Here is a 57,037-nt window from a genome sequence, read left to right on the forward strand (position 1 = left end):
AGCCTGGCCAACCTGTGGCTCTCCCGCCATTGTAAAACAACAAATCCATGCTTTACCAGCTGATCTGTGGGAGGGAATGCTGGGACTTGTAGTTTCACAACAGCTGAAGAACCACATGTTGGCCAGGCCTGCTTTAGAACATCTGATGTTAAAAGGGGCAGTTTATAGAGCTGTTCTGAGCTGCAGAGTCACTGGTAGCCACAGATCTGTACAAGCATCCATAATGCCCACTGTTCATGCACAACGGTCAGCTAAATTAGTTTTTATGCCTTTTTAAAAGAAACCAAGATGGCACAGAGCACAAGTCTGCTTTGTAACACTCTGAATTGTCAAAGAGATATAATGGTAACATCTCTTGGTGGGGTTGAGTCTCCCACATTAGCGGGCTGTCATTTATCTCTAGTACAAACCATTCATGGCCTTATCCAGTGGAATCGATACAAAACCAACAATGTCTGAATCATGTTGGCAATAGACTCTTAGGTGTAAATTTACTAAAGTGAGAGTTTTTAAAAGTGAGTTTTAAGAGATGTTGCCCATAGCAACCAATCAGATTCTACTTAACATTTAACTAGCACCTTCCAGAAGATAATAGCTAGAATCTGGTTGCTGTGGGCAACATCTCTTCTAAAACTCGCTTCTAAAAACTCTCACTTTAGTAATTTTACCCCTTTACGCTGGGTACACACTTAGCGATATGCAATGCCCAATGGTGCCAATGAATGATATATCAGGCGGCTGGGACACACTGCATGATTTGGTGAATAACCGATATATCATTCATCAGCACCATTGACCTTGCCGGCGTTGGCAGCTAGGTTGCTCCATCTGCCATGCATGCAGGCCGATGGACCGACTTTTATGATCGACCCACAGGAGCGCGCACAGTGGGTACACACTAGACGTTGTGCCCGATATGCGAGATCGGACAACATATCACCAATGTGTACCCAGCTTTACCTGCTTCAAGTGCAACAAGACACCTAGGAGCTCAGAGCCGCTCGCTAGATGCGATCGCTCACACCCAGCATATGCAAATTCAGCTGACAGAAAGGCAGGCGCTCGCACGGAAAGGCATAAGCAAACTCACTTTGACTTGGCGAGCGATCACTTTGTGTCTATAGATACGCGGTTTATTAAAACATTGGTACATCGAGGACCATCGGAAGGGATCGCAGCGCTTGTGGTTGCCTTACCTTACCGCAAGCACTGCGAGGACTTCTGTGTAAAAAACAGGCATGTGATGTGTACTATGATGCTGGCTGTTTAATTATGCACGCCTATGAAACGGCGTTGCTACACTCAGGCACACCTGCTCAGCCACTCCCCCGTTATTAGTGTCCTGCCCCTGTTACCACCCACAAACGGCCGCCTGCTGTCACTCATTACACTGGGCTTTCTTTCCTGAGGAGAGCGGATTGCGATCGCTCCGAGTAGTTCGCGCACGCACTGAACTAAGTGTGTGCATGCACGGTCTCTTAACATCGGCCACGTACGAGTGAGCGGCCGCATGCGAATGGGTCTGAATGAGCTCCCTTGTGCTGGTCCAATTAACTGAAAATGACAGCCTGCAGCTCCTAGTTTAAAGGAAACTCACCCTTAAGAAACATAAAAAAAAACAAAAAACCAATCTAGTAGCGCTGGAAGTCAGTAATTTCTTTAATATACAATTTAATACAATGTAGCATCAGCCAAAATAGTCACTATAGCAGCATATAAAATAGGTTAATATTAAAACTAAGATAAATAATATTTAGTCCATGCACAGGAAGGTTTATGGGATTAGTGAGTGAGTCACTTGGATTCAAAATCCCCATATAATGATCCTGAGGTTAGTGGATTAGTTGGAAAAGGTTGTTTACTTACAAATCCATCTTTGTATCCACTCAGACAAGCAATATTTAGCTGGAAAGCAGTAGATGTGGCATATCCACCATAAAAGTTCTCTGTGTGATGCAAAGCAGAAATACATAGCCCAGAGGTCCCAAACACGGTCCTCAAGGCTCCCCTACGGTTAAAGTTTTAGAGATATCCATGGTCAGTACCTCAGTCAGTTTGATTTAACCACCTGTGCTCAACCATGGATCTCTCTAAAACCTGAACTGTAGGGGAGCCTCTGGATAGCCCAATAAACTCATCAGCAAAGTTTGGTGAATGCCTTATAATACTGAAGAACCTTGTGGGCAGCTGCACTTTGTCCACAGTAACTATGTTTGGATCAATTAAATGATGTCTGTCCATCTGACTTTAATATCTCTTTTGGCTTCTGACAAGAAGTTTTTTTTTTTTTTTTTTTTTTTTAAGAGTTTTATGTAAAGTTTTAATCTCTGGACTATCAGTTTCCATTAGTTTCTGTAATAGACTGTGGATGGAACCATAGTGAGAGAAGAAAGGACTGAAATCTAATGAAGTATGGTCTCCACTATTGTACGTGAATTCAGCAATTAACTAAAGAACAACCCAATTATTCTAGTGACTCTAATGTATTGTTCCATTGGTTGAAGTTTTCAGTTTGGCCATTTGTTTGAAGATGAAAGCCAGAGAGTAAATGTAACTGAACTTGTAAAGGCGGGTATCCACTACTAGATATACAAATGAGAGCACGATTACGACATTGTAATCGTGCTCTCGTTTGTATAGTGATGTGCCTAGACTGAATGTTCACTCGTTCAGTCCAGGCACATTCCTCATCCCCGCACATGCTGAACCTGACGGGATCATACGGTTGACAAGCATGTACGGGCGATGATAGATGTTGGAAGCGACCAGCGGGCACGCGCATCGCTGGTTGCTTCCGACCAAAACATGCCAGATGCATGCGCAATTTGCAAGCGATTGCAGGATAACGTCATTATCAAGCAATCGCTTGCTAGAATCGCCTAGTGGATACCCCCCTTAAGGCTTTGCAGACCTTCCAAATCTTTGAGGTAAGCTGATGTCCTCTATCATGACTCAATAGAAATATTCCCACACCAGATGAATGTATTTGGTAAGTGATGGTATCATCATTTTAATACGATTAATTTGGAGTATTAATCCTACTATAAATTTCTGGATGTGCTGCTACCTATTCTTCTGCAGAAAATGTAATCTACACACCAAAAGCAAAAACTATTTACTGGGAGTCCACATAGCAAATTATTTTAAACAAACTTTTATTAAAATGTAATTAAACATTATATTGCTCAGAGACCTAATCAATTTCAATAAGCAAATAATTCCGCAGACAGATGGAATATTTCATCTATCCACCATCTACCTGTAGCAATATTTAGATACTGCAGCTCAGTGTTTTTATACTGACTAAGCAATGTCAGCAAACATTCAATATATTCTAATTATAACAGAATACACTAATAAACAAATTATAAAAGTTGGGACTGTTCAAAGATAGAATAGTATGTTCAATATATTTAACTTTCAGTTAGAATTATTAGACTACCACTAACCTGAGGACAAACAACATTTGCTGAAATGTAATATATACCTCTTACATGTAATTGAATAAAAGTCATAAGTTATGAGGCATTAGTGGAATAAGTCTTGTTCTTAATACACACTTTATTTACTATTTATTCACTACTTTTGTTTTTTAAAATATTTTGCTTCTTGAAATTGTTTCTAACCAATATTTTGTTTATGAAATATTACGTTTGCATTAAATTTCCTATTTGGAGTGCTCCTAGTAAATACTTTTGGTGTATGTATATTAAATGGAGGTCCTCTGTCAGAGACCACAGTTTGCAGTATAAGAGGCACTGGGTAACTTTTTTTTGTTTAAAGGCACAAAAATACTGTGGTGAAACCTTGAGGAGGAAGCTCAGAAAGAAATTCATGGACAAGTCCAAGGAATTGGTAGAGGCTGTAAAAGACTTGAAGGCAAAATAAGTTTTATGTCATGCAAAGACTGGTCAAGTTGAGACATACAGTAAATGTTAACTTCTTTGGACAGTTGTGTCCACCACAAATAATGAGACACCAGTACCATGGGTTTTTTTTTGGACTCCATGATGCCCAGCTGTAATGGCATCATCAAGAGCTGATTTGGGTACAGAGAAGAGGGACATTAGAGAGAAACAGCCCTCTGATAATCTTTGCATACTAGAATAACTAGCAAAGACAGCTGCCAAGCCCTTGTATTCTTTAGTGGCCTTTGAAAGCCGGATTCAAAAACTCTGGAAACTGCTAGTGACTATTATTTTGTTTACAGGAAGTATAGGATTTGTTTTTTTTTTTTTTTAAATTCACCCTTGGAGACCTCAAACTGATGATAAAGGGCATCTGCTTTTTTTTTATTATGCGACACTGGTTGGTAGGTTACCAGAAAGTTGAAATGTGAAAAGAAAGCGTTCAACATGCTTGTCCTAGTGTTAAGTCTCTTGGCGGCTTTTACAATACTCCAGATATTTGAGAGTTGTGAAGATTGTAAGGGTGATATTTGTGTGGTGCGCATCCAGATAAGTTTCCTTGGTGGGTAGTCCTCTTTCAGCAACAGCTCTTCACTAATATCACACCCCAGCAGAGGGGCAAGATTTCCCCAAAACACAGCTATGCGACACAGTTCAGATGCAATCTAACAACAATATTTATTCCACAATTTGGTGTAATAATTGGAACATTCTCACTTAGTGCTGAGTATCACTAGTAAATCCGCTCTGTCTGTACTTGGGTAAAGTCAGGTATGATGATAACTGCTGGCTCCCTGCGGTATGTGTAAGTGACTCTGGATGCAGGGTTGCTCGCAGTCCAATCTGTTTTTGCGTTATACGATTTCATCCAACTCTTTTCTCAGTTCACTGATCTCTCCTTGTTTCTTAATATCAGCGGCTGTAAGTAATTCCACTGCCAAGTCCTGGAGCTGTCTTTCTCCCTCTCACATTAAAGTGCAGATCATCCAGAACCTCCCTCTCCAACTCTGCCTCACCTGTAACTGACACTAATGCTGCGTACACACTGGCCAATATTGTCCAGTGTTTATGCAAGATATCGTTAACATACCATATGGATAGCAAGTAAATCTCTATCCCGTTAAATAATTTTGTTCCTATAGGGATATTTTTTTTTTCAGAAAAGAAGGCACATGGATGAAAAGCAATTTTAGTCCCCTTATGCTAAGATAAAATGGCTCCAAGGGCGTTTACAGAAGCATCCGTTTCAATAATGAAAGGCTGTGTTGAAACTGGTTGGGCTAGCACTGGAGTTTATTGAAAAAACTTCCCTAAAGAAAGAAGTGCACATGAGATCACCATTTGTCTTGATATGCAGAACACAGCAGAATTTCATTTTGTGCTATAATACTCTTTACAACAAGATGATTTGATTCATGTGCACCTCAATTCCATTCCTTTAATGAATAGTGGTTCTGGAATGTAGTGAATTCTTGCAATTTGTTTTGCATAATCAACACTGAGCCAAAATATGAGTTGGATCTCCACAATATTGTCAAAGGCATGGGTTCAGGTTCGTCCAGCTCAGGTTTATTGCTAGACTCCTTCTTTGCCCAAATGCAAGCACCACGAAAGGGACTACACATTGGCCGTACCGTCTTTCCATCTGTCGCTCCGTTAAACCAGTATCAATAGTGATGCTGCGATCAATTAATTCCTCCAGACACTGTGGAAGATCAATCCTGGGTAACTCATCTTTGTCATAATTTCACCCATGTGTAATTGAAGAAGCTTGGAGGCTGCAAGCAAAGTTAAAAAATACTCTGATGTTCAATATATGGTGTGGGCCAGTTATAAAGCTTTTCAAGCACACGTTTAGGGAGTCAGTTGAATAAATACTGGGCCGCATTGGAAAGACTAAACATCATCCAATTAATTGTTTATAAAGGGAGCAGCCCCAAACTAATCTCTCACGTTCCCGGGTAGCCGACCCTCCAATTGACCAGATTCCCCGACTGATCGTCGATCATTGATGGCCGCCGATCAGCCTTTCTGGTCGCATCGTTGAAAACGGCAGGTGGATGTATGGGCCCCTTTACTTAGTAATGTAGATAATAACATTACCGCTAAGGGGTTGTCCTCCAGATTGTATGGACACCAACTACTAAAAGGACAGCCCACATCTAATAATATCTTGAGATTGATGTTGCATTTACAAATCTACATGAATCTTCAGATCATAGAATAATGGACTCCCTGAATGCAGTCAAGGACATTACAGTCACTGGAGTGGCTGTTTCTTTGGCAATCCATATTTGGCTACAGGACTCCCTTAATTTGTTGTAAAATGTTATGTATCTTGCCAATAACAAGGATTCAAGTTGGCATTGTTTTATCTGATGCCGCCTAGATATGGCATGTGACCAACTTTCTCTTGTTTCATTTTCAATTGCCAGAGACTGGTCACATATACTGTGTCTGTGATCATCTATAAAATACAGGATTTATGATCATAGTTTTCATGAAAATTAACATTGTATGCAGGCGACAGTTCATTACAGACTGCGCTATTAGATACAAACTAAAGCGGCTCAGATTCTGAGTTTAACATGAATTGGAGAATGCATGTATATTTTTATTAAACCTTAAATCCCCTACTTCCCTGTAAGGTGTCACAAGGACGGCCCTCTTCCCTAATGTGCTTTTCCTTCCCTCACCTATACCACCATCGGCACCAAACCTTTGTGTACTACCACCCTGCTGAATACAGCTGATGCAGCAATGTCTATAAAGCGTATCCATGTCCTGCACTGCAAGATAATTTTTGCTTGCTTTGCTCATACCGTTTGTTTATGTACTTTGTAAGGCGCTGCAGAACCCTTGAGGCACAATATAAATAAAGGACTGTTGTATATCTGTATGTGACTGAATCTGTATACGGAGTACAAGTGTTGCATATCAAATTTATCAGTGCAGGTCTGTTGCATCTGTCAGCGAATAAAATGCATTGTTAGTTGAAAAAGATGCTTAACCCAAGCAGAGTCAGAAGGGACTTGAAGCGCTGAGAAGGGCTGTTTGTCACACTTCAGCAATAGTGTATGGGGATACATCTGTACGTCAGCTTTTGAGGGTTGGGGAACAAGATACTGTATTATATTTACAATCATGTTATAGTGGTTTTAACATATTTTGGAATATGTACATTTGTTTGCTTTTCCTTTTATATACCCAGTAAAGTGATAATGTGTTTGTATAGCTGAGTAGTTGCGAGTAAACTTTTACACACACCTTTATTTATTTTGTACATGTGATCCCTCTTCTGCTATCTATATATCTTCAAGACTTTTTCCCACCACCCAGATGTGCCTGAATGTCATGCTGCTGGCAGCACATTTATAGGTCTCTTCTTACTTTACCAATAATATTACAGTTCTGGAAAAGATCATATTGCTATATCCCGCTACTGGCTTGCCTATTAGTCTTACTGATGAATATACTCATGAGTTACAAGATAAAATCATTCTTTAAGAAAATATGTCCTATGCTAGGAAAGTTGACAACTGCAAATAGGTGGCCCAGATCCTCCCACTGCTTAAATGCAAATGGTACATACCAGTGGCGTTACAAGGGGGTGTGTGGGCCGCACCCAGGTGTCACCCGCCAAGGGGTGACACCAAGATGCAAAACTACCCCTCAGTGACAGGAGCCGGGTGCTGCACTGTAGTATTAAGTGCAGCACTTGGCTCCTGACACTGTGAGTGAGCCAGCCGCCACTGCATGCACCTCCGGCACCCCACCCCCTGCCTCCCAGTGGTAACGGGACCACGGGGGTTCGGCCGAGAGACCACGCCCCTTCCCGCAAGGCCACGCCCCTTTTTGCCGCTGTGTCCCTCCCCGCACCGGGTTACACCGTGGGGAGGGACGCAACTGGTACATACAGCTCTCCATCTATCAAAAACAATATTCAAATAAACTTGTGGCATTACCAATAAGTCTGAAAACAAAACATTGTGGTGATAGGTTAAGTTAAATTTATTAATTTTACATAATTAAAAAAGTGGCGTAAAAGAAATGTTTTACAGGGTATGTCGAAAATTAGCATCAATATCATCATTGGGTCATATTAACCTTCAGTTTTCTGTTCTATGCGGTCACTCTGGAATCTCTCCCAACCTCATCAGCCAAACTGCGATGTGGGTTTACAAAAAAACCTTTTTGTACTCTGCTAATTATATTTTATGACATATGTACTTGTGGTGTCTCTCAGACACGGTCAGCATTGAGGGGAAAAAAAAGTTTAAAAAAACCCCCCAAAATAATACGAAATGCAAATTATGTTTAGTTTTTAAATGTCACCTGGAAGACAAAATGTAGGCACTGTAGTATAGTGTCTAGAATACAAACACCTCTTAAAGTCTAACTGCAGGTTGTTAAAGTGGGCCTGGGTTTCTTTAAAATAAGTTTAGTAGACTTGGATTAAAAACTGAACAAAACTTTTGTAATACTATTTTTACATAGCTACAATGATGGAAATCATTTCTCTCTTACACAACTGCAGACATTAGCTTCTCCCTTGCCCCTGGAAGGAATACCACTGGTAATGGATGACACTGCCAACAGGGCAGGAATGAACTGAAAAAAAACATAGAACAAATAAACATTTTGCACATCGCTATAGATGGAGAGAGTCAAAAAGAGGCGACAGGTCCACCTTAATAAATGGTATTTCAGATCAGCTATAAAAAGCGTCTTCATGACTGAAATAAACTCATCTAAAATACTTTTGCTAAGTGAAGGGAATCTGTGGAGATAACAGATAGTGGGTTGTTGAAGGTAATTAGTTCTTGGTGGTAATGAAGTTTATTATGCCGTTCACAACATCCAGAGTCTCATCCCTGACCAGGACTATGTCGTAGGACTGGAGGAACTGCTCAGTCAGCTCCTCGACCTGCAGAGACAGACGCAGCATAATAAATAGTAAACTGCAACCAGTGATGTTAATACAATTATTTAAATTACGGACACAAGTAAAACTATTTAAGTTCAGTGGCAAATTAAAACACAGTAAGATACAGGATTGGTACCAATAGACAAAGAACCTTTTTAGTTTACTTGTCAGTAATCCCACGGGTGAGTTGGCACTGCTACAGACAACACCAGCAGTGACGGGGCCTATACACCTTTTGCAAAAAACTGCGCTTCACACCCGTTGCCTCTATTTTATTCTATTTTGGATATTACATCAATGCTTATTCCGCTATGGTTACAGATGGTCATTTTATTATTACCTATGCTTCATATTTTATTTCTCATACTTTATCATATTAATTAATAATTACCCACCAATACGATACCCTGATTATCATGTGTATACCTGTTTTGCCTGGAAAATTACTGTCATTGAAGAAACTTGCAGCTTTGTTTTATTTTTAAACATATAAAGGCTTATATCGATCATATAAATATCACACCATCCACCTCATACACTACTGTACAGCATGCCACAACAGCAGACATTTAAATATATATTGTCAATTTGTTCCCCTTCTCTTTTTGCTCTCAGGTAAAAGTGGGGTTCTATTGTATAAATACATATTCAGGTATAAAGTGTGTTAAGAAGTAATACTTTACATAGCGAAGGTTTTAGAATCTATCCCCACCTTGTCATTCAGGAAACCAATCCTAAGAATATTTTCCATGTTGGTGACTCCTTCAGCCATTGTGAGGTCCCCCAGAGTATCTCCAAGAAGAAGAATATGACTGCGGTGACCAATATGCTGAAAATATTCAGTGTCTTTTAGGACAGAGTTATTCTTGTTGTATGTGTGAATTAATTCACCCTTAAATCCAGTCAGAAATCCCTAGGAAAAAATAATTGACAATATTATAAAAACTATATGCCAATACATTGACAGGACATGTCTGTGCATTAACAGCTGGTGATGAGAGTTACATAAGGATATACCCAATTTCCTTCTAATATACAGACACCTACACATATAACTCTCACCTCCTCCTAATATACAGATAACAGAATATGAACCACTCGTCGCCTCCTAATACACAGGAGGAGGTGAGAGGTGCATGTCCTGGTGTCTCATACACAGACATTAGGGAATGGATCTCTCACCTCCTCCTAATACACAGACATCAGAAAATGTATTTATCACCAACTCCTAATACACAGATACCAGGACATGTACCTCTCACCTCCTCTTAACACATAGATATCAGAACATGAACTGCTCTCCTTCTCCCAGACAATTGGGCTTGCACTTCTCACACTAAGCAAGCCTGATTCAGCATTTATTTCAATTGCCATTTTACATTTTTCGGTCAAAGTTGACGATGATCCGCAGTTTTGTGAAACGGTTATACCCCCATGACGTGCACCTCTCACCTCTTCTAAGCACACAGACATCAGGACATTCACAGCTCACGTCTTTCTAATACACACAGGCCAAGAAATGAATTTCTCATCTCCTCATAATACACAGACACCTGTAACTCTCCCCTTCTCTTAGTACATAGATATCATGACATTTACCTATTCCATCTGTACTTTCTACCTCCTCCAAATACTGACAATACACAAACCAGGACATTAATTTCTCACCACCTCCAAATACAGATACCAGGACACGTGCATCTCACCTCCTCGTAATACACACATAGCCACCAGGACATCCATCTCTCACCTTCTCCTAATACAGACACTATTTACCGCTCTCTTTCTCCTAATACATAAGCACCAAGCACCTTTCCCTCTCAGGCAATAAAGCATGGACTTCTCATCTCCACCTAACACAAACATCAGTACAAGTATCTCTCTCACTTCCCACATAAAACAAAGTGTATAGATACAGGTAAACGTTGCACTGTTACTTACATCATCATCAAAGTCCATGTAGTTGGAGACCACCTTAATATTGGAGTGATAGACACCAGCCTGACTGATAATTTCCTCCAGAACATCCCCAATACCAGCAGAGAAAATAAAGAGGGGGATCTTGGTTCGATGTAGAGTGTCAAAGAATATCTCAAAACCTTCTCTGAGAAGACACAAAAATGGAATTTAATTGGGAGAAAACATGGAGTGACCAGGAGGTCAGGGAAAGAGGAATGTAAGATGAAGAAACGGGGCGATACCCAAAGACTGGAAGGGGGCCAGCAATGAGGATAGAAAGCATGAAAGACAAGTATGGGCTGGAGGAAAGTGATCATGCCAGAAGGGCAATGGGAGGGGGCCTCCAGATGCAGCAGTAAGGGTATAAAAGGCACTTATTTTACAACACATTCTCACTTTGTGTAAGCATGCTAATATTAAACGTATAAGAATATGCAATATATTTTCTTGAGTACTGAAGTTGTTAACCTAGTAATAAATCAATTCTGTGCAATCTCCTGCAGACTTCCTTTTTTTTTTCCATACCAATAAGGTAACATGCCCACTGGCAGCATTTTTACACCAGTACAATACATATTAATGGTCCTCACATTAGGGTTCATTAACCCAAAAGTCATGATACCCGCACATGTTTTTCTTGTAATTGGGTGTGTTGAGGTTTCCTGAAGACTTATGGTGGGTACACACTACACGATATGCTCCCTGAGCGATATCGTGTTGTGTTGTCCCCGGCAGGCTGTGCTCAATGTCGTTCATGACATTGAGCACAGCCGCTGAACGATATCATTAACGATATCATTCAGCGCCGGGCTCTCTCCCCCATTCCCTGACATGCAGCAACCTGACGAGATCGTCATGTTGGCCTGCATGTCAACCCGATGAACGATGATGACGAACGACCCGCGGGAACGCGCGTCGTCATCGTTTTGATGTTAAAAATGGACGATAAAGTGGACGACTGAACGATAACGTTATCGTTCAGTCGTCCACTTTATCGCCCAGTGTGTACGCACCATAACACAACACAGTACAAGATAAAAGCAACAAGGCTGATGGGGTGACCTCCAATGACCACATAAATGGAAGTAAAACCTTCAGTTTGAAATCGGATTTCACTGACATTTATACTTTTATAAATCATAGACCGATGGTTATAATTTCTTAGTGAGCATTGTTCTCCCCAGAATTTTTTTCCAGCCGGGTGGCATCAAGAAGTAGCCGGGTGGGGGCCTTCGCAATAATAAGTTTTAAACCCTGACCTTATAATAATTTAAACTTGAAATAACATTTTATATATTAATTCTCCTCTTATTAGAGGCCCAGTCGTCTGATTATGAAAAAGCTGCAAAGTCTGTAGGATCTGGTCCTTTTTATACAGCTTCCAGATACTGTCCCCACTTGCAGGCTCCCAAAGTGCCGGGTTGTAGGCTGTTTCTTGCTGGGTGGTGCACCCGCAAAAAACAGCCTGGGGAGAACACTGGTGAGTATAGGGAAAAGGTCTTGCTCTAAGACTAAGACTGCTATATGTGTATGGTTTAATAATGTGCAATTAACAGCAAGTTGCATCAGAGAGAAGAATTTTAAAATGAATTGCTAAATATGGTCATTTAGAGAAAACATGGTTGCTTAGTATGCTGCTATATAACCATATAGAATTGCAAAGTTTTCTTATAACCCGCAGAGGAATAACATAAAACTGAACATAGTTAAGTTTTGGGTGGACAATTTTAAAAAGTAGCCACCATCAATCTAGCTCACACTTACCTAAACTGCAGCTTCATTTCTGCAAGGACACCTACAGTAAGGGGGAGCAAGGGAGATGACAAGGATACTTTTAAAGATGTACCACCCACAAAATTGAATTATCCTTGAAGGAAAGAAAGGGAAATGTTGGAGGTCCAAGTAGCTTAAAAAGGGCCCCCATCATACATGTTAGCTAAGATCTATTCTATTTTTAAACAATTTAACAACCAAACAATTAGGATCAATTCATTATTCTAATATAGTTTTATTATTGGAATAAATGCCTCTTCATGGTACAGTTGCATATGTTACATCTGTAACTCTCCCCCACCATTCAGAGTCAATTCACATTAGTCAACTAGAAGTAGTTATTGCCAGCAGCTTGGAAAACTGAGGACAGACTGCTGTACAAGGCTCTTGTAGAGACACAGGGACCCTGCTCGGACAGGGATGCCAAATCCAAAAGAACAGAAAAGAAAACAAACCCCAAGTCCTATTCACTTGAGATTTCAATTAATTAACAATGAGCCGTGGCGGATATTACGTAGGTGCTGCAATTTCCCCCCCGTAAGATCTGCCACTCTCTGAGACTGCCTGGCAGTGGCTTTCCATTGGATGCACTTTCTGCTAATCACATACCAGACAGGCAATCCCCGGGGAAGTGGTTTTTATTCCCTGGGACTGCTGATCAAAACTAATATAGTGGGAAGCCAGTGTCCTGCTATTAAGGAAGCCATACCAGGCTACTAGGGGCTGCAGCCAATGTAGTCCCTAGAAGCTGGCTTGTTGATATGTGCCGGACTGTAATCTTACATATATACACATTTACAGACCCCCAGCCACACAAGATGCAGAGCCACCGCTGACAATGACTATTCTGCCATAAATTGAAAAGCGAATGAACCAAACATTTTATTCATGATAATGCCCTTTAACCACTTAACTGGCTAATATTTTTTCCTAAAATGCTCTGAAAATTGTTAATTCTTTTTCATAAAATTATGTAAATAGCAGATATTTAAACTTGATTCAGTTTACATATTTAAAAAAAAAAAAAATGCAAATTCAAGTTTGATAAGCTATTTACAGTAAAGTTTTTTTTTTTTCTTAACTGTATGATACAGCAGTGGGTAGGCGTTCCTGAGGATCGACCATCACTGCTGCGGGGGTGCCGCTAAGTGGGAATAACACTTGACTGCCTGATCACAGTGGCCAACAGTGATCGGGACACACTGGGGGCAGAGCAGATGCTGCGCTTCTAAGTGCAGACTCAGCTGCATTAAATCCAGCAGGAAAGGGTGCCTGATGGGCTGCCCGATCAATGTGGCCACAGTGATTGGGGTGCACACTGGGAGAGAAGCCGTGGCTGATCTGTTTACTTTGCAGTCGCCAGGTGGGGTGCCACCAGGCTGCCCAATGACTGTGGCCAGCAGTGATTGGGACACACTGGTGGCGGAGCCGTGGGTGCCGCGGGGGACCGGGAGGTCCCTCTGAGATTGGTGGCCCAGATGGGTGTTTCTAGTTGCATAAGATGTGACAAGCCAGAGGAAGCCCAGCGTGATGCGTCCATGTCAGGCGAGTGGTTAAGTATAAAGAGATATGGATTAAACTGTGAGGAAGTAACAATCCCAGTATTTTGTCAGTGTGTAGGAGCAGGGAATGACATCCCCTATGCATTGATACTGTTCTCTGCTTCAGACCTTAGTTTAGCCTGGGACTCTTTTACGATCTGCGCCAGCTTTTGCTTCTCAATCTTTTGTTCACAGAGGAGTGTGTGCGCTTTACTCCACCTGGGAGAGAGAAGACAAACAGACCAGACAACACAGCTCACTATCCAACTGCAACATTTCAGCAGTAAGTTCATGTAGGTCAGCATCAGGACTATGAATAGGTTCTGCTAACTGGATTTAGAACACATCTGATGTTATTGTTGGTTTACTGCACCTATAGTATACCTAAAAAGTTATTTATATTCAGCACACAGACATGAATGGTGACAGATCACAAATTAAGTCATCTGTGAGACACCAAGCTGCAAGGAATTAGCCAATATACAAGGCTACATATAATATAAATCAAGTTGCTATAAAACACTATATGAGGGCAGGTGCCGATCAAGTAGTTTCAGCAGCAAGTTATACCAAAACAAGGAACTCCGTAAAAAACATTTTACACAATTGGAGCAATTAAAAATCAATGACTACTGTCCAGGCATGGGGCTTTATTAGCCAAGCAGCAGCTTTTGTAAGCCGCTTCTCCTCGGCTGGTTGCAGGTGAAAATTTAAAACGGCACCTGCAGTCAGTGCAAAACACGCCAAGCTTTACATTGACTGCAGGTGCTGTTTTACATTTTCATGTGCAACCTGCCGGGAAGCAGCAGTTTGCAAAAGACACTGCTTCATAAATAAAGCCTATGGTATTTAAAAACATTAGACTGATCAACGGTTCATATACGCCAGTCCTATAGCTACATTGTTGTCACAGTCCCCGCTTTATCAAACAGTAGTCAGATCTTCTTTTGAAAAGTGACTATATTTAGCATATGGTATTTCAGACCACAGAGAATTCTGAAAATGTATAAATACTTGTTATTAATTGAAAGTGATCGCTGCAATGTAAAAATTTTATCGAAGGTATTCAGAAAAACATACCCTAGACCACAGGTTCTCAAACTCGGTCCTCAGCACCCCAAACAGTGCATGTTTTCCAGGTCTCCTCACATATTTACAAGTGAAATAATTACCTCCACCTGCTGATCTTTCAAAATGTGCCAGTAATGAATACACCTGTGCACCTGCAGGGTGACCTGGAAAATGTGACCTGTGTGGGGTCCTGAGGACAGAGTTTGAGAACCACTGTCCTAGACAAAGGGGACTATCAGCAAAAACTATGATTAAAACAAATATATTTAGAAGATAGGATGTAATCCAAAGACAATATAGGTTCAATTACTAGGTATAACTGCTATGTATTTTAAGGATGAAAAAAGGATTTCATTTCCATACTGCTGCATAGTTAAGTCTCACCATTCCACCATGAGTGGGTACTTCTCTTGACTGGTCCGATTTGGGTCAATCTCAAGGGGGTAGTAGATGTTGAAAAGCTCTTTCAACTACAAAAATAATAGCAAAGTATAATTAAGGAAAGCAGAGGTAAGCATTAGGATAGATCACAATAAAAAGCAGTTACTGTTAAAAAGGGATGCAGTCTGTAGTCCCTAAGCTGGAAACCTGCTGTTTACCTCCTAATCTTTGCAGAACATTATGGGCAGTGCAAGACTGTAACCACTGGGTAAGAATCAAGGAATAGTCAACAGATGTATACACTGAAAATGTTGCATGATTGTTTTAACTGTCCAATTCGGTATCTCTTTCAGTATCTACTCCCCTTTGACAACCAATTGAAAGTCACCTGTTATCTCCAGTCCCTGCTGGGCTTAGAATATGTGAGGTAAGGGAGAGGAGAATCTTGTGGCTAAATCCCCAGCCACATACTAGTTGGTGATTGGTTACATAGGGGGACATGAAGATTGAGACTAGCATTTTCCTCCAAGTCACTAGCTGCATATGTAAACACCACTGGACCTCAATAACATACACCTTGCTAGACATTCAGTATTTCTATGCTGTAAACAAAGAACCCTTACATCAAACATGATCACTTAATGGTGAATAACAGCCAATTTGTGACTAATGGCCGCAAAGAATATCCCTACTGTCACTTGATAGATCCTTTAATGATTCTATAAAACACCACGTTCACACAGCAAATGTAGAGGGGCCATCCATCGTCAGACCTGCAGGACCTGCCAATTATATGAATGAAACATTAGCCCTTGACCCACCTTCTTTCTGCAATCCTCACTAATGATCTTGCTGTTGTCGATAATATCTGTGTAAGAGAGATGGGATGAGATGCCCAGCTGGCTTTTTACCGCCAGTATATTCTATGAAACCAGCAGGGGGTGGCAGCTGTATACTCACTGTAGCAAGTAGGACACCTCTCTCCATTATATCGGAACCGGCTCAATGTCATGTCAAAATCAGAAATGACCTGTAGAAAGTTATATTAAAAAATTTACATAGAAAATATGTTTCTATCCAGGATGGTTTGACTGCAACAGATTTATGCATAGAGAGCAGACACAGACAAAAACAATCACACATGGAACCCTACATAACAATAAAATAAGGAACAAAATACATTTGCTAGTGCGACAATGATGGTACAGACAAAAAGGCCAATATTAATATCTAAGAAGCCTTAGCTAATAGAGGGCCTGATTCATTACGGATTGCTATTGCGATCGCAGCTGTGATTACGCACGCAGTTCTGCTTCCAAAATATACTAATGACTGCAACTGCTCACCACACAGAGACGCCCACTATCGCTTTTGCACATCCGTAAGACCTCGGAATCCTGCGTATACATCAATAACATCGGACCTTCATGCTGAATTACAGCAGGTCTGACCTTATTCAGAAATTGCAACCGTCATCGCACGTGTATGTCTTTGCAGTGGCTAATTTATGCACGCCCAAGAAACAGCGTTCAAACGGACAGGCACGCCTGCGTTTCTCCGACCACTCCCCCGTCACCACCCCCAAATGCTGACGTCCCTCGATGGCTTTGTATCTGTATACGTGATCGCAATGCTAACTCACGCACGCGCACTGTAGCGCATGCACAGTACGCACCATCGGCCGATCTGCTGTTGCGATCCGTAATGAATCAGGCCCAGAGTGCACAAGATAATGTGAGTATACAATGGGGCTATTAGGATACTGCTAAGTGGATTAATATTTCCATCACCTACAAACTGAGGCAGCCAAAACTTTGTTATGAACAATTATAATTAACTGTCCCTCCTGGGTTGAAATGCTCTCTTGTTTTGGAATCAGTATGATTTACTGCCGGCTGCAAATCCCGGCAGCCCGACGGGTGAAAATCCAGATCGTCAAAAAGTACTAACTAACCTAATTCTACCCCCTAACCCTTCCTAAGGGGTGCCTAACCCTAATCTCCCCCCCAAGTGCCTAACCCTAATCCCCCCTTCCCCGCAGCCTAAGTCCCCCGGGGGGGGGGGGGGGTTGCCTAACCCTAACCTCCCCCCGGGGTGACTAACCCTAACCCCCCTTCCCCTAGCCTAAACCTACCCTCCCTGGGGGGGACCTATCCCTAAGTCTCCCCCCCCCCCCCCCCCCGGGAGCACATAACCTACCTCCCGCGCGGCTGTCCGCGCCCGGCTTACATTCGATCGGTAAGCCGGGTGTAAGCCGGTAAGCAGGCCTTCCTTCGGAAACACCTCCGTTTGGCCAGCCACCCCCCCTGCCCGTCTACAAAACGGGGCGAGCTGTCGATCAACATAGACAGCCGCCCCGGAGCGAGAGAATTTCTCTCTCGCTCAGGGGCTTGCGCACTGCGAGCCGGTCTGAATCAGGCCCTAAGACCAACAATATCAACTTGGAGTTTATTTTAATAAGTCAGTGATTGTTCTACTATCTGTAAAATGTAAAAGTTTAAGATAAACAGTTGAGAATAAAGTGTAAAGATGAGTAAAAAAAATAAAATGTTACTCTTAGCTAGTGTAAACGAAGTGAAAAACCCTCTTATACAGTCAATTTTAACGTATTTCTTCATAAACATGACCCATTCAACCGATCTCTCTCTTTACTATTATCATATGTCTTATATTATATGGAACCTGTGTGACCAACCTGTAATTTTTCATCGCCTCCATTTTGTAAAGCTAAGATTAGATCTCGAACCCTCTCTGGGTCCCTCATACGTACTGTATCTTTATTAAGTTCTGGGATCTGAGAATGTAATTATAAAAACAAAAATAGGTGACGACAATGTTAAAAACCTTTACATTCTTCCCCCATTGAACCCCCCTTTCTTTTTTCTGTACCCCACAAAATTATTCTTGATAAAAAAAAGCTTTACAGTCAAGTCCCCAATTGTTATATAGAGATATATATCTATTAAATAAAACATAGTAAATACCAAAATAAGAACACGTTAATACAAAAGCCAACATTGAACTTGTACAAGTGTATATGGTGATCAATTGTCATGCTGCATGAATCATACAAATCCCTTTGGATTTGGTGCAGTCCTGGTCCACATACGCCCCTGTGAAGAGGGTGCAGAGCAGTGCTTTTTGTTTTTTTATACGCACAGCAGTTTCTATAACTGATGGATAGACCATGGGCAGAGCAAGCTGCCAGCACCATCAAATCATCACGAAAATATCACAGTTCTAGGGCAGACGTATGGGCCATTATTTAATGAGGAGCTGGAATGTGAGCCTTATACTGAGGGTGAATGCTATAGTTCTGATAATTGGGGGAATATACTTCACTGGAAGACTACAGGTAATATGAGTATGTACTGTATATACATGTAGTCTTTCTTCTGTCCCTAAGTCCTATGCCACAGTGGGGTCATCAGGAAGGTAAGTACAGCAGGGCAGAAAGAAAGGGGAGGAGGCTGTTGGTGTAATTGTTTCATCAAGATGAGAAGCAAAAACACCTACTCTTGTAGCTTACAGTACACACATGCAGAATTTATGAAGCTAAAGTTAATGATTACTAAAAAGCATTATAACATGAACAAAGTGTCTGTAAGGCAGATATATCAGGCACACTTCACGATATACTTGCATGACTAAAAATACTTTTAAACCAGTAACTATGTGTTTGTCAAAAGCAAAAATGGATGTAACATCAACATGCATTACTCACAAGCATCTTTGTTCACTCCACGAAAGGTATAAGCTTTTCTTGATAATGCTACAATACCGACTCTATGCCTAGCGAGCATGTGATGGGTAGACTGTAACTCAGCACAGGCCCCTCTAGTAGGCTATGTCTAGTGCTGCAGTAAATATATAAAAGTAATCTGCAGCTCACTGCCTGCTGTAACATAGACACGTGTGTATACGTGTATGTCATACAAACACTTCTCCTAGCAGAAGCTGCCGCTTCCGGTCTGCACAAACTACAGTACTTCCTGGTGACCCGTTTAGCGAAAATGACCACTAGAGCGCGCCCTGTCACAGAGATTTAGAGGACATTTTGTCGCCAGTGACAAGCATCAGCCATTTTGTTGGTTAGAAAAGTGTAGAAACCTACATTTTTACTATGCGGAATACCAATTAAAAAATGTTTCTTAGGGGTATATTTACTAAAGTGCGGATTTTAGAAGTGGAGATGTTGCCCATAGTAACCAATCACATTCTACTAAGCATTTATCTAGCACCTGCTAAAATATTAGCTATAATCTGGTTGCTGTGGGCAACATCTCCACTTCTGAAAACCCGCACTTTAATACATATAATTTTATACCCCTTACAGACCGATTTTGATCACAAAAATGAAGAAGCATTGGGGCCAGCTTGAGCACCCCCTACCTCTCTATGCATGGCATTTTTTAGTGAAATGGGGGAGGGGGATTTGGGTAACCTGAGAACTGACATTCATTTTCAAAGATTTGTTCCTATGAGTTGAAGTAGGGATGGCCAACGGAAGAGAGCAATCAAATAGTGTCTGGATTGATGCAATAGCAACATGGATTGTGATGACAAGTATCCCACGCAATTTGGTACGCAATTCAGCTGAGAAAATATGCTAATGGTTCCAAAGATCACCCGAGCATAAGAACGCCCACTGCTGCCTTCACACATGCGTACAACATCGCTTACCTGTGTAAATATTGGTAACATCAACGCACATCGAGCGACCATCTTCCCTTGTGGCAGGTCTGACCTGCCGCAGACTTGGCAGCTCTCCTGACAAGCAGAGGTCTCTAATGCTGCATAGGAGATAACAAGGCTAATTTATGCACACCCATGTAACGGCGCTTAAACAGTCAGACGCACCTGCATTTTTCTGACCACCCTCCTGTTACCACCCACAAACGCTGTCCACTTGTCACTCACTTTGCGATGGATTCCTATGTGCATCTGCAATCGCTGCGCATATGCAGTGTGGTTTATATGCATGAGCGATAGCAAACAATCACTCGATCTGAGTTAAAATCGCCTTAGTGTCCATCTCTGAATCAGATTCTGAGTCTCTACTTCCTATGTTATCCATCAGAGCATGCGATGGTGGCAACCATTGCAATCCTGGCATCAAATGGAGAAAGCATAAACATCAGATTGGAAACATCGATGGTTGCCAACCATCAGCTTCCGATGATCATCCCTGTATAGAAGTAGACATACACAGCTAAAAGTTTTCTAGGAGATTATGACAAAAATTAAAAAATTAAGTTATAGTGAAAGTTAAATTATAGCTCTTCTCCAATAATTTTATTTGTCAAAAGTTTTTATAAGGGTTCCTCATTGTTTCACACATTTAACCAAAGTTGCTACCTAATTTCAGGGACAGTGCCGGATTTTAAAGATTTGTCCCTAGGTATGTCCCTGTATTTGAAATACAAAGGCCATTGACGTGAATGGGTCATTGACATACATGGTGCTTCACAGAAATCATGCTTCCTCACTGTCCCAATCTAGAAAGGGCAGTCCCGAATTGGGGGACTGTCACACAGGGCCTGATTCAGAGATGGATGCAATGCCAATGTTTACACAGCAATTATCGGGATCTGCACATCAAGTTTTATTACTTTAGAGTATTATTCACAAAGTGATTGACAGACAGGAACCATTTGTGGGCAGCAACGGGGTGTGTGTGTGTGTAGCAGCTCAAATGTGGTGCTCCTTTGCTGCCCACTTGCACATTTGCAGCTAGCCGAAATATAAAGTAAAGTGATCGTGGATGCAATCACTAACTTTTACTGATCGCGGGGATGGGCTACTATCGGAGCCCCAGGGCCTGAGCCACCATTAGGCAGCTGCCTAGGGAGCGCCTGCCCCTGGGGGGGAGCCACTGAAGCCATCAAACAACAAAGCTGAAAGGTTTCACCGTACGATACATCCTCCTTTTACGTTGCACTGGCGGCAAAGAGGAGACCCAGATGCACACACACAAAAGGACAAAAAGAGGTGGGGGGTTATGGAGACATACACATTAGGGCATACTTGCCAGGTCTCCCTCATTGTCAGGGAGACTCCCTGAAATAGTAGCAATCTCCCTGTCTCCCTGAAGAGTCTAGCAATCTCCCTCATTTCATCCTTACCCCCATTATGAACCTGTTATATTAAAAAATAGAGATATATACATTCAAATGAGATCATTAGTGTCATTTCCTTGCATTGGTTATTATAAGGCACAATGATCCCTATGAATTTCTGGAAAGTATCAGTGTGTTTTCATCAACAAACAGATCTTACTAACTGCTTTTGGGCTGGTTTACATTTGGATGTAAGTCAGGTTTAGGACACGCCTCTCAGATTTATCAGTACACGCCGACTGTAACACGCGCTGCTTTCACAGTCTCCCTGAAATGCTTTTTCAAAAGTAGGCAAGTATGCATTAGGGGAGAAGAGTGGTGTTGGAGTAGTGATATAAAAAGCTAGTTCTGGACACAAACAGCAAAAGTCCTCCTGCTGCTGCAATATGAAGAAGCTGCATTCCTTACATATAGAGAAACCATACTTGCCAACCCTCCCTCATTGTAAGGGAGACTCCCTGAAATAGCCGCAATCTCCCTGTCTCCCTGAAGAGTCCAGTAATCTCCCTCATTTCACCTTACCCCCATTATGATACTGTTCTATAAAAGAAAAAACAGAGATATATACATTCAAATGGGATCATTAGTATAATTTCCCTGCATTGGGTATAAGGCACAATGATCCCTACTGCTACAGGCATTTTCTGAGACGTATCAGTGTATTTTCATCAAGTAGATCTTAGTAACAGCTTTGGGGCTCATTTACATGTGGATGTAAATCAATTTTATGACACGCCCCCCAGATGTAGCAGTACACGCCCAGTTTAACGCGCGCTTGTAGGTGTTGCTTTCACAATCTCCCTGAAATACTTTTTCAAAAGTAGGCAAGTATGAGAGAAACATGTACATAGGAAGGTCTGTGCCCCGTGTGTAAATAGTAGGCAGGCACTTAATCCTTGATGTTGCCCTCGCCCACAAAGTAATAAAGGCCCTATTCTGGCACCCATACCAGCTGTTGGCATCAGAGGCACCTACTCCACCCACGCTACACCCCTAAATGCAGGGGCAGCAGATGGGGGAAGAAGGGTTTGTAACTCCAGGGCAGCACTGACTGACCCAGAACTATTCGAGTGCTATGGAGGGTGGGAGAAGAAAGGAGAGGAGAGAGAGAAGGGCAGGCTGAGTGGCAAAAAGAGCACCATGGCTGAAGTGAGGACAGCTGAAGTGTACTCAGAGAAGTGCACTCAGGGCCTGATTCAGACCCTGTCGCAAGCGCCGAGCGCTTGCAACCGGGTCGATGGTGGCCCAAAGCACATGCGCACGACGGTGACGGAGGCGTTCCCATGAGAACGCCTACCATCTGGGGGTGGCCCCACTGACATCACAAGTGATGTCAGTGGGAGAGCTTTCGGCTCTATTAGAGCCGAAAGCTCCCTGGGGCTTGCGGCCACGAGACCCTACCACAAGGGTCTCGTCACAAGTCCGATGGTCGCAATGGTCTTGACCATCGCGACCATCATCCTGGCCGCTCGCATTAGCTCGCACAGCAATGGCCGCTCGCACAGCAATGCGAGCGGCCGGGAGGCCACTCCATAAAAATGAAAAAAAAGACGCCCTGATTCAGAGCGTGCCTCAGGGCCTGATTCAGAGCCGCTCGTAAGTGGCCGCTCGTTCGCTCTGAGCGATGTTCGCACAACTGCGCATGCGTATGGGTCGTAATGCGCATGCGCAAACCAGTCATTGCGGTCGGAAATCGTGAGCTCGCAAAACAGCAAGGGGCTGCTAATTTGATTGACAGAATGTACCGTTTGTGGGTGGTAACAGGGGAAGGTGCTTGAAAACGGGGGAGTGGAGATCCGAACGCAGGCATGCCTAACGGTCAAAAGGGCGTTTAATGGGAGTGCATAATTAGTAAAGGAGCGTCATCGACCACGTCACTTGGTTGTCTTTTAGCCTGAACTGCTTGCAGTGATTGCGGTAGGAAAATCCTACCACAACCACTGCGAGCAGTTCTGATGCCTTTCGATGTTCCCGATTAATGTAATAAATACCGGAGATGACGTGTGATGCGAACAGCAAAGGGACATCTTTACAAAATAGCGAGCGCATTTTTCGTTCGCTCGCTCAGACATAGAGGCGTCAACAAACCGCAAAGAGCGAGTGCTCAATTTAAATAGCCGGCCCCTTTTTTGGAACGACCGTCCGTAAATAGCGTTCCGGCTCTGAATCAGGCCCTCAGTGCCATAGTTGTGTATCTGGGGCCTAGGTCCAGACTGAGGGCCTGATTCAGAGTTGGGAATAGAGGGCCTGATTCAGACCCACTCGCGAGCACTGAGCGCTCGCAAGCGGGTTGATGTTGGCCAAGTGTGCATGCGCACGACGGAGGCGGCTCCGTCGTGTGCATGGGCGAGACCCGAATAATGACGGGCAAGCCGTCGTTATGGGTTTTGCACCAAAGGGGGCGTGCTGTCGATGGTCATTGACAGCACACCCCCTTTGGTGAGCGTGCCGGGGGCGTGGCTGCCCAGATGGAGGCGTTCCCACTAGTGATGTCAGTGGGAGTGCTTTTGGCTCTGATAGAGCCAAAAGCACTCCAGGGCTTGCGGCAGACGAGACCCTACCACAAGGGTCTCGTCGTAAGCCCGATGGTCGCGATGGTCTTGACCATCGCGACCATCATTTTGGCCGCTCGCTATAGCTGTGGATGGTCACCCACAGCTATGCGAGCGGCCAGGAGGCTGCTCTTAAATTCAGAGGGACGGCCCTGATTCAGAGCGTCCAGCTCTGAATCAGGGCCAGAGTGAGATATCTCACTCAACTGTGAACCTGAACAAACCATATTGCAATGCAAGGGGTGTAAATACATACATTTTTTTACATGTGGGATAAATACTGGCTGATTTTGCATGAAGCCCACAAATACTGTACAGCTTTATTATTACTCTACAATTTAATGTCAGTTTGGAAACACTCCTCCCAAATCTTAATCTCTCTGCACATTTTAAATCTGCCCCACCTGCAGTGCAGCATGGTTTCACCAAGATGATCAGTTGAGAGAGATATCTCACTCTGGCCCTGATTCAGAGCCGGACGCTCTGACAAGAGCGCTCGCTCTGAATCAGGGTCTTTTTTTTTTTTTATGGAGCCGCCTCCTGGCCGCTCGCATCCTGTGGCCAGGATGATGGTCGCAATGGTCAAGACCATTGCGACCATCGGGCTTGCGACGAAACCCTTGTGGCAGGGTCTCGTGGCCGCAAGCCCCAGAGAGCTTTTGGCTCAAACAGAGCCGAAAGCTCTCCCACTGACATCACTTGTGATGTCAGTGGGGCCGCCCCAAGACGGTCATGGGAACGCCTCCGTCTGGTCAGCCACCCCCCCGGCCCGCCCACCAAAGGGGGCGTGCTGTCACTCAACATCGACAGCACGCCCCCTTTGGTGCAAGACTCGGAGCGACGGAGTGCCCGTCGCTATGCGGGTCTCGCGCATGCGCTCTGGGCCACCAGCGACCCGGTTGCGAGCGCTCAGCGTTTGCGACCGGGTCTGAATCAGGCCCTCTATTCCCAAGTCTGAATCAGGCCCTGAGTTCAATGCTAGAATCCAGAAAAGATCCAGAGGCTAGAAGGTATCCAGGTCTAGAAAGGATGCTATGTTCAGTTGGTATCCATCATTCAGAGAGGGGATCTGACAACCAAATAGTCACATTTGCCTACCCTCCAGATTTGGTCGTGAGCCTGCTGAAAATCGTGTGCAGCTCCCGACCTCCCGGGAAGGCAGGCAAGTCTCCCGGCAGCTGCCGACCCCTCCTGCCCCCCACCACAATTACAAGAAAATCCCCAGCAGCGGGGGGCCTGTGACGCGATTCACGCCGAATTGCATCATTTTGGCCCTGTCCCCTGCTTCACACTGTCTGTAATAGCAGGGGCGGGGCCAAAATGAATGACGCGATCACATGGCCCTGCCCGCAAACTCTTGTCGTCTGGCCGCCCCAGTTTGCTGGCCACGCTCCCCCACCCGTCAAGCCGATCTGGCTGCTCCCTCCCGGAAGGGGAAGCCAGATAGTCGGCATGTATGCAAATAGTATATAATGTAGTACTCAGCAACTTTATGAGGTCCAGCTTTCCAAAAGTGTCCAGGGTCCTGTAGTCAGTGACTGCAGCTAGAGCCAGAGTGGTCACACCCAGAAATACATCAGGAGTTATCGCGCAGTGCGTATAATTTTATTTACTACTGTTGTTAGTCATTGGCCGCAATTCAATTCAAAGCGATGATAAATAGTCCTGGGAGGGAGCTCACAGAGCTATTCAATAAAGCACAATGTTTGGTCCGACTAAAGGATTTTTTCTCGCAATCCCCTGGGGGTTAGGTCCATAAATAAGGAGTATGGAGTAAATAATAGTATAAGGGAAGGAAAAGCACATGGGGAAGAGGGTCGTGCTTGTGAGAGCTTACATTCTAAGGGGAGGAGCAGACACACAGGGGTGACACAGATGGAGTAGACGTAGAAAATGGGACAGGGGTCAAGATGAGAGATGGATGGCTTGATGAAGAAGCGGGTCTTGAGAGCCCTTTTGAAGTTTTGTAAAGAGTCTGAGAGAGGTAAAAAATTCCAGAGGTAGGGAGCAGCATGTGCAAAATCTTGGAAGCGGTCGTGGGAGGTAGTAATCAGTTAGCAGGAGAGGTGGCATTCATTTGCAGAGCGAAGAGGGCGGGCAGAAGTGTGAAGGGAGATAAGGTCAGAGATGTAAATGGGAGAGGAATGAGTGATGACTTGGTGAGTGTGAGAAGCTTGAATTGGGTTCTGAAGGGGAGCAAGTGTAGAGCTTGTAGGAGAGGGGAGACAGATGTAGTACATTTGGAAAGGAAGATGAGCCGGACAGCAGCATTGAGGACAGATTGGAGTTGAAAGAGGAGGGAGTCAGGGAGGCCCGATAGGAGGAGATTACAGTACTCAAATCTGGAGATGACCAGTAAGTGAATGAGGGTTTGGATGTGGGTCTTAGTAGCAACCAGGGTGAGAAAGGGTCTGATGCCGAATTGCATCATTTTGGCCCTGTCCCCTGCTTCACACTGCCTATAATAGCAGGGGCGGGGCCAAAATGAATGACGCGATCGCATGGCCCTGCCCGCAAACTCTTGTCGTCTGGCCGCCCCCTGAAATTATTTTTGAGATGGAAATGGCAGGACTGCGAAAGGTACTGAATGTGTAGTTTGAATCAGAGAAAGGAGTCAAGGATAAACTCCAAGACAGTGCACCTGGGGGCTAGGAAATGGTTGTGCTGTCAATAGATAATGAAAATTGTGGGAAGTGAGGTTATGCGGGAGGGTGGGAAGACGATCAGTTCAGTCTTAGCCATATTAAGTTTCAGAAAGTGCTGTAACATCCAGGAAGATATAGCAGAGAGACAATTGGAGATATGAGTGAGAAGAGAGGGGGAGAGGTCATGGGAGGAAAGGTAGATCTGAGTATCATCAGCATAAAGATGATATTGGAGGCCAAAAGAGCTGATGAGCTCACCTAGAGACTACAGAGAGAGATAGGAGAGGTCCAAGAATTCAAGAACAGAGCCTTGGGGAACACCTACTGTTAGTGGAAGTGGGGGTGGATCTATGAGAGAAGACAGAGAAGGAGCGGTCAGAGAGGTAGGAGGAGAGCCAGGAGAGGGTGGTCCATTGTGTCAAAAGCAGCAGAGAGGTTGAGAAGAATGAGCAGAGAGTAATATCCCTTGGACGGGAGCAAGGATGGCAGTTTCAGTGGAGTGGAGAAGACGGAAGCAATACTAAAATTGGTTAAGCAGGAAGTAGGAGGAAAGAAAGGCGTTAAGGTGGTTGTAAATGATATGCTTAAGGAGTTTGGAGGCAAATGGGAGGAGAGAGATGGGTCGGTAGTTGGAGAGAGTGTTAGGATAAAGGCTAGATTTTTTTAGAATGGGGAGACAAGGGCATGCTTGAATGTGGAAGGTCCAGTGCCTGAGGAGATTGATAGATTAAGGAGATGAGCAAGATGGCAACAGGTAGAAGGAGAGATGTAGCAGAGGAGATGAGAGTGGTTAGGGTCAAGGGTGGAGGTGGAGGGGGGGACCGGATGAGAGCCATGGCCATGAAGTCAAAGTTGGTAAGATGAATGAAGAGGTTAGGCTGGCAAATGAGGGGGCATTATTGAGTTGATACTTTCAAGTACAAGCTGTGGAGGAGCTTTTTACGATCAGTGATATTTGCCATATGGACACTACCATCAAACGGTGTTTGCACTGAAGTTTTCCAGCTAAAATAATGTACATGACTGACAAAAGGGGACTGCACAAGTTGCAGAGTAAATCATTAAAACAGGTGGTGTGTCAGGTTGCGGCCTAGGATCATCCGCTACTCACCGCGGTGCCGGCTTCCCCTGGTCCATCAGGTGGTCAGATGCCAGGTGCAGCGGCGGGTGATGCGCTGAGCATTATTCTTAGTGCCATGTGAACAGCCGTGTGCCGCGCCGCGCCTTGGTTACTGCTGTCGCCGTCATGGATGCGACCATGACAGTTCACATCACCTGACTGCCCTTTACCCAATGGTAGCATGGTGGTGGTCAGCTGACACTGTCCACCTATGATCTGCTACCTTAGGGTATAAAGCCTGTCTCCGGACGGAAGTTGCCTGTGCAAAGTTGTCACTATCCAGTGTTTACTGCTGCTACCTCGTTCCAGGTTCCCTCTTCGTGATCTCCTTGTGTCTACAAATATCATACTCCTTGTGCAACAGAGCGTCATAACATCTTGCCCGTGTGCTGACAAATACCAAGTCCTTGTGCAACAGAGCGTCATAACATCTAGCCTGTGTGCTGACAAGTCCCAATCCTTTGTACTACAGTACGTTCTATAACATCTTTCCTGTGTGCTGACAAATACCAAGTCCTTGTGCAACAGAGCGTCATAACATCTAGTCTGTGTGCTGACAAGTGCCAATACTTTGTGATACAGTGCGTTCTTTAAACATCTTGCCTGTGTGCGGAACCACTGCCACTTCGTTGTGCAAAAGTGCATCCTATAACATCTCGCCTGTGTGCCTAACAACTGCTAACTCCTTGTGCAACAGTGCGTCCTAAACACCTCGCCTGTGTGCTCAGCAAATGTCTAGCCATTGTGCAACAGAGCGTACTTCAATCTTAACCGGAGTACCTATCAAGTGCCATCTTGGTGTGCAATTGTGCGTCTGGACACCACACTGGAGTGTATTACCAGCTGCACCCCTTGGTGCAACTTTGTGTCCTTGGGTATTATTACAAGTGCCACCTCTCGGCGCAATTGTGCATCAAAAGACTTCTCCTGTGTACAAATTAAAGTCTACTTCCACAGAAGTAGTTCTCCAGGGCCACAGTAGTAAGATCTCTATTCCCGTGGGTACCAGACACCTGACCAAAGGACCGCGACCTGCCAGTAGACTGCAGCTAAACCCATATCCCGCTTGGAGGGGTCACTGGTGAACACATCCCGGCTGGTTAGACTCCGCACCATTGGTCAGGTCTCGCCAATGTCTGGTATTCGTGGATGAGGAGATCTTACATACAGGCCCCACGCCTCTGGTTTCTTCCTCAGCCCGCGACCTCAGCTTTCATCCCCTCAGTAGGGGAGTCCTCACAGCCGGTCGTGACATGGTGCTTGTTACACTAATGCATATCACAAGTGCAAATGCATAAATCAGTTAATAATAAAAAATACATCTCGGGAGTAAACAGATAAAAGATACAATGTGACAATTGTCAAAAAAGCATCAATATAACACAATCCAACAATCTAAAATCTGTAATAGTGTTATATATTAGATATAGATACTAGATATAGATGGAGATCACCCAATAAACAAATAGCAGCTGCTAAATATAACAGTCTATCCAATCCTTAATAGTTCATATGTCCAATAATATCCACTTCACTGCTATTCCACTAATAGGATATAACATAAACCGCCTCTCCGTGTTGTGTGGATCAAATATGTAGACCCCAGACAACGGACATGCAACCCACAGGTGTAAAGAGTATTGTATCTCACCACAGCAGTATTCAAATAGCATGTCCCATAGCGGTATTGTTTAATCCATAGGCAACCTGCCGGAACCAGCAATGCGGCTAGGATCAGTGTATCAAGGCACATGGTGCTCCTGGGCGGTATATGTGGAGAGAGCACAGGGACCTGTAAATTACAATGTCCTCCAGTGGAAGATGTTAAGTCCACAGCCAGGCCAGTAGTTCCGTTAGCATCCTGAGGGTTAGTAGGCACGGCAGCGCGGATAAGGGTAGCGGTGGCAGTGGCTGGCAGCTTAGTCTGGATTCTGTATCCTCTACGTGTTTTTCCGCACAGTAGTGCGGCTTTCACAAGAAGCGGAAGTGAATTATTCCCATTCAGTTCTACATCGCCTGCATCACTCACGGACTCGCACTTGTGGAAAGTCAATTACCAAGGCTTTAAAGAGGACTGCACCAAGCTGCAGAGTATATCTTACCCCACCTTATATACATTGCCCACATCCACTTGGGCTATCAGATGTGAAAGCAGTAAAACAAACATCTTTTTACAAAGAACTTAAAATTACAAAAAAGCTTAAAGATACACAGCTTATTTCAGCTCACATTGGGACTCATATAGGAAGTGTCATTTATTTAAATGTATCCACTACATAAGAAATACAACGTTTAAGATTTTGGCCCTCATTCAGAGCCGCACGCAAGCGGGCGCACGTACGTTAGGCGTACGTACAAAAATATTTAAATTCAATGGCTCGCTCGTATTTTCGTTCGCATCTAAAATTCCTCCCTAAACTCTGACGACCCCTCCTCTAACTAACGAGCGTACGAAATAGCGAGCGTACATCCCCGAAATGGCTTGAAAGGAACGCACGCACAAGTATAAACAGGAAGTGGCCTTGTCAGATGTCGATTACCTGCTCCTTTATTCTGCCTACCTCCATCAATCGTATCATGCCAATCAATGTATCAATTAGCTTAATTGTTTTTTTTTTTTCAACACAATGCAAGAAACTTTACTCTTGTCTGTGTTTGTGTTTACCCGCAGAATACGTACGGATGAAACATTCGCTTTTATTGTTTAAAAAACATGTGAACCACAATTAAACAATTGTACTATTGCTGTGTATCCCCGCATATTTCCCTGGGTTCATTTCTTTATTTAAATTTGCTTACGCATGTCACTGCATCAAGCCTATCCTAACTCTCCAGAGATTTCTGGCCCTGTCGAACACATGACTCATACACTAACCAATAAAATTGCTCCTGTTAATTTCCAAAATACATTAGCCAATCAGAAAATTTTTACACACTTTATCAAAAATGATTTTTAAGAAAAACACCATTGCCATCATGAGAGCCTCCGCATTCACCAGGCGTGAGCTGCTGGTGCTTACGGAGGTCATGGATCGCCGGATCACCAGCCAGCCAGAACCCATGACCAACCGGCAGAAGCGCTCCGCGTATGCGGAGGTACGGTCCCGCCTGCGGTCCTTCGGATCACGCCGCAACATCGGGCAGCTGGAGCGCAGGTGGTCAGACCTGCAACGGCGAACGCCCCGCTTGCTGGCATGCTTTCGCATGCAGATCCTGGCAAGTAAGTGTTATGTATTGTGGTTTTAATGTTTGTGTTTGTGGGGCAAACTGCGTGTGCATGTTTTCCTGTCTGTTCTATTTATTATTTGTACTCATATCTGCGTCTGCATGTTTTCCTGTCTGTTCTATTTATTATTTGTACTCATATCTGCGTGTGCATGTTTTCCTGTCTGTTCTATTTATTATTTGTACTCATATCTGCGTGTGCATGTTTTCCTGTCAGTTCTATTTATTATTTGTACTCATATCTGCGTCTGCATGTTTTCCTGTCTGTTCTATTTATTATTTGTACTCATATCTGCGTGTGCATGTTTTCCTGTCTGTTCTATTTATTATTTGTACTCATATCTGCGTCTGCATGTTTTCCTGTCTGTTCTATTTATTATTTGTACTCATATCTGCGTCTGCATGTTTTCCTGTCTGTTCTATTTATTATTTGTACTCATATCTGCGTGTGCATGTTTTCCTGTCTGTTCTATTTATTATTTGTACTCATATCTGCGTCTGCATGTTTTCCCTCTTTTTATGAATTTTTAATTCTACTGCTATTTTTTTTGGTTTTATTTCTTTTTTCTTTTTTGTTTGTTTGCCCGGATTTGTCCATAAACTAAACGCAATTTATTTGACATATTTTAGGGGGACAGCCAAGACTCCGCCGTCAACGTCGGCGTTCCCGCCCACTCTCCCCAACCCCCAGCCAACACTCCACCCCAAATCTTTCGCCTATTCCCCACTCCTCCCCATCCTTCCCAGACCCTCTCCCGGAAATGTCGGGCCTCCTTCCCCTCCGTCCCACTTCCCCCTCTCCTCCACCCACCCCTCTTCCAATTACCCCCTCCCCGGAGTCCAGCATAACTCTGCCCCATTCTTTGGGGAATGACGGATCCTCCGAGGAGGATCATGGAGGTTTTGCCGGAGCTCCCGATTTGTTTCCCGGTATGTTTTTTATTATTTTTTTTAAAAGCACAAACTGTTTGTATGTAATCATGTGTCGTGCCTTTCTTCGTGTTTTTGTGGCTTGACTTTTGTTGATTGTGAAGGTTTGCCTTTACCTCTTCCTGGTGATTTAAGCATACACATATCATACCTGTGGGAATTTGTACCTAGGCCTTGTATTTTTGCCAGCCCACCCTTTTTATTTATGTTTTTGGGTTTAGGAGTGATTTGTTTTTTTTTTAATGTTTTTCTGTGGAGTCCCTATTGTTGTATTAACCCACACACTTTTCTCACCCACAGAGGAACAGAGGCGTCGGCAAGAGGTGGCGGATGTTGTGGGGCAGATGCGCCACCATGTAATCGGCCTTCTGGTGGCCCTCGACCGGCTGTCTGGCCTCCTTCGGCATTAGTTTTTTTTTTTTTGTTGTATTTGCTAAATAAATTTTTAAAGACAAATATACGTTGTGGCTCATTTTTAAAAACCAAAACCAAGATAGTTTAGCCTGACATAAGTTCCTGCAAGGATTTCCCTTTTTTAAAAGTTAGATTGTGTTTTGTCTTTGTATGTCAAACAGACACCAGAAACACATAACAGTAACAATGTAATTTCCCTTTTTGGGTGTAGTGTCAATTTCAGATTTCTACATTTTCCAGGTTCCTACTTGGTGCGCAAGCTGCTTAGGCCAATCTTACAAATCCCAAGGTTGGGCCAGGCTTCCTTTTGGTGTGGATTGGAAAGCTGAAAACATATTTCAGTTTTGCTCAACTGGCGTCAGTACTGGTTTACCCCTTAGTCAAATGTAACTTGTGTTAACCTGGTTACACTTGCTGTTAACGTCCCAAAAAAGGAAGACCATTTCACTCTTCAAACATTTATTCACCACATAACAGAGAAAACAAAGTGGTCACTCCCAAAAAAAATACACAGTGATAAATTCAAATACAACACATACCAAGAAAAAAATTAATAAAAACACAAAATCAAGAACTGGTTGACGAAGGACCATGCCAACATGATTCCACAAACATGGCGTTGCGATATGGGTTCCAGAATATATGCCCAAAAGGACCAGATCCAGGTTTGGTAAGGGTAGCAGGAAGTAGTGAGCGTTGGAGTGCCAAAGATTATGTGAACAAACAGAAGATGGTGAGAAAATTATAAAAAAATTAGATGTTTGCCAAAAAAAACAAACACATTAGGTATAAACACTGGAGTTTTGAACAAACTTACCTAAAAAATCTGGCCACCACATCATCGCGTATGGCCCCCCCACATACTGACCTTCGACCAACCTCGGGGGGGCCATCCTCAGGTAAGGCATCCTCTGGCTGCATTGGGACACCACTCCTTATGGCAATGTTGTGAAATATCCCACACAGGACCACAATTTTCGACACCATATCCGGCACATACATGAGCTCGCCACCAGAGCGGTGGAGGCATCTGAATCGGCCTTTTAAAAGGCCGATACAGCGCTCCACCACTTGCCTGGTGGCTGTATGTGCGGAATTATACGCACTTTGTGGCCCTGGTGTGGGAGCCAAATAAGGAGTGAGCAGCCAGGACATGCAAGGGTATCCACTGTCTCCTGTGAACAAAAATAGACCACATCAGGAACACTGTGTATCAAGCTTAACATTGTTATGTACTAAAGGTCTCCACTTACCCAGAAGCCACGCATCACCAGCTTGTAGGTTGGTTAATTTCTGCCATATCCCTGATTGCCGGATGACGAAGGAGTCATGTGCACTTCCTGGTAATTTAGCATTCAGGGACAGGATCTGGAGGGAGGCATCACATACCACCATTACATTCAGGGAGTGATAGTGTTTCCTGTTTCTAAATATTGCCTCCAGCCGTGCTGGAGGCTGAAGTGGTATGTGAGTACCATCCACAACCCCTATGATGTGTGGGAAGCCAGCTATTTGGTAAAAATTGGCCTTGGCCACACTAAGGGCACCCATATCCAAAGGCATTTTAATAAAATGATGGAGGTGCTTGAAAAGTGCCTCCATCACTGCCCTCAGGATCCGGGAAAAGGAGGATTGGGAGATGCCCGCCACTATTCCCACCGTTGTTTGAAACGATCCTGAGGCACAGAAATGTAACACCGCCATAAATTGCGTCAGTGGTGGTATTGCTGTTGGACTGTCAATTTGCCGCTCAAGATCACTTTCTATTAATGAGAGAGTGTCTATGATGATTTTGGGAGGTAGACGGTAGCGTCTTAAAACCTCATCATCGGGCATTCCAAAAAGGGTGACACGTGTTCGAAATATCTGGGGCCTTGCATGCCTACGATGCCTACACCTGGGACGAGTTTGAGGTTGGTCGTCTTCCGGGAGCAGGGCCAGAACAATTCGCCCCAGATCTACCTGAAATTCAAAGTTTACAATGTAAGGCTTTTGACCCACCCCAAAAGTAAGAAAAAACAACTTAGCTTTCTGATACCATCCATAGCTGCTTACATGCCGGGGTATTGTCATGATACGTATAAACTGTAAAAAAGGCAACAATGAGACTTCAAAAATTTAGAGGGTGTTTTTTTTGTTTAAAAATTGTTGCAAGCCAACACAGAAAATAGCGGAAAAACACATTTGGCCATCGATTAAAACTACATTGCACACCGTACGTCAAATAGGGTTCAAATGGACCCAAAAAATGGAAAAGGGAAAAGCAAAACTGGATTATATGATGAATAAGCCGTCAAAAATGCGGTAAATTATTCGCAAATGCAAGTCACTACACCAACAGTCAAAAATGCGGTAAATTATTCGCAAATGCAAGTCACTACACCAACAGTCAAAAATGCGGTAAATTATTCGCAAATGCAAGTCACTACACCAACAGTCAAAAATGCGGTAAATTATTCGCAAATGCAAGTCACTACACCAACAGTCAAAAATGCAGTAATTCATTCGCAAATGCAAGGCGCTACACCAACAGTCAAAAATGCAGTAATTCATTCGCAAATGCAAGACAAAAAATGGACTTACCCAACTCGAATATATAAGATGTCGTCAAAAAACTTCTTTGGGTCCGAAAACAAAAAAAAACTAAAAAAGATGAAATGAGTGTTAAACAAATTAACTAACCACAAAACAGAAGAATACACCAATTGGCCACAAATTTGAATGCACAAAACTTACCAAATCAGGAAAGGATGTTGATAAAATGAAAAAAATGCAAACGGAAAAACCAAAGAAATGTAGCAAAAACAAACAAAAAAACAACTCTCCAAAATCCTCCAAACGCAACCAACCAACCAAATCCAAACCACTTAACCAACAACACTCCAACAACCCCACCTCGAATCCACACACACCAAGCCATAAATAGTGTTTATTTTCCCGCACAAATTAAGGATGAATCATAGGGACGCACAATCAATGATGCGGCCGCAAACTAACGACGCATGTATAAATACGTCACGAAATCACATAGAATTTCTGGATGATTTCATGCTGGAAGCAGAGACATGGCTTCAAACCAGGGAAACAATGGTCAAAATTGCGGCGGTAAGGCCTTCATGCATTTTGTGTCAATGAGTATTTTAAAACATAATATTGTGCAAGTTGTGAAGTGGCTAAATCTGCATATTTACCCAAATAGGTGAGGAGGATGACATGGAAGAGACTGCTGGCCCCAGTCAACCCGCCAAAGCTGCAAAAAAAAAAAGGCAGCCACATTTCACAAGCAAGGAGATGGAGGTTTTGATCCAGAAGTGCGTTGACATCCTGCCCCAGGCAGCCAGGAATATGAGCCAAAGCCAGAAGTGGAGAATGTGGGAGGAGGTCGCCGTTGCTGTCAATAGGGTGGGTGATTATGTCCGTCTAGCCCGGGATGTCAAACGGCGGTAAGTAAACACTTTCCCATCCTATAAACAAACCCCATTGTAAAAAAAAGGATAATGGTTCCAAATTCATTCCACAGATGGGCAGACTTCAAATATCGTCTAAAACAAAAACTTGCCGACAGGGCTAGGCATGCAAGGGGGACAGGTGGGGGTCCCACCCCTGTGTCATTGGAGTTGACAGACTTAGAAGAGATGGCACAGGGGTGTGTGCAGGCTGTGGAGGTGTTTGGCGTGTCCAACATGGATACGGACATGCCAGACTTTGCGGCTCCTCATGTTGGGCAAGGTAAGTCTTGTGATGTCACCAACTCAGAAATGCTATTGTGCCAATATGTAGATTCTAATGTGAGTCTTTTCTCCAATTTCCTAACAGAGACAGAGGCGGATGAGTCTGCTCCAGAGGGGAGCCTTGGCCGCAGAATTTCTGCTGACTCTGCAGGGGAGGAACCAGTACATCCGGCTGAGGACCCTGCAGAAGCCAGTCCAGGGCGTGCCCCCTCGCAGGCAGTGGGCCTCCTCACAGAACTCAATTTTAAATCGGATTGCCATACGGAGATTCTGCAGAGGATGGACGCCAGTCTGATACGGGTGGCTGAGGCCCTGGAGCAAAATGCTGCGGCCAACGTGACCATTGCTCAGGCCCTGGCGGAAAATACCAGGGCCAACATCCGCATCGCCGATGCCCTGCAGCAGCTCGTTCGCCAGCACATGGTGGAGCCTACCTCCCTTCCTGCCGGAACATCCAGATCCTCTACCTCTGGCACAACATCAGGCAATCCTCCAAATGTGCCTAGCCCTGTGCCTAGTCCAGAGGCCACAACATCTGCCTCTGGACAGGCCAGCCCGATGGCATCCCGGACCCGGTCTGGCGCCCACCCTCACCCAGCCAAACGGGCGAGAAAACGGTGACAGCAATGGCGACTTTTCCCACTTTCCTTCTGTGCTTGGCTCATATTCCTTTCTGGTCAAAACTTCCCTCTCCTTTCTTGTGAAATGTTTTTAAATTTTGTATTTACGCTTATGTTAGTAGTTATGTTTTTTTTTTTTTTTGATCAAATATCTTGGCCACAAAAAAAGGCAATACAATATTATGCCAATTTGTTTGTGTGTAAACAATAAATGAAAAACAAAACACTGACATTGTATTGTGACATTATTGTACAAATGGGTTACATTTAATCCTGGCCTTAAACGCAAAAACTGACCCTCTTTTTTTAAAAAAAAGGCCTCTTTAAGGAACGTTTAAAAAAACACATAGCGATGCAAATTCCACAGTAAACAAAAAAAAAGGGGAGCTAATTAAAAGATGATGACATTATTGTTACAATAGGCCATAACCACCAAATTGTGGCCAAAATAAAAGCCCAAAAATGTACGCTAATTGATTATGTAATCATGACATTAGCAGCTCTGATTTCCACCTGCGTACGCTTTTGTGCTATCCCAATAAACTGCTTTCCAAACACATACCAAGCCGGATTTCAATCCAACACTAATTACTTTACTGACCAGCCACGATTAATCGCTGCACCATCGTGGAGTCCCGGGACGGAGGAGAAGGCCATCGCCAATGTGGTCGAGTAATCCTGACCCTAAGCTGTGCGAGCATTTTGAAGGGAAAGCGGATGTTCCAGTGACGTATGAGACGGTCCGAACACATTTGACGTTCGCATCTGCTAATGTATGTACGCCCCAAAAACGCCTCGCCACGCCTGCGTTTTTTCATCTCCACCCCCGTCAACACCCAAAAACGCCCTGTTCTGTCAATCACATTTGACATGTCACTTCCTGTACGCTATTTTAGGAACGAGAGAAAAAAAGCTCGCAATCTGCCGTACGCACATGCGCGGTGTAACACCGACGCATGCGCGGTTAGTCAACATCGGAACGCAACGAGCGTACTGTTGTTAACGTGCGGCTCTGAATGAGGGCCTTTGTTATAATGGGCCTGATTCAGAGATGGGCGGAATTGCAGAGGTGCACACAAGCGGCTGTGCAATTACATCCATCTAAAATGCAAATGCAGAAGGAGGTGCTTGATCCCAGTGCTGCGACCGAGGTCACAGCCTGGGATCACCATCGGAACAATCGCGACTATCGGTCACGATTGTTGTCCCTTTGGCCAGGCTGCAGTAGCTGAAGCTTACTGCAGCCTGAGCGGGTCCTGGCAGCTGCAAGGGCAGGAAATCTGCGTCCTCCGATGCAGACCCTGGCCTCGTTCCTCTCGGAAAACGGGGCGACATGCCACCTTTTCCGGGAACGCTGCCCAGGAACGACCCCACTCCACCTCCCAAATGCTACAGCCTGTCGATCAGATTGCAGTTGGGAGGCTTTGCAAGCAAACTCGCAGATGGATGACTGCGCATGTGCAGTCCTCCAAACATCGGAGATGTGTGCTAACCATCAGATTAGCGTATATCTCTGAATCAAGCCCAATGCGCGATAATTTTTAATATATGGACACACGGTTCTTTTATTATACTCATACTGCTTATTTGTGTAAATTTGCTGCTTGCACATATTTGCTCTGTTACTTTGTTACATGTATCTCTACAATGTACGGGTTGACAACCTTATCTTTTAACAGCTGCAATAGTGTGCAGATATATAAAGTAATATATAAGTTACTATTCGCTGTTTATGTAAGTCATTTATTGAATTGTGTATGTAAACGTCATTAAATATTGTTTTCCTTACTTTGTTAAACACACTCAATGAATATTGGCCTACTTCTATTGTCTCTTCTATGAGGGGAGCTCAAGTGGGATGTCTAGGAGGCATGGTGACGTTACTAAAATTGCATCAATCACGCTCTAGACCCTCCATTTTACTGGGGATCTAGGAGGCTGGCCTCCTCTCCTGGGAGAACTTCACTCAATTCAGGAGTCTTCCATACATTCCAGGAAAGTAGAGAAATACGACTCAATTTCTTGGGTAGAGCTTTTCAGAGTCAACCCCTTTACAATGTGAATATACTACTGCTCCAAACACTACAAGCATGGAAGTACATGTAGGGAACGTGTGTACTGGGTTTGAGGATACCACAAGAAAGTATCCCAAGGTATGAAACCATCATTAACTTGACATAAACATAAATCTATATTAATAAGTGTATTTTAGCAATTTGCTAGCGACAGGAAGTGAGCATTTGTGGGTGGACTTTTTTGCAGATTAATTTCACCCATGTACATCACATGCCACGCGCAGGACCTAGTCTAATGTGCAACAGAAGCAGAGTGAACATTATATTTGAACTGCTCAAGAACTTCACACCATGAAGTAAAAAATATGACGTTAAGTTCTTGAGACATTAATGCAACGGTGATCTTAACGAAGGAAACACTGAATTTAAATTTGAATCTGTAGTACTATATAAAATCAATGTATTTTACATGTAACATGGATATACATATATTATTATTATTAGCATTTATTTATATGGCGCCACAAGTGTTCCGCAGCGCCTTACAAAGTACATAGACAAAAAAGTAACCATTGACTTACAATACAATACAATACAGGACAGGACATGGATAAACATTGCTATTTTAGTGACATTAACGCCCGCATAAGCAGCCAAGTGTTAGTTGCCCTAGTGGCTAGTAAGAGATAAATTAAATTACAGTAGGGAGAAGCACAAGAGGGTAGAGGGCCCTGCTCGAAAGAGCTTACATTCTTTAAGGGAGGGAAAGACAAACAGGAGTGACACAGAATGGGGTGGGCCGGGAGAAAGGAAGATGTAGCAGCAAGTTAGGATGAGAGCTGGAAGGCTTTAATGAAGTAGTGGGTCTTAAGAGCTCGTTTGAAAGATGGTAGAGAGGTGCAGAGTCTGATAGGGAGAGGGAGGGAGTTATAAAGGTGAGGAGCAGCACGGGCAAAGTCTTGGAGGCGGGAGTGGGAGGAAGTAATCAATTGACATGAAAGGCGGCGTGTATTAAGTGAACGAAGAGGGCGGACAGAAGAGTGAAGGGAGATTAGATCAGAGATGTAAATGGGAGAGGAATGGGTGAGGGCTTTGTATGTGAGTGTAAGAGCCTTGAATTGGGTTCTGAAAGGGAATGGGAGCCAGTGGAGGGCTTGCAAAAGAGGGGAGGCAGATGTAGAGCGTTTGGAGAGGAAGATGAGCCGAGCAGCAGCATTGAGCACAGACTGGAGAGAGGAGAGAGATGGGATTTGGGGAGGCCAGCTAGGAGAAGGTTACAGTAGTCCAGTCTGGACATGACCAGTGAATGTACAAGGGTTTTGGTAGCATCCTGGGTGAGAAAGGGTCTGATCTTGGAAATATTCTTGAGATGGAAACGACAGGACTGTGAGAGGTTCTGAATGTGTGGTTTAAAGGAGAGGGAAGAGTCCAGGATGACTCCAAGACAACGCACTTTGGGGCTAGATGAGATAGTAATGCCATCTATTAATAAAGAAATAGTGGGACATGATGTTATGTGGGAGGGTGGGAAGACTATCAGCTCAGTCTTAGACATATTAAGTTTGAGAAATCGCTGGGACATCCAGGAAGAGATAGCAGAGAGACAGTTGGAGATACGAGTCAGTATAGAGGGGGAAAGATCAGGTGAGGAAAGGTAGATCTGAGTATCATCAGCATAGAGATGATAATGGAGGTCAAAAGAGCTGATGAGTTTACCTAGAGAAGACGTATAGAGAGAGAATAGGAGAGGTCCAAGAACAGAACCTTGGGGAACACCTACTGTAAGAGGCTGTGGGGGGGAGGAGTCGCCATGAGAGGAAACAGAGAAGGAACGGTCAGAGAGGTAGGAGGACAGCCAGGAGAGAGCAGTGTCACGTAGACCAAGGGAGTGAAGTATATGCAGCAGTAGAGGGTGGTCCACAGTGTCAAAGGCAGCAGAGAGATCAAGGAGAATGAGCAGTGAGTAGTGGCCCTTGGATTTGGCAGCAAGGAGGTCGTTGCTGACTTTTGTGAGGGCAGTTTCAGTGGAGTGGAGAGAACGGAAGCCAGACTGAAAAGGGTCAAGGAGGGAGTGGGAGGAAAGAAATGTGGTGAGGCGGTTGTAAACAATACGCTCAAGGAGTTTGGAGGCAAAAGGGAGGAGAGAGATTGGACGGTAGTTAGAGAGAATGTTAGGATCAAGGTTAGGTTTTTTAAGAATGGGGGAAACACGGGCATGCTTGAATGCAGAAGGAACAGTGCCAGATGAGAGGGAGAGATTAAGGAGGTGGGCAAGATGGGAGCAGGCAGAAGGAGAGAGGTAGCGGAGGAGGTGGGAGGGGATAGGGTCGAGAGGAGAGGTGGAAGGGGGGGAGGACTGGATAAGGGCCTTAACTTCCTCTCCAGTCACAGGGGAGAAGGATGTCAGAGTCTGTAAAATGGATGGGGAGGGGTGATCCGGGAAAGGAGGAGGTGGAGAGCTGGGGGACTGGTTGGATATGATGTCCTGACGTATGGAATCAATTTTAGATGTGAAATAGGTAACAAAGTCAGTGGCAGAGAGCAAGGAGGGGAGATGAGGAGGGGGTGGACAGAGGAGGGAGTTGAAGGTGGAAAAGAGACGCTGGGGATTTGAGGACAGGGAGGAGATGAGATTATTGAAATATGACTGTTTAGAGAGGGAAAGGGCAGCACTGTAGGATGACAGCATGAATTTGAAATGGAGAAAATCTGCCTGAGAGCGTGATCTTCTCCACTGTCGCTCGGCGGTTCGTGAACATTTTTGCAGGTATCTGGTGCATTTGGAATGCCAGGGTTGAGGTGTGAATTTGCGAGGGTGAGTAGTGATCGCCGGAGCAACAGAGTCAAGAGCAGAAGTAAGGGAGGCATTGTATAGGGAAGCAGCTTGTTCAGCGCAGGAGAAAGAGAGGATAGGGGAGAGAAGTGAGTCAAGTAGGGAAGAAAAGAAAGCAGTGTCGATGGCTTCAATGTTACGCTTAGTGATGGTGGCTTTCGGAGGTAGTGGAGGGGAAGGAGAGAGGGATAGGTTAAAAGAGAGGAGGTGATGGTCAGAGAGGGGGAATGGGGAATTGGAGTAAGCAGAAATATCACAACGGTGAGTGAATACCAGATCAAGCAAATGCCCACTCGCATGGGAGGGTGAGGAGGTCCATTGGGAGAGACCAAATGAGGAAGTGAGGGTGAGTAGTTTGGAGGCAGCAGATTCTGTGGGGATATCAATAGGAATATTGAAGTCACCGAGGATAATAGAGGGAAGGTCTGAGGAGAGAAAGTGAGTGAGCCAGGAAGCAAAGTTGTCAAGGAACTTGGAGGGAGGACACATGTCTTGAATGCATGGGAGTTAGGGTTTTCTATATAGATAGTATTACTTAAATTGGGCAATGTGTCTAAAATATACTGAATAGAAAATGTAACCTCATCGAACAACTCACCCCAAGACATGTATATGAATGAACTATATAATTATATGATGTATAATTATACAATTCCAACATATCTAAATTAAGTATCCAGATCCAATTTCATATATGTAGAACAGGGAATCGGTATGATTTACCTGCCAGACGCGAGCCGGCGGTTGGAATCCTGACAGCAGCTGCCCGACATGGGTGAAAATCCTGATCGCCCCTAAGGTAAGTATTAACTAACCTAATTCCCTCCCCTAACCCTCCTTAGGGGTGCCTAACCCTAACCTTCCCCCCAGTGCCTAACCCTAATCCCCCCCTCTAAGTGCCAAAACCTAACCCCCCCCTTCCCCTAAACCTAAGTCCCCCGGGAGGGGGATGCCTAACCCTAACCTCCCCCCGAGGGTGCCTAACCCTCCCTCCCCCCTAGCCTAACCCTAACCTCCCACGGGGGAGCCTAAGTCCCCACCCGGGAGCCCTATACCTAAACCCCCAACCCCCCCCGCGTGGCTGTCCGTGCTCGGCATCACTTCGATTGGGTAGATTTAGACGCCTGTCATTTAACCCTCGCCGGGATAAAGCAGTCGGGATGCCGGCTATCGGGATTAGGTCCGCAGGCTTCCCGACTGCATACCGTAGAACGGAATGTCTTGGAGACTTATATGTCAATGAAAACTTTTTTGCATGTGCTAGAAAGTGAAACCTCCTCTCTAAATCATAAGCACTATTGTATGTTGTGTATGTTTTTCTTAAGGACGCCTAGGTCAGAAATCTTTTATTGCAATTCACAGACACGTTACAATCACACTGTATTTAATGATTGTGACATATCATCCCACTGAACTTTATTTTTTACTTTTATTTTAAATTAGCAGATACATTTAAAAAATATAGACTGTAATTTGTGACGATAACAGCCATTGTAGACCACAAGTAGCGCTACAGCCACCAATTTAATGGTCACGATAGGCAACCTGTAGCATGCCAAAAATGGTTGTACTAAAGCTGCCATTATCCTGTGGATTATTCCTGCCAAGCACCATGTGGTATGCTGGGAGCAACTTTTTGTCATTATCGCTTGAGAACAACAGTACAGTCACTTTGTGTACTCCTTAAAGTTACTGTCATTGGTACCATTTCTTTTTGTGGCCTGTTTCTTGGGAGCACTAAAGTTTGAACCATGGAACAATTTATGTTGGACAAGATTAGCAATGTAACGTTTGCCATGAGACCCATTTATACAGGTTTTCAGTTTTGAGTCAAACTTTTGATGTGCAAAAAGTTCTGAGGGATCTAGATGAGCCGTGACTGACACAGTGGCTGCTCTTTCACTCCATTGAAAAAGGAACAGTCTGCGCTCAACTTTTTTCTGGGCCCACAATCGTGCCAGGTCCAGTGCTGTATGACCTTTCCCATTAACGTCCTGTGTTTGTGCTCCATTAGCTAAAAGTACATCTATGCAGTCACATTTGCCCATAGATGATGCCGCATGGAGAGGGCTATTTCCAAGTGGTGTTTTGGCTAGTACATTTGCTCCTAAATAAAAAGAGAAAAATTGAAGAATATCAATGATGTTACGATGGATCTGGAGTAGTGCTCAGCTACGCTATTATTTATTATATAATAGACCCAGATACAAAGAGCATGAATTTGTTCAGTGCATGAAAGAAGTTAAGGGGGAGAGGCTACATCTAGGGAAACTAACTTAATATCTTAGGGCCTGATTCATTACGGATCACAACTGCGATTGCAATAGCGATAGTATGCTAATCCATTGCAATCGCTATGCCGTCGCAGCACAACATAAGGACGCCCACTTTACCTTACACACATCCGTAATCCTTAGCAAGACTGCAAAACCATTGGTGCATTCGCATGCGCAGAGCGAAACAATCGGCTGATTGCGTGCGTAATCGCAGTTGCGATCGGTAGTGAATCAGACCCTTCATTTACTAGCACGTGTTCCCTCACAAACTCAAAAAATCATACAAGTATATGACCTTTATATATAAAAAAGTTGTGAGTCACTGTCAACTAATCTGGTACCTGAGGTATGCGTGGAAGCTACCAAATATAGGGCTGCACTTTTTTGCACTTTGTTTATGATAATGCCCGCTTACTAAGCATCACTCACTCACTTCTGTTTCCTAGGACTGAACCGAGCCTGTATACCAGTTGCACATTACAGCAAAATTGATGCAAAAAAAAATACCCTTCTTAAAGAAAGATTTTCTAATATTTAATCAAAGCTATAGTCTTTGCTCTTGTAGAAAAGGACCCAAAGACTCCATACATTGCTAAATGGCTTACATGTATGTATTTCGTATAGAGAACAATAAAAACATAGCCAGCAACAATAACCTTACCATTCTGTAGGAGGAATTGAACTAATTTCAGGTGACCGCGGTGGGCGGCAATATAAAGAGCGATACTGGATCTTGTAGCCAACCATTCGCGCCTCTGTGACAAACTAAAATGCAGGGAATTCTCAGTGATGTATGATGAGTCTTTCGTAACCCCTAAACTTATCAGCTATTGCAAGAAGAAAATAAATAAATTACATTATGTTACCATATATTTACTGAAATATGCATTATACCAACATGTAATACATGGAAGTTCCATGATGGAACCTATTATAACCTTAGCAGCTGTAAGTTTTCAGCATTCGGGGAAGGAATTCATAGCAAACACATAACTTTTGCGTGGAAGGCAGGGGAAACCTGTTATCCCATTAGTGGCTACAGGTTTCCTACATTTTGCAATGGAATTATTAATAGGTACAGATGTGTCCACATACATCTATCCTCTATGCACTACAAGTCGCGTTACACATAAGCCGGGAGCACTGTGTGACTTGTAGGCGCCGAGTGTCTTTTCGTGCAACTTTTTTCCACCAGATGTGTCTTATTCACACAGCGGTGCAAATAGGACACACGAGCAGCTTCTGCTGATTAAAATTATTTGCAGCATGCCTATATTCTGTGCGCGACTGCGGGTGTACCTGCCTGCGAAATGCTATGTTACAGTGTCAGTGGCTGTGACACTATACCGTAGCAATTCGCATGCAGATACACCCAGCTGAGTGAGGTGCAGCACCTTGGAGATGCTGGCTGGCAGCGGATATGCTTTGCCTGCCAATCTAGAGGGGCTATTCAATTGTTTTAGCAACAGATATTTATTTTGGGCGCCAGATGGAGCAATTCAATTGTTGCTCCGTTCGGGTGCGAATAGCCGCGGCTACACATATTGCTACTCGCAGCCACCCGGAGTATAGAGCAGAAATGTGCGATAAGTTGGCTGTTTGGGCGCACAAAGCAGGACTTTAAATGGGGTTAGCTGCTATGCGAGGCTAAGCCCTGTGCTTTTGGACACGCACGTGTGGCGCTGGTTCCCAAATAGAGCAACAATAGAATTGCTCCATTGGGCACCCATTGCGTTTAAGCGCCCAGAAAACATTTGAATCGCCTCCTTGTGTTTACTGCACATATGTATATTTAAAAATAAGAAAATAAAATGTTTTAGTATAATTTTTTTAGGAAAAAATTAAATAAGAGTCCTCACTATTGGCATCCTGATGTGGCGATAGTGATAGGAGGATTGCAGCGGTACAAGTACTGCAGTGATCCTTCTTAAATAGGTAGCTATTACTGGAGGTAGCCAGCTAAGGTTATCACTGGCACAAGTTATAACCAGAAAGAGCCATCTCAGGCTAAAACACCTATTTTCACCAGATGTAGTGATTACCTTAACATAATAAATAGGCCCATAAATGAGAAAAATATGTTTGTATTCTTTGGATAAAGATACTGCCATCCATCCCTACATAGCAGACAAGTCTGATAAAACAGTAAGCTCTTAAATCTGCACTAAGAAAGGGAAGTGGTGCAGATGAAGGCGGATGTGGGAATTGTGAGAGCACACATATAGGCCTGAAAACAGAAGAAGAAGAAGAAAAAAAATTAGCTCTTGAAATGGGCTTAGTGTGCCTTGATAAAAAGTCAAAAAAAGTCAGCTATGTAGACCAAAGAAAACAGTAGTTGTCTCCAACTCCGCAACCATAGGACAGACATAACTGCGGGCTTGGAATAGCCCTCAAATCGGGACTGTCCCAACTAAATTGAGGCAGTTAGGAGGTATGTTAATTAGAGGCATCACCCGACAATGAGGTCTTACAGTATATACACCTTTACTAAGTTCCCTTCAGCTACTGTCTTTACAAGATCACTCAAATCTTCATATAACCAGATGCTCATACAAATGGTCACTCCAGCAACAATTCCATTGAACTGAAATGTAGAAATATCAGGCATGTCCCCTATAAAAAAAAAGCAAATAGCAATTCAGGAAGAGTATATAAATACTGTATGTTTGCATACATTAACACAGTTGTATATACATATGATGAAACATATAGAAGATCTAAATACTATGCAATATAGCAGTGGTTCCCAACTTTTTCGAATCACGGGGCCCTAGAGTATCAGCATTTTTTCCACGGAACCCCTGGGTTTCTAATTAACAAATTCAGCAAACATGAAATGAAGTGAATTGTGCTTATACGTCACCCTTAGGTTCAGTTTTGTGATGGATGACAGGGCTGCACTTCTTTTTGTCCACATATTTTATGATAGGCAAAACCTGTGCTAATGACTGCCAATCACACTGACTAAATAGAAGTTTATTTGGTACTGGACCACCAACCCGAGGCACCCCTCCAAGTGTCCCGAGGCACCCAGTTTGGGGACCACTGCAATATAGGTAACAGCATTAGGGGAGGTTTAAAGCTGCTTCCACTTAGGAAAATTGTTTATATGTGTCCCCTCCCCTAGTCAAAATCATGGGGTCTGCTATATAGGAGCCTGCTAGCTCTGTAATATATAACTTACGAATCAATAAAGCAGACCAGCTTTAAATTACAATAATGTGAGCATGGAGCAATTCCCAGGCTTCTGGCTAGGAGGCATTTTGTGGCTGTAAAGGTGATACATTCATAGCACCCAATACAGATGCCACAGAATAGTTTCAGTTGTGGGCTCCTATACAGCTGTACACCTCACCCTATCACAACCACAGAGGCATACCTAAAGGATTGGCCTGACTGTATGTAGAAGAGGGCTGCCCTTCCCAAGACAACCCCAGTCAGTGTTCTCACTATTTCTACTTGTATAATTACCCCTGTCATATATACCCACCTAAGGGCCTGATTCACTACGGATCGCAACTGCCTTCGTGGCTGCGATTATGCACGCAATCTCACTGCGATGACATGCTATCCGTTGCGATCACTATGCCGTTGCAGCACTACATGGGGATGCCCACCTTACCTTACACACATCCGTAATGTTTAGCAAGACTGCGAAACCATTGAGTGCCATCAGAGCCTCACGCACAGTAGATAACATATGCATGCCCATTTATTTATTACCAGTTACTTATATAGCGCACACATATTCTGCAGCGCTTTACAGAGAATATTTGGCCATTCAAATCAGTCCCTGCCCCAGTGGAGCTTACATTCTATGTTCCCTACCACATGCAACTGCGTTCGAACGCACTGGCACGCCTGCGTGTCGACGACCATCCCGTCACCGCCCACAAACGGCACTTCCTGTCAATCACTCTGCGATGGGTCTGCGCAGTCACTGCGATTGCAGTCCCGATCGCAGTGACTGGTTTGCGCACGCACACTGTGATGCATACACATGTGCAGAACGCAGCAATCGGCCGATTGCGTGCGTCAGCGCAGTTGCGATCTTTGCTGAATCAGGCGCTAAGAATGCTCTAATAAATCTGTCACAAGAAGCCGTTTTTTGGTCTACTGCACCTGTCATCTACACAACAGGTCTAACAAACCAATCTATCTAACACTAGTCTAATATACCTGTCATACTGCATATATCACCTACCTAACTATGGTCTAATACGCCTGTCATATAAACCCACCTACCTAACACCAGTCTAATACACTTCTCATTTAAACCAATATATCGAACAGTAGTCTGAAACACCTAGTATATTCCTCTTAGAACCCAAATGGATAGTGTGACAGTATCAGGTGGTGGGTTAAAACATGGCGCCATTTTATAACCCACCACCTACTGTAATTATATAAGTGTTACGTAGGTGGGTATATATGGCAGCTCTATTAGACCAGTGTTAGGTAGTTATATTGTAAAGACAAGTGTATTAGAAATTTATCAATGAATCTTTACATGTTCAGTTTAATTTCTGTTACCAGATTATATATGTCATGTGTGTAACTGTTTATATTAGCCTTAGATAAAATACAGCTCACCAGCTGTTGTAGAATTATAAGTCATAGCATAATTGGACTTGAAGAGCCACAAAAGCTAGAGAGTGACAGACTACTATTAGGCATACAAGGAATGATAGCACACAGGGTTTATGGGTCTCCCTAGTCACCTGCATCTATATAGGAGAGTCTTTGAAGGTGAATAGGGATCCCCGCAACAAGTTCCAGCTTCTCCTTCAGTTCTGCCACCTTCATAAGGAGACTGCACCCTGACACCGCGAACCTCTCTCCGGTCTCCTGCAACCTGACATTTACGGAGAAATGTCTCTGATGTCGGGTGCTGGTCCCGGTCACCCTGCCGCGACATGCCATGCTGCAGCCGGTGACTGTGAGATGGGGGGATTTATTATTAGCGTCTGGGCGACACGCAGGTTTCTAGGCAACGAAAAAGCTCCAGTACTGATCCAATCACAATGAGACTTCCGACCTCACTCGTTTCCAGGCGACGCCCTTTCTTGTATCCAATCACAGCGTTCCGCAATAACAACGTCTTCTGCGTGATAGGTCACTGCAGAGGTCTGCATTGCAATGTGCAGAACCTTACGGGTAATGCACGTGGATGGTAGGGAATGCCATTGGAAAGTAGCTGATGACGTCAGGGTACGAAAACTGAAGGGGATCTATCCACTTCTTACGGGTTATGGGGCTCCCGGCTCAGTTAATGTAGCATATGCAATAGGACTAATTTCAGAATGTCACTCACTACACCACATATGTCTTCTGACTTATGACAGTGGTATAGGATTCACAAAGTATTACCAGAGACCGACCCCATTACACATTGTACGATCAATGTACATTCCAGCAATTCCATAGACACTATGGGGTCTATTTATGTAGAACATGAAGTGACTACTGTAAGATATCACTATATTGCATCACATCTTTGCAATATTTAGTGATGTTTAGTAGCCATTCATGTAGACTTACCTGTTCGATGTTTTCCTGCGGTATCCGGCTCATCCGCGATCCCTGGACGCAGTGAGAATAGAGACATATCGTGAGCCCGATATGTCTGTATTCTCACTGCACATGAGCCGGTGTCCTAGAGCAGCAGGTCAGCCCTGCTACAAAGGACGCTGGGCAAAGGGGGCGGAGCCAGTGCCGGGCAGAGAGCAGGGAAGTATGCAGCTTCCTTACTCTGTTCGGATTGCGGTACAGATTGCTCCATCCTCAGATGGAGAGGAACGGAAAGCTGGAATGGTGATGCGATTCATACCCCTAGATGAATTGACGAAAGCAGTGAAAAGTCCTATTTTCAGCTAAACAGGACTTTTCATTGCTCTATGAATAGACCTCTATGGCCCTCATTTATTAATTATCACAATTGCAATGCGATCTGTGCATGACATTACCGCCAATGATCACATTGCAGTATGCTATCATAGTGCTTGGATGTATCATCCAGCACATGCAGGGACACGGGCTCCGAAAGGAGCCAGTCCCTGCAATGTACCCGGAGAGCTGCTGGGGCTGATGTGCATACGCAGTCCCGCTGACTACACATGCACAGTCTTTGCACATTCAGCTGCAGATTACTTTACCAGGGGAAGGCTAATACTAGCATTTGCATTTTATTGCAGCTACGACTTCTGCAACAAAAGCAAGAGCGGTCGCAGCAGAGTCTACCTCTGAGTCAGGCCTTATATGCTCACATGCGTCATATACAACGCCTTGCAAAAGTATTCACCCCCCCCTTTGTATTTTTCATGTTTTGTTGCCTCACAACCTGGAATTAAAATTGATTGTTTGAAGGTGTGCATCATTTCATTCACAGAACATGCCTACAACTGTGAAGTTGTGTTTTTTTTATATTGTGAATCAAACAACATTTAGGACAACATCACAGAAAACTTCAGCGTGCATAGCTAATCACCCCCCTAAAGTTAGTATTTTGTCGAGCCACCTTTTGCGGCAATTACAGCTGCAAGTCGCTTTGGATAAGTCTCTATGAGCTTGCTACATCTTGCCCCTAGGATTTTTGCCCATTCCTCTATGCAAAACTGCTCCAGCTCCTTCATGTTGGATGGTTTCCGCTTGTGAACAGCAATCTTCAAGTCTGACCACAGATTCTTAATTGGATTGAGATCTGGGCTTTGACTATGCCATTCCAACACATTTAAATTTTCCCCTTAAACCACTCAAGTGTTGCTTTAGCAGTATGCTTCGGGTCATTGTCCTGCTGGAAGGTGAACCTCCATCCCAGTCTCAAATCACAGGCAGACTGAAACAGGTATTGCTCAAGAATATCCCTGTATTTAGCAACATCCATCTTTCCCTCGACTCAAATCAGTTTCCCAGTCCTTGCTGCTGAAAAACATCCCCACAGCATGATGCTGTCACCACCATGTTTCACTGTGCGGATGGATTTCTTGGGGTGATGGGATATGTTGGGTTTGCACCAGACATAGCGTTTTCCATGGTGGCCGAAAAGTTAAATTTTAGTCTCATCTGACCAGAGCACCTTCCTCCATACATTTGGGGAGTCGCCCACATGCCTTTTAGCAAACTCAAATCGTGTCTTCTTATTTTTATCACTAAGTAATGGCTTTTTTCTTGCCACTCTTCCATAAAGCCCAGCTCTATGGAGTGTACGGCTTATTGTGGTCACATGCACAGATACACCAGTCTCTGCTGTGGAACTCTGCAGCTCCTTTAGGGTTACCTTTGGTCTCTGTGCTGCCTCTCTGATTAATGCCCTCCTTGCCCGGTCTGTGAGTTTTGGTGGGCGGCCCTCTCTTGGCAGGTATGTTGTGGTACCATGTTCTTTCCATTTGATGATGATGGATTTGATGGTGCTTCGGGGGATCATCAAAGATTTGGATATTTTTTTATAACCCAACCCAGAATTGTACTCCTCAACAACTTTGTCCCTGACTTGTTTGGAGAGCTCCTTGGTCTTCATGGTGTGATGCCTCTTGCTTAGTGGTGTTGCAGCCTCTGGGGCCTTTTGGAAAAGGTGTGTTTATACTGACAGATCATGTGACACTTAGATTTCACACAGGTGGACTTCATTTCACTAATTATGTGACTTCTGAAGTAATTGGTTGCACCAGAACTTTGAGGGGCTTCATAGGAAAGGGGGTGATTACATATGCACATGCAAATTTTCAGAATTTTATTTATAAAGGTTCATTTTTATATATATTTTTCTCATTTCACTTCACCAAATGAGACTATTTTGTGCAGATCCATCACATAAAATTCGATAAAAAATAAATAAATTACAGGTTGTAATGTAACAAAAAAAGTAAAAAGCCAATGGGGTGAATACTTTTGCAAGACACCATGTATACTGAACAGGTGCAATTAAACATGCCTCAAATATACCAACCACCAACAATGTACACACGGGATGTAGTCAGCATCCCAGCGTGCGGGATGCCGACAGTCTGAATACTGGCACCGAAATCCAGACAGGTCGGGATCCCGGCACCAGATTCCCGACCGCCGACATCCCAAAGGTAAGTTTTCGGGGTGCAATTTGATGTGTAAGTCTTGATTTTTCGTTATGTACCTATACTAGGTACCTGGGTACATAATCTTAACCTTAATCTATCTCTATGTTCGAATCGGTATGTAATACCGACAGTTGGGATGCCTCCTGTCAAAATACAAACAGTGGCATACCGATGGCTGGTATCCTGACATGGGGTGGGTAAGTATACTAACCCTCCCCCCTAATCTTCCTAACCCTCCCTTCTTGTAGCCTAACCCTTCCCACCCCCGTACCCTAACCCTCATGTTAGGGCTTAAACCTAAGTCTCCCCCCTTTACTGCCTAATCCCCCCTTAGTGCCTAACCCTAACACCCCCAGTGATTCCTAAGCCTAACCCTCCCCCCTTGGGGTGCCTAAGTCTAACCTCACCCTCCCAAAACCTAACTCTTACCCTGCTACGCTGCCTAAACCTAACACCCCCCCCTCGGCTAACAGCTAAGTCGCCCCGGACTTACCTAGTTCGGAACGGCGTCCTTCTGGATTCCGCTATTGGGATTAAGATAGGCGTCAGTATTTCAATGCCTATCTTAAGTCCCGTGTTGGGCTTCCCCCGTCGGGATTTAGACTGGCTGCATCCCAGCCGCCGGTCTGCTAACTACATCCCCTTTTCCATGTTTGACAAGTTTTGTCTCTCCTCTCTTCACCTGTCATAAACGTACAAGGGAATTACATAACGACCTGTTCATAAGTAATTAGTATGCAAAAGTAGCCATTGTAGAACCTAATTTAGTGCCTTAGTGCATATTTCTTTTGACCATTGGTTAAGTACTGCAGTGGTTCAAAGAATGAAGGAATATTTCCACTGCATAGCAGAATCATTTCCACTAGATGGCACAATTGTGTAAATGTTAAAACACATGAGTAAAAAGCCATGTTATATTTGTTATGTAGGTGTAGGTGGCGATACATGCTGCTGTTTTGATGGCCAATTAGTATATTTTAGAATGGACTCCAATTTTACAAAATGAATGGCTACAAATAAGAACCTGATCCTAATCAATGTCAGACTGGAAGACATCAGATTCCAGTCAGCAGTGATGGCAGTTTCATTAATGCAATGACCACTGACTGAGTTCTGTCAAGGGGCCTGATTCACCAGGGATCACAATATAATGTACGCATGCAATTCAGTGCGATAGTATGCTAATCCACAGCGATTGCATTGCTGCTGCAGCACTACATAAGGACGCCCACTTTACACACACATCCGTAATGGTTAGCAAGACTGCAAAAACATCCGTACAATCGAGTACCATTGGACCCATACGCACAGTTAAGGCAAGTCAGATCTCACTCAGTAATTGCTTCAGGGCACGCTATGAGGCCTCAGCTGCGTATGGTAAAGCAGCGGATAATTTATGCACGCCCATGCAACTGCGCTGAAACGCCTGCGTTCAGCCGACCACCTCTCTGTCACCACCCACAAATGGCACTTCCTGTCAATCACTCTGCGATGGGTCTGAGTGGTCACTGCGATCACAGTCCCGATCGCAATGGCTGGTACACGCACTGCGATGCACAAACATGTGCGGGGTGCAACAATTGGCCGATTGCATGCGTATAAGCAACTGCGTTCCTTGCTAAATCAGGCCCAAGGTCTGACTGTGCTAATCTTACAGTTGTAGGATGTTCGTGCATAGGCGTGCGCAGGAGAGGCACAGGATTATGCCATCCCCCTCCCACCGAGACATAGACTACTCACCTTTGTGCGTTTTGTCCACTCACTGGTAAACTGAACTGCCAGTTCAGAATGTGTTGTACAGTGATAGGCAACCTGATACACTTCAGCCTGAGAGTACAGCGAATGTGCGGTACCCACATCTGCAGCCTCACAACTGGCATTGCTTCCAATCATATGGAGCATGACATCTGGGGGGACATGGTTACTCCTTTCCTGCACGCCGGGCCCCTACAGACGCATTGGGTAATTTGTATCTGCTCCCTCCCTCTTGTCACCTCTGGAATCAGACATTGTTGAGATGCGTGAATACGTGTCTAGATGGAATAAGGGTGTCCAGTAGGGGATGCAGTCATGTCACAATCCAGACGGCTAGGGATTATTGATAAGCGTCGAAATACCGACCCCTATCATAATCATGATGCCGGAATCTAGAACGACGCAGGACCAAACGAGGTAAGTACGGTCCGTGCGTCCTCATAACTGAGGGTCGGGGAGGGTTAGGTTTAGGGGGGGGATTTAGGGATAGGCACCCCCCGGGAGGGTTAGGGGTAGGCTGGGGAAGGGGGGGTTAGGGTTCGGCACACCCGGGGGAAGGTTAGGGTTAGGCACCTCCCCGTGAGGGTTAGGTTTAGGCTACGGGAAAGGGGGGTTAGGTTTATGCACCCCAGGGGGGAGGTTAGGTTTAGGCACCACTAAAGGAGGGTTAGGGGGGGGGAGGGCAGGGTTAGATAGTTTACTCATCTCCATCGGAATCTCCGCTGTTAGGCCTGCCGGCGTTGGGATTTCGACCGCCGGGCTCTCGTCCGGCGGTCATTCATACCAATCCCGTCTGGTAGGAAGTTCTCATGGTTATCCTCATTCTGGTTCCAAAAGGGTGGCAGGTACTAATTTGTCTTCTTCTCTTAGGATTGTGACGGATCTTGTTCCAGGACTGATGGAAAAGTAAAGTCTCCTGAAGTTGAGAGTAAGTGGCAAAGGTAAGTTCTTGGGTTTCTGCTTACCAGTGTTGTGAACTTGGTAACCAGCTATTTTGCAGATATCTGAACATGGATGAAAATTTTGTTTGAAGTTTTCTCCTGCCATGCAACAGATTTATAAAGTAAAATCTTCTGTCCCAGTAAACACTATTAGGTGAATGTAGTTACCCCTTCATTAGCAGAGTAACATGGAGTGGTACATACCTGTCCTGACAACTCAAGACAGCCCACCAAAATCAAGACAGTCTTACCAGGGCTGTAACTAGGTGTGTACCAGAGTTGCCATTGCACAGAGCAAAGTGTTCTTTGGGCAGCACCATCATTACCCCATGACCCCTGCATCTGGCTAGCAGGGTGTCTGGTCTGCTGCAATGCTGCCCTGAGTGTCCTTTGGACATTACAGGTATGCATCCTGCAGTCTATACATCTGCCTGAAGCATTCTGAGGAGATTACAGGCAGTGCTGTACTTCCCAGTGCTAGTGGCCTGGCCCCTCAGTGCAACATCATGATGTCATGCATTCAGGAGATGGGGCCGGCACAGGTTATGGCACTGAGTCTTACCAGTATCAGAATAGTTGATACACAGTAATGCTACCTACCTGTTTTTTCAGCATTGACTTCTGCTACTGTGGTGTCTTAAGATCAGTTACTGCTTTATGAATCCTGGAATATTGTGGCTCTGTTTAGACAGCCCACCAATAGGTATTATTCACCTTCAAAAAGTAGAGCAACATTAAAAATCGCCAATTTTTCCCTAACCACATCTAGGGCCTGATTCAGAGATGTACGTAGAAGCGCCCGCAGCTGCATCTATAGGCGGTCGCTCGTCTGCCACTTTATGCAAATGCTGATATAAAGTTCTTCCCTTGTGTACATCCATGTGCCCAAATGTTCAAGTACTGAGAAGCCTACTGTCAGCTTCCATACAATCAGCAATACCGATTGGAGCGTCCTTAGATGCCACCTTCGGTAGCATCATTGAAATTTGCACCATCCCTATGACAGGTGCAGTTTCTCCGTCCCAGTATGGCCTTGTGAGCATCCGAGAGTCTGTGTACGAAACCAATTTCACCAAAACGGCTGCAACACTCCTATCTCCGTGTGTGTGCTAAGACACCTCCCTGTCACCACCCTGGAACGCCAACTATATTTTCAATACATTTCTCCCTGTGTGCACCTGAAATTACAACTGTGACGCTGTATGAACACAATCAGAATGTATGCATGGTGCAACTTAGACACATGCACAGTACCAAAAAATCTCATCACTACAGCCAACATCGGCAGTGCGTATACCTCTTAACAGTGGCGGCTGCAGTGTATTTCAAAATTCAAATAGGGGAGCCACTAACTGCCAGTGAGTCCTGGCAGGAGATGTTTTGCAGAGTTTGGGGTGGCAGTTGGTGTGGTACCCCTATTTGAATTTTGAATTGCGCTACAGCCCCACCCCGGGAACTGCCACTGCCTCTGAATCAGGCCCCTAATCTCAAACTAATAGCATTCATATAGCTTTAATCCCAAACATACCCTAGTATTAAAAATATATTAACCTGCCTCTCCCCCCACCCTGTGTCCACATAACATTAGCCTAACCCCACAACATTAACACCAATACAACTGTTTTCACTGTGACCTTAACATTTCCTGGGGGTCACTGTGTTACACCACATCAAGAAAAGTGCAGGTGCCCATGACTACTGCAGGTAGACATAGCACGTCTATCATGGAAACCACGCATAAGGCCTGATTCAGAGATGGATGCAATGCAAATGTTGGCGAAGTTGAGTGATTATTTGCTACTAAGCATGTGCAAAAAATACAGAAATCCCAATGGCGCATGAGTTCCACTAAGTGTTTTCTATAGCATACAGTACCGCTGGCATTAGGAACGGTGATGCAAAACCATGGGCGTTCCTGGGTTGTGACTGGAAGGTGACCTGAAGTGAACACAAAAAAAGGCTGTCCCATGGGTGTGTTATGGGCATTTCTATGCAACTGACTGCATTCTCAGATGCAGAGGCCATGTTTAGCTAGAGTTTAGAAGGAGACACTGCACCTGCCATAGGTGGTGCAAATGTCGATGATGAATGTCATGATGCGCTGATGATGGATTGTTAGAACCACCAGCATCACTACACCGTCCACAGGCATTGACAGTGGGCATCCCAAAATCACAATCGTAGATGCAATAGCGCCCACCTCTGAAACAGGCCCAGAATCAACTGCCC

At 44.2% G+C, this 57,037-nt stretch overlaps 2 protein-coding genes across 2 annotated transcripts; both read right to left on the reverse strand.

Annotated features, from left to right (window-relative positions):
- Nucleotides 1-7,903: 7,903 nt before the first annotated feature.
- Nucleotides 7,904-19,536, reverse strand: NT5C3B (5'-nucleotidase, cytosolic IIIB). The gene is made up of 9 exons (XM_088474690.1): nt 19,285-19,536; nt 18,256-18,354; nt 16,521-16,590; nt 16,382-16,428; nt 15,564-15,649; nt 14,238-14,327; nt 10,777-10,939; nt 9,548-9,748; nt 7,904-8,835 (listed from the first exon to the last, which is right to left on the reverse strand). Exons 1-9 carry the CDS (start codon nt 19,288-19,290, stop codon nt 8,725-8,727), a joined length of 873 nt encoding a protein of 290 aa, XP_088330816.1. The 5' UTR covers nt 19,291-19,536; the 3' UTR covers nt 7,904-8,724.
- A 23,491-nt stretch (nt 19,537-43,027) lies between these two features.
- Nucleotides 43,028-49,052, reverse strand: ANKRD60 (ankyrin repeat domain 60). The gene is made up of 4 exons (XM_088474759.1): nt 48,762-49,052; nt 46,523-46,653; nt 44,702-44,867; nt 43,028-43,871 (listed from the first exon to the last, which is right to left on the reverse strand). Exons 1-4 carry the CDS (start codon nt 48,961-48,963, stop codon nt 43,432-43,434), a joined length of 939 nt encoding a protein of 312 aa, XP_088330885.1. The 5' UTR covers nt 48,964-49,052; the 3' UTR covers nt 43,028-43,431.
- Nucleotides 49,053-57,037: the final 7,985 nt, after the last annotated feature.

This window comes from Taudactylus pleione, unplaced genomic scaffold, assembly GCF_031769625.1.
Source record: "Taudactylus pleione unplaced genomic scaffold, aTauple2 ptg000155l, whole genome shotgun sequence".
NCBI classification, from domain to species: Eukaryota; Metazoa; Chordata; class Amphibia; order Anura; family Myobatrachidae; genus Taudactylus; species Taudactylus pleione.

Excerpts from the sequence above, each read along its gene's own strand:
- ANKRD60 (XM_088474759.1), bottom strand. The coding sequence starts at position 48,963 with ATGGCATGTCGCGGCAGGGTGACCGGGACCAGCACCCGACATCAGAGA. Across the intron at positions 46,654-48,761 it reads ACTCTCCTATATAGATGCAG|GGGACATGCCTGATATTTCT; the intron begins GTGACTAGGGAG and ends TTTTTTTTATAG. Across the intron at positions 43,872-44,701 it reads TCAATTCCTCCTACAGAATG|GAGCAAATGTACTAGCCAAA; the intron begins GTAAGGTTATTG and ends CTTTTTATTTAG.
- NT5C3B (XM_088474690.1), bottom strand. Across the intron at positions 10,940-14,237 it reads GAGTCCCAGGCTAAACTAAG|AGAAGGTTTTGAGATATTCT; the intron begins GTCTGAAGCAGA and ends GTGTCTTCTCAG. Across the intron at positions 8,836-9,547 it reads TTGGTTTCCTGAATGACAAG|GTCGAGGAGCTGACTGAGCA; the intron begins GTGGGGATAGAT and ends CTGTCTCTGCAG.